At 34.2% G+C, this 72,089-nt stretch overlaps 1 protein-coding gene, 1 long non-coding RNA gene and 1 pseudogene across 3 annotated transcripts; 2 read left to right on the forward strand and 1 right to left on the reverse strand.

Annotated features, from left to right (window-relative positions):
• Positions 1–7,844: 7,844 nt before the first annotated feature.
• LOC101251265 (small ribosomal subunit protein uS19-like) lies at positions 7,845–8,345 on the forward strand (annotated as a pseudogene).
• An 18,665-nt stretch (positions 8,346–27,010) lies between these two features.
• On the forward strand, positions 27,011–30,183 carry LOC112940455 (uncharacterized). Its single transcript, XR_003244652.2, has 4 exons — positions 27,011–27,155; positions 27,251–27,333; positions 29,176–29,304; positions 29,933–30,183. It is a non-coding gene; the product is annotated as an uncharacterized lncRNA (long non-coding RNA).
• Positions 30,184–55,203: 25,020 nt separating this feature from the next.
• LOC101267493 (agmatine deiminase) lies at positions 55,204–68,100 on the reverse strand. 2 transcript variants are annotated; one of them, XM_026028578.2, is made up of 12 exons: positions 67,978–68,018; positions 67,475–67,628; positions 65,733–65,846; positions 65,525–65,614; positions 65,340–65,424; positions 64,106–64,161; positions 63,928–64,006; positions 63,218–63,352; positions 61,699–61,931; positions 60,793–60,951; positions 60,149–60,247; positions 55,204–55,468 (listed from the first exon to the last, which is right to left on the reverse strand). In XM_026028578.2, exons 1-11 carry the CDS (start codon positions 68,001–68,003, stop codon positions 60,158–60,160), a joined length of 1,221 nt encoding a protein of 406 aa, XP_025884363.1. In that variant the 5' UTR covers positions 68,004–68,018; the 3' UTR covers positions 55,204–55,468; positions 60,149–60,157. The 2 variants fall into 2 exon arrangements, with proteins under 2 accessions (XP_025884363.1, XP_019067170.2); XM_019211625.3 differs by lacking the exon at positions 55,204–55,468 and having other exon boundaries at positions 59,846–60,247; positions 67,978–68,100.
• Positions 68,101–72,089: the final 3,989 nt, after the last annotated feature.

A 72,089-nucleotide genomic window follows, 5' to 3' on the forward strand; every position in this document is an offset into this window, starting at 1 on the left:
GATGCATTTACTAATCTTCCAAGGATTACTAAATCGCATATTCCAGCTGTTAATGCTCCTGTTCGAGTTGATATCCCGACGGGACAAATTGTTAAGACAAAAGAGTCTAGACCACATTTGAAGCGTGGTAGACCAATCGGTTCCCAGGATAAAAATCCTCGAAACAGAAAAGGAATAAATGATTAAGATGATCATGGGTTAAAAGAAATATCTCAAGATAAGACCCAAGTCATAACATAATGATGAGGAGGTTCTAACTTCTGAAAACAATGAAATTTCAATGAATTATGTATCAACTAGAAAGTTGTGGAATCGAAATAATGTTGTGATTGACAACATATTTGCCTATGATGTTACTATTTACATAATGCAACAAGATGAAGATTTTGAGCTAAAATATGTTCACGAATGTAGACAGAGAAAAGATTGACCAAAATGGAAGGATGCAATTCAAGCTGAATTGACTTCACTAGAAAATCCTAAAGTTTTTGGACCAATAATCCGAACACCTGAAGGTATCAAGCCAGTGGGGTACAAATGGATTTTTGTACTAAAAAAGAAATGATAAAGTTGAAGTCATGAGATATAAGGACCTACTCGTTGCTCAAGGTTTTTCTCAAAGACCTGGAATTGATTAAATGGAGACATATTCTCGAGTGGTAGATGCAATCACCTTCAGATATCTCATAAATCTGGCAGTTCATGAAAAACATGAAATGTGTCTAATGGACATTGTCACAGCCTATCTATATGGCTCATTGGACCACAACATTTTCATGAAAATTCCTGACACATTCAAAGTGCCTGAAGCATACAAAGATTCAAGAGAAACCTGTTCAATAAAGCTTCAGAAATCTCTTTATAGATTGAAACAATCAGGAAAGATGTGGTACAATCGTCTGAGTGAATATTTGTTAAAGAAAGGGTACAAAAATGACCCGATTTGTCCCTGCATTTTCATTAAATGGTCGGGGTTTGAATTTGTTATAATAGCTGTGTATGTTGATGATTTGAACATTATTGGCACTCGTAAAGAGCTTTTAGAAGCTGTTGAGTGTCTGAAAAAAGAATTTTAAATGAAAGATCTTGGCAAGACAAAATTTTGTCCCAGCCAACAGATTAACAGTTTGTCAAATGGAATACTTGTTCATTAATCAACATACACAAAAAAGATACTAAAGTGTTTTTACATGGATAACTCACATCCATTGAGTACTGCAATGGTGGTAAGATCGTTTGACATCAATATAGATCCATTTCAAACCTCAAGAGAATGATGAAAATCTTCTTGGTGATGGAACTCCTTATCTTAGTGCGGTCGGGGCACTAATGTACCTTGCTATCAATACTCGACCAGATATCTGTTTTGCAGTAAGTCTGCTGGCAAGATTCAGCTCCTCCCCAACAAAAAGACATTGGAATGGTGTTAAACACATACTTCCATATCTTCGAGGGACCATGGACATGGGTCTATTCTATTCCAATGAATCCAAGTCAGAACTGATTGGTTACGCAGATGCAAGGTATTTATCTTATCCACATAAAGATCGATCACAAACAGGCTATTTGCTTACATGTGGAGACATGGCAATATCTTGGCGATCAATGAAGCAAACTTTTGTAGCCACTTCTTCAAATCATGCAGAAATAATAGCCATCTATGAAGCAAATCGAGAGTGCATCTGGTTGAGATCAATGACCCATCATATTCAGGAAATGTGTGGTTTTTCTTTGAAAAAGAATATACCAACCACAATATACGAAGATAAAGCAGCATGTATAACTCAATTGAAAGGAGGATACATCAAAGGAGATCAGACAAAGCATATCTCACCAAAGTTCATTTTCACGCATGATCTTCAACAAAATGGTGAAATAGAAGTTCAATAAATTCATTCAAGTGATAATCTTGCTGATTTACTCACTAAGGCATTTCCAACATCAACGTTTGAGAAGTTGAGATACAAGATTGGGATGCGCCGTCTCCGAGATATCAAGTAAAGTTTTCATCGGGGGGGGGGGGGGGATATGCGTATACTCTTTTCCTTAACTATGGTTTTGTACCAAGTTGGGTTTTCCTGGTAAGGTTTTTAACGAGGCAACATTCAAAGCGTATTATGAGATATGTGTACTCTTTTTTCTTCACTAGGCTTTTTTCCACTGGGTTTTTCCTAGTAAGGTTTTAACGAGGCACATAATCTATGGATATCCAAGGGGGAGTGTTGTAAATCCATTGTATAGTATATGTGGATTATCCATTAGATTTATCCACTATTAAATGAGTTCATGTATAGGTGCTTCCAAGGTGATCAGAACTTCCAAGATAACTATGTATCTATTAATTAGATGACTTTTGGAGTGATATCTCAATACTATAAAGAGAGAATCAGTCACCATTTGGAAGATGCACTTGAATAAGAAAAAATATGTCCTCTATCTTATACTTCTTGTCTTTTTCTTCTTATATTTTGACCTTTCTTTACAACACTATTGGATAAAAACAAAAAAGAAAAGGATACTAAAAGGACTACCTCATGTTTTCTATTATATGTTTCTAAATTTATTTATTTATCACTGTTTTGTTCATAAGTTTTTAGAGTTTGTGCATATGTAGGAGTGTAATGAAAAGTTTTAGAACTGTCTATTTAAATTTAAGTGGTAAATAATGATCTTTGTATATTTTTTTAAAACTAAAATTAAGTCACATTTGAACATCCGTTTCAGAAGATTGCGGTAGGGGGTGAGGTAAAGTTCTTCAACATTAATCATTAAAATAGTGAAAATCCAAGGAAGAACTGACACGACTTGGAGTCCATATATTCTAATGAATGATTTCAAATATAGATGTGGCCTTATTATTGACGTGTTTTGGGAAATCGACATGAGTATGCTTACCAAGATGACATACCTCACATTTTAACAAAGATAAAATAGATAAATTGGGACCATCTTATGGAACACTACACCAGTTTAGGCCTAAAGCCACACTAAATCAAGATAACGCTAGTAAAAAGTTTCCTAAACCTTTAAAGGCTATATTTTAAAAGTGCAGCCTTAGTTTTTAGCTTTTGACCATAGTAATATTGACAACACTTGTAAAGCGTGCTCTTTAGTAGTATAGGCTATACACTTTATACATGTAGTGTTATCATGATATAATTAGCTACACCTATTCATATAAATGACTACCCTTTTAAAGTGTGCTATTTTTATAATTAGAAAAACAACACTTGTCAAGTGCAGCCTTATCGTTTTCACTAAAATATTATATTCCCTCCAACAAATTTAACTCTCCCTCCCATTTTTATTTGACGAAAAATAAAATTAACAAAGAACTAAAAAAACACTCTTACTTTTTGAAAGAGTCCTTTCATCGTCATCCTCAAAACCCTAGTTGTAGTCACTTGGGATTTTTTAAAAAAAGGTGACAGTAAGGTTTCAAAATAAATGGGCGGTGACATAAGTCTTAAGTATTGGATGTAAGTGACAATTATATGATTAATGATTAAGGATTATGGAGTTGCCTTCAGGTTTATAAGTTGTCAGTTTGATCAATTGAATTAAATGAAGGGTAAAAGGGTAAACTGATTAAAACCTAATTTAACCAATTTTGGTGGAATTTAAAATTGGGGGAAGCCACCAGCAAGGTGTACCAAAAGGGAAAATAAAATATCCCCCCCTACTTCTCGTCGTATTCTTCTTCTTCTTCTTCTTCTTCTTCTTCTTCTTTCTTCTTTCTTCCTTCCTTTCTTTCTTTTTTTCTTGCTTGCTTGCTTGCCTTTCTTCCCGTTCTCTTTATATTTTTCTTCTCTTTTCGTACAATATTGGTCTTGGTTGCTAGTACTTGAACTTTCTTCTTTTCTTCTTCTTGAATCAAATTTAACTAATTTAATAAATGGACCAGATTTCATTTTGTATCAATTGAAATTAATTCATAAATGAGTGGGTCACATACCATTGTTTTGATATGTAAAATTAATAGTTTTTTTAAATTATTCATCATCATCTAGGTACCTGGGTACCTGCAAGTTTTACAATAATTTGCAACTGCATTTATCAACAGATTTGTTATATGTTGCAACAATTGACTAGTGAAACAAATTAACTATAGCCATATGTAGCAACAGAAATGTTATTTCAATAGCAACATAATAGACATATGTTGCAACATATAGCTCACAAAAGTTGTAACATATAAGTTAAGACATATAGCAACATATGACTTACATGTCGCAACATGCATTATAGTTATATAACACCTTTGTAAATCATTTTTTCAAGTGTTGTATCATCTTTTTATTGCTTAATAATGGTTCAAAGTACTAAAATTTTGTCCAATAAAATATTTTTCCATTCCTAAATCGCTTCATTTATCGATTAATTCATCCTCAAAGTGACATATATGACAATATATGCACCTTCTGTTGGAAAAATTGGAACAAAAATATCATATGTGACAACATATGTGTATCATAAAATGATCTTTTGGGGATTAATTCAATTAAATTGTGATCTTATTCAACATGTAACACTAATATATAGTACTACAACATGTCTAATTACAAAATTATGGTCTAGTACAACAACCTTTATCAATTCTATCAATTATTTTTACAAAGATTATCATACTACTAATTCATCATACAATGACCAAGTAACTACATATTAATAGTAATATAACACCCTTGTAAATCGTTATTTCAGGTGTTAGAACATATTTTTATTGCATAATTATTGTCCAAAGTACTAAAACATGGTCCAATTCAACTTTTTTTCTTTATAAATTGCTTGATTTATCGATCAAGCCATCATTGAAATGGCATATGTGACAACATTGCACATTCTGTTGGAAAAATTGCAACAAACATGTCACATGTGACAACATATGTATATCATAAAATGATCTTTGAGGGGCTAATTCAATTAAATTGTCACCTAATTGAACATTTAACACTAATATTTAATCCTACAACATGTCTAATTACAAAATTATAGTCTAATATAACAACCTTCCTCAATTCTATCAATTATTTTTACAAAGATTATCATATCACTAGTTCATCATATAATGACCAAGTAACTTCATATAATAGTTGTATAACACCCTTATAAATCGTTGTCCCAAGTGTTATAGAATATTTTTATTGCTTAATTATGGTCCAAAGTACTAAAATTTGATCAAATTTGACATTTTTTCATTCCTAAATCATTCAATTTATCGATTTACTCATTCTTGAAGTGAAATATGTGACAACATATGCATGCCCTATTGAAAAAATTGCAACACACATGTCATATGTGACAACATATGTATATCATAAAATGGTCTTCTTGCGATTAATTCAATTAAATTGTCACCTTATTTCAACATGTAACACTAATATATATTCATACAACATGTCTAAGTATAAAAATATGATCAAATGCAACAACTTTCATCCATTTTATCAATTATTTTTATAAAAAATATCATACCACTAGTTCATCATATAATGACCAAGTAATTTCATATGATAGTTATATAACACCTATGTAAATCGTTGTTCCAAGTGTTATAACATATTTTATTGTTTAATTAGGGTCCACAGTACTAAAATTTGGTCCATTTTGACATTTTTTCATTCCTAAATTGTTCAATTTATCGATTAAGTCAACCTTGAAGTAACATATGTGACAACATATGCACGTTCTGTTGGAAAAATTGCAACAGACATGTCATATGTGGCAACATGTACATCGTAAAATATATATTTTTTAATCAGATAATATTTCAAAATAAATAACAACCCAACCATCCTACAAATAAATAAGTGATAAAACCAGTAAAAATGTTCTTATTGAATACCAATAAGTATTTCAAAGTCCTAATTAAATTTTACCTTAGAAGATATCAATGATAAACTAGAAATGATAAGGGCAATGACGCTTTGTTGTAAAAGAAAATCGCAACATATTACCACTAATATTGTAGAAAACATTGAAACAATTTGAACTGTAAAGAAATAATGGAATGAGAGAACAGAAAGAAGAGGAAAAAAAATGAAATTAGTAAAAATAAATTAAATTTGAAATATGAAATAAAACGACCTTTTATAGAGGAGAGGGGAGATGGAAAATGAAGGGACGATTGTTTTAGACATTTTTATTTTACTTTTAAAAAGTCTTTTTGACAATTCATAGTGTGACATTTGTTTCCACATATCTGTTGGGGCACATGCAAATAATTCTATTGTTTTTTACAACAAAGGTTATATATGTGTCCATATACACCACATTGGTAAAAATGAAATGTTTGTCACATATCTCCTTTCTGTGACATATGTTGCCACATATATTCTTTTGTTGGGGCACATATAGATAATTCTATGGTGTTTTTGTATATATTACACATTTCCATCATAATTGCCATTTGTCAACAAAATAATAATAATAATAATAATAATAATAATAATAATAATAATAATAATAATAACAATAATAACAATAATAATAATAACAACAATAACAATAATAATAATAATAATAATAAAACTATCAACAAAAAAAAACAATTGGTGACAATATAATATTGTCACATATCTCATTTCTGTGACATATATTATAAGATATCTTCTTTCTGTGACATAAGTTGCCACACATATGATTTATGTTGGGGCACATGTAGATAATTCTGTGGTGTTTTTTACAACATAGGTTATATATGTTGCCACATGCACCACATTTCTTCTTTTTCCATCATAATTGATATTTGTTCTAACAAAAAAATCATTAATATTATCAGCAAAATAAACACTTCACCAATTGTTTTATACAACTTATCAACAAAAAATGTAATTCACATAGGTATACTAACTATCAATCTAATCAATGATGGATACTGTTGCTTCATATCACAATTGACGACTTCAACTTTTTTCTCTTTCTTTTTCGCTTTCTTTTTCACTTTCTCCTTCTCCATCTCCTTCTCCTTCTATAGGTCCTTCTGCGTCTCCTCTTGTTCTCCTTGCCTTTTGGGTTTGATTGTGATACAAAGTAGTAGTCATTTTTTAAAACTAATTATAGATATTGATTGAGAAATAGATTTTTTCAACCTCCTACACTTCAAATATATGCTGGGCAACTGAACAAGACTATATTTCTTAAATCATATGAACAAAATGGTCACAAAAAGAACCACAAAAGCAACAAAAAATGAATTCTCACTGAATATTAACAATACATATACATTTTTCAAAATTAGGGCTTTTTAGGTTTGTTTATTTTCTTTCTAAAACAATAAATAATAGGTACCATTATGATATTATTTATTTTTCACATTTATAGAATGATTTATTCTTCATTAACCCAAGAAAAAAGCTTAGTACTGTTCCAAAATTGTAAAATCTCTCAAAAAATGACTTAACATATTAAGTCGAACACAATATTCAGTTTAGAAAGAGGAGAGAGTCACGACCGGAGATTAGGAGAAAGATAAGATAATAGGGGAGAGTCTTTGTTTTGATAGTCGGATTTTTTCGAATTTTCTAACGAAGAAGAAGAGAACAGAGAACATTGGGAGAAGAGGAAGAGAAAATCCTATTTTCATTTACTTTTTTTTTTAATAAAATGGTTTTGATGGAGTTATAAAACTTGAAAAATGAAGTGTTTTTTTGTACTTTACAAAAGATTAGAAAGTTTTGAAAATATTAATTCGGTCTCAAATTTACTTAACATTTTAAAGAGAATTTGACAAACTTTTGGTCAATTTGTCATCAAAAACCAAACCAAGACTTATTTGACACCTTTCATTTAATTTTCTCCAGTCACTTCCATAAGAGCTTATCAGCCAATTCATTCTCGAAGCCATGACAAAAGCTGAAGCTAATGTTGCTACCTGACAACCAAGAAAGATAACACTTAAGAAGTTTAGCTGCAGAGGAGTAGATCTGGATTCCTTCTTTACATGTCTACAAATGAGCTTGTTAAGATTACCCTGCTCGTCCTCGAAGAATATTCCAGAGGTGTTTGAAGAGGAAGTCTATGGATTTGATCAAGAATTCCACAAGGCGAAATGTGAGGCCCCACCTGATGAAAAGCCAGAGGTTGTGAGAACACCTTTGAGGAACGTGATCATTGTTCCTGAGATCATTGGAAGTGTTATTGTAATCTACAAAGAAAAAGCTTTCAATCAAATTGAGGTCAATCCTGAGGTTTTTGGTCACTACTTAGCTGGGTTCTTAATCTCTTACAAGCCTGTCAAGCACGGTAGGCTTGGCATTGGTGCTACTCACTCTTCAAGGTTCATTCCATTGCCTGTCTTCATGATTTCTAGTAATACTAATACTTCTGTTTTACTAAAAGTTTGATGATAACAATGGATAATGAATGGTTCATTTTTTGAGACTAGTAATTTGTTTATAAAAAATAATAAGATTTCGATTGAATCAACACAAAAATTAACAAAAAAGAGATTGTAACGATCGGAATCTAGACCCAGACGAGACCGGCGTCGTTGACCTCCAGAGGTCGCAGACAAGCCTACATACGTCATTCTTACTTCATCTAGATTAATTTTAGCGGAAAATTTGAACTTTTTATTTTCTTATTTCATGATAAACATTTTGAACTTAATATCATAGGCGTTCACTAATCAACCATCTAATATAGAGATAATCAAATGAAAGAAACAATTCATAATTGCATTACAACTATCTTTCCCAAAACGACACCAATACAAAGTCTGAAATAAAAATGGAATGAAACACTAGTGGAACATGATACACTAGATAAAGCCTACATCTAAGCTAGGTAATAACAGTAGACAGCCTTGAAAGCATGAGGGCTAGCCAAGTCGGGATGAAAGCTCCACGTCTCAATAGATGCAACGTCGTACTGTAAGATCTAACGTCCACCTGTGCCTGCACCTAAAAGTAGATATTTGTGTGGAATTAGTACACACTTGTACTAAGTAGGGTATATGCAAGCACACACCAAGGATATGCATGAGAAGGAATAGGTCTTTCCTAACAACATGATTTATGGAATGTCAAGTCAGTGGACTTGCCAAATTTGGTTTTAGAACGTCATGTCATGAGCATAACATGCATCATCAAACTTATCATTTTGCAAACAACACATAAAATATTTCACATATCATATCACGTAGTTCATACCATTCGTTCATATTCCATGATACCTTAGAATCATGGGCATGATGTTAGGACTTCCCAAAATGAGGGCTTAACATATAAGACCTCAGCTAGGGATCCTTCTTTAGAAAACACAGAGTCTGCTTCATTCATTCATACGTACTCCATTTTATTTCATTCATGGGCCAGTGTAAACATACTTTCATAGGGTTCGTTGTGCAATGACCAAGAATGACCTAATGTCATTACTTGAATCTAACTCACTTTTTGATTATCCTATCCTAACACCTTTGATGTCATTCATTTCATTATGTACATTATTTGAGGTTGTCCTCATTCATTTATTCATTGGGAACTTTAACTTTAATCAACATAGATCATGTGAGCATCATGAAATCCAGTGTCATTAAACCCCACACCGAAAAGAGGTGGAATCACTGGCCAAAGTGACCCAAAACATGCTAGCGTACATGGTAATTGAACCCCGCCAGATTCCTATATTGGCAGTTTAGGTTCGAATATTAAGAGATATAAGGAGACCCATACCCGGAATGTCGAACAATCTCATCTCGTGAGAGTCATGTGAACCTCCGCCCTTCCTGAAAGAAGGCATCACCGCTCATAGCTAGTCTATCGGTGCTCAGAATAAAGTTCCATTTCATTCAACTCATACGTCATGGAAGATGGCTTCTAGTATGAGGACATCATAGCTTAATAGATGATTTCTCATCCCATCATTGGTATTAAGTGTGTTGATCTCAATACTTTCATTAGAGTGTTCATAGAGACTGGTCTCGTCATTAACTTTACACTCTCATAAGTGAGTATGTTTCGGTAATATTTACTTAGGCTCATTTGAGGTTGCTCTCATCTTTTACATTAGCCTCATATCATGTTGTCACCACATTCATTAACATTAGCACATTTTCTTTTCATAATTACTCACCCCTTTTTACGTGAATGTTCATTTCATCATATGCCATGCACTTGCCATTTGTGTGTTTCACACTCTTACTTAACCCTTCTAGGGTTTTATCGTTTCATTGTTTATTTCATCATTTCATAGTTGATTTCGTCATATGCCAATGCACTTGGCCATTTAGTGTATCTTACGCTCGTACTTAACCCTTATAGGGTTTCATCATTTCATTGCATACATCTTAGGTTCACTTGTTTTTAATCGTATGATAGACTTATGGGTCTATACATACAAGCCATGAGGATTCATTCATTGTCCATTTAAGTGATTCATATATTCCTAAGATTATGTAGTACAAGACCTATGCATCTTGTATTTATGCGAATATCTCGATTTCAATCTAAGTGGGCAGCATTATTCTTGAAGATTTAACTCACGTATGACTTATGCATCTATACGAAATTTGGGCAAGGGAACCCGGTTGTCAAATCTCTTGATTAACACTTGCATTTTTTTATTCATTTTTGTTTGATCCATACGGCTTGGGGACCCAAGTTCGAGCCCCAATGCCTTCATTTTATTTTCCCCTTAATTTCTCTCTTCATTTTTCGCTTAATGGAACTAAGAGGATGTGGGATTGAACCCCCACAACCTCATTTACTTTTTACTTTCGTTGCCTTTAAATTTCTCTCCTTTGGCCGAGGGGTTGTGGGTTCGAACCCCCACAGCCCCTCTTTAATTTCTTTTAATTTTTCTCCTTTAATCTGCCTAAATGGTCGTGGGTTCGATTCCCACACGCCTCCCCCTTTATTTTTTTTATTCTCCTCCTTAAATATGATTAAAAGGTGGTGGATTTGAATCCCACTTCTCTCATTTCTTATTTTTTTTCTTTTAAGTTACATTTTTCAGCCAATACAACGGTTCGAATCCCCTTCACCATATTTCTTTTTACTTCTTTATTTTCATGGTTTTTAACATGGTGAGGTCACAGGTTCAATCCTTCATGACCTAACTTGTTTTAATTCATTTTTTTTGAACATTTTGAACCTTCTTTGCTGGCCTAAATTCATCACTAGAAGCTGGAAATTTTCTTTTAATTTTTCAGCATCCTTTCATCAAGTTACACCTTAGTTCTTAGGGGAATTTCGTAGTGCATTTAGAACGTTTTAGATGCGTTTTTATGGATTCGTTTAGATAAGAGATTATCCCTCAAATCAGCCACATTTCTTCTCATATTATAATAACATTTACATCAAAATGTGTACATAAAATATAAAGAACTATCATACAATTACAAGTCCTAAACCACGAACAATAGCCACGACAACACACACATACACACGTAGTTACATTTTTGGAGACATCAACATAAGTCACATAATTCCACACATACATATAAACACATAATCCGCACGAAAACATGTTTCATCCCTAGTTTTATACTAACAAACATAACCAAACAATGATTCAATGGGAGCTAGTGACAAGGACATGCAACGGGGAACAATCCTAGTTTTCGAATGAATATTCTGAACCTTAAGGGGTCTCTTGGGAAAGGGACAAATAGAGAAGAGACCCCATACCTTTTTGACGTTAAAATCTTGACTTTCGGCCCAGAAACTTCACCCAAGAACATGTCTAAGCCTCCTCAATATCAACTCCACTAGAATGACAACCTCACTTAACCTAGTATGCGATTAACGTTTGTTTTCTTGTGATTTCGCGTGGGTTCTTCAAGGGGGAATAACTTGGTTTTTTTATGCTTTTGTATCTTATTTTGGCAGATAAAAACGTGAGAAAGAATAAGTATAGATTAAGCGTGAGAGCGGAGAGACGAACGTGAGAGAGTGGGAGTTGTAGGAGGCTTAGGAGTCTAGTTTTTTTTTTTTTTTGAGTCTAGTTTTAGGACTTAGTAAATAAGGTTTTGTTTATTTAATAAAAATCTAATTTTTATTTTATTTTAAATCAGATAATGAATAATATTTATTAATAAATTACATTAATTCAATAGCTTAAATAAAAAATTACCTTAATTCATTGCTTCCACCTAGGTTCGAACTCGGGTGGTGCAAGACTTCACATCAAGAGCCCAATTTCGGCCCTATCTCCCCAAAATACCCCTCCACATATTTAATTAAATAATTAATTTTATATTTAGGGTAATTACGGTACCAACCTTAGCCTAGAAAAAGACCATTTTATCCCTAGACCCTCCAAACCTAAGATTTTCCCTTTTTAAGTTCGGTAAAGACTCATTCAAGTAAATCTTCGTATTCGAGAGCCCTACATGGTTGGAAACAACCTTTACAAGCTCAACTAAATACCAAAGTTAGTTGGCTCGGCTGTAGAAAGGTTTCAGAGGTCTGGTTCTATGCGCATCAATCCGTGTGAACCCTGGTCTAATCATAGGCATTCTTGACATATTAAATATTTCTTCTTTTATTCATTTTTAGAGTTTTTACATTATCCCCCCTTAGGAACATTTGTCGCTGAATGAAAATACTCTTTACTTACAATAAGTAAGTCATCTATAAAACGTACACATGCATAGGTAATGTGATACTCCCCATTGGTGAATATCTAATTCACATATTAACATGATGGTGCACATCCTTGAAACCTACAAGTAGTTTCAAATTAATGGACTAAGGAAGTCTTTCCTAAACTAGTCTCATCAAAGCATACAACATAAGTAAACATATAAATCATACAAATCAGCAACCAACATGATGTCTCAAAAATATTTTAATCTCATACTAGTGCATACTCACCATTAGCAGTCAAATCCCTGAAGGAATAATTAAGGCTACTCACCTAAGACTTCACCAGAGGTTCCTTCCCCTGCACCCCTAGACTTGATTACGAAGAATCTTTGCCTCCTTAGAGCCTCTTCAGTTGGACCATTAGGATGAACTCTCTCCTTCCCTTGTTCTTGACTTCTCCTATTCGGAAAAAGATTTCACCATGTGACCCGGTTTGCCACAACTTTAACAAGCGTTAGTGCCATTATACACTCTCCTCCATGTAGTTTCCCTCACTTCCGGCAAGATGGTCTCTCTTGAGGTGTATCTACTTCATTGGTTCTCTCCACTCTAGATTTGGAATTCCTATCATAGAGACCCTTGGATGAACTTGACTCCCCTTGGTAGGTGAGTCCCTTCTTAAACCTGCGCTTATCCCTGGTTGCAGTACTACTCTTCCTTGAAAAATTCTCCTCGGCTTGCCTTGACCTGTTCCCTGCCCTACTGTGCTTCCTTTTCCTGCTTTCCTCCACTTGCTGTACATGGACCATAATCCTGGAAAGGTCCATGACATAGCTTCCCTACCCTCCTCCTCGAGATCCTCAACAATCTTATATCCATTGTAAACGGGAGGATTCATCTTTGTGAAGTCCCTTAACCTACTATACATGGAGTTGGCAGGGGGATTTTTCCTGGGAACACCTTGTTGCTCAGCCTGTGCTATCATAGCCTGAGCTTGTAAGGTGATGTCTTGGGCCATTTGTACCAAGGTTGTCGTTACTTCTCTATCTGTCAACCTAGCTAGGTTAACAGGCATCTCCATTTCAGCAGCAGGGGCCTGGGGAGGAACTTGGTTTACTTCAGAAGTTGCTCCTCCAATCTCTCCGTCTGCATTTCTCCTTGTATTCATCTTTCTGAATCTCAAGAATTTATGTAAGATACAATCATAACACCAAGAAATCAGACATTGATAAGGCACGATAAGATCAGAAGAAGGGAAATTTTCCTATGCATTATGCAATCTCTAATCCAGGATAGTGGTGCACTTCACTACCATGACTTAGAAACTACTCAATGTGGTTGATGTGAACTTATTATTTCTGTAATTTAACCTAGTGCTCTAATACCAACATTGTCACGACCGAAATCTAGAACCCAAACGAGACCGGCGTCTTTGATCTCTCAGAGGTGGCAGACAAGCCTACCTACGTCATTCTTACTTCATCTAGGATAATTTTAGCAGAAAATTTGAACTTAATATTTTATTATTTGATGATAAACATTTTTAACTTAACATCATAGAAGTTCACTAATCAACTATCTAATATAGAGATAATCAAATGAAAGAAACAATTCATAATTGCATTAAAAGAATTTTTGCCAAAACGGCACCAATACAAAGTCTGAAATAAAAGTGGACAGAAACACTAGTGGAACATGATCCACTAGCTAAAACCTACAACTAAGCTATATAATAACAGTAGACAGCCTCGAAAGCATGAGGTCCTACCAGGTCCGGATTAAAGCTCCACATTAGAATAGCTGCAACGTCGTACTGTAAGATCTAACATCCACCTATGCCTGCACCTAAAAGTAGATATTTGTATGGAATTAGTACACACTTGTACTAAGTAGGGTATATGCAAGCACACACCAAGGACATGTATGAGAAGGAATAGCTCTTTCTTAACAACATGATTTATGGAATGTCAAGTCAATGGACTTGCCAAATTTGGTTTTGGAACGTCATGTCATGAGCGTAACATGCATCATCAAACTTATCATTTTGCAAACAGCACATAAAATATTTCACATATCATATCACGTTGTTCATATCATTCTTTCATATGCCATGATACCTTGGGATCATGGACTTGACATTAGGACTTCCCAAAATGAGGGCTCAACATATGGGACCTCAACTAGGGATACTTCTTTAGCAAACAAAGAGTCTTCTTCATTCGTTCATACGTACTTCATTTCATTTCATTCATGGGCCAGTGTAAACACCAGCTATACCTAGGATGATGTTTAAGACTTTTATCGGGTTTGTTGTGCAAAGATCAAGAATGACCTAATGTCATTACTTGAATCTAACTCTCCTTTTGATTATCCTATCTTAACACCTTTGGTATCATTCATTTCATTATGTACATCGTTTGAGACTGACCTCACTCATTCATTGAGAACTTTAACTTTAACCGACATCGATCATGTGAGCATCATGAAATCCAGTATCATGAAACCATACACCGAATAGAGGTGGAATCACCGGCCAAAGTGACCCAAAACACTCTAGCGTACATGGGAATTGAACCCTGCCAGATCCCTATATTGGCAGTATAGGTTCGAAGACTAGGAGATATAAGGAGACCCATACCCACATATCGGAGAGTCTCATCTCATGAGAGTTACGTAAACCTCCGCCATTCCCGGAAGAAGGCATCACCGCTCATAGCTAGTCTATTGGTGCTCAATATAAAGTTCCATTACATTCAACTAATGCGTCATGGAAGCTGGCTTTTAGTATGAGGACATCATAGCTCAATAAATGATTTCTCATCTCATCATTTGTATTAAGTGTGTTAATCTCAATACTTTTATTAGAATATTAATAGAGACTGGTCTCTTAATTAACTTTACACTCGCATAGGTGAGTACGTTTTGGTAACATTTACTTAGGCTCATTTGAGATTGCTGTCATCTTTTACATTAGCCTCATATCTTGTTGTCACCACATTCATTAACATTAGCACATTTGCTCTTCATAATTGTTCACCCCTTTTTATGTGAATGTTGATTTCATCATATGCCAATGCACTTGGCCATTTGTGTGTTTCACTCTTACTTAACTCTTCTAGGGTTTTATTGTTTCATTGTTCATTTCGTCATATGCCAATGCACTTGGCCATTTAGTGTATCTTACACTTGTACTTAACCCTTGTAGGGTTTCATTATTTCATTTCATACATCTTAGGTTCACTTGTTTTTAATCGTATGATAGACTTATGGGTCTATACATACAATCCATGAGGCTTCATTCAAAGTTCTTTTAAGTGATTCATATCTTCCTATGATTATGCACTACAAGACTTATGCATCTTGTATGTATATGCCAATATATTGATTTTGATCTAAGTGGGTAGCATTATTCTTGAAGATTTAACTCAAGAATGACTTATGCATCTATACGGAATTTGGGCAAGGTAACCCGGCTGTCAAATCTCTTGAACAACACTTACATTTTCTTTTATTCATTTTTGTTTGATCCATACGGCTTGAGGACCCAAGTTCGAGCCCCAATGCTTTCATTTTATTTTTTTTCTTAATTTCTCTCTTCATTTTTCGTTTAATGGAACTAAGAGGATGTGGGATCGAACCCCCACAACCTCATTTACTTTTTTATTTTCATTGCCTTTAAATTTCTCTCCTTTGGAATTGTGGGTTAGAACCCTCACAACCCCTTTTTGATTTCTTCTAATTTTTCTCCTTAAATCTGCCTAGGAGGTCGTGGGTTCGATTCCCACACGCCTTTCCCTTTATTTTTCATCTATTATCCTCCTTAAATAAGATTTAGCGGTTGTGGGTTCGAATCCCATTCCTCTCATTTTTTATTTTTTTTCTTTTAAGTTACATTGTCGAGCCAATACCATGGTTCGAATCCCCTTTACCACATTTCTTTTTACTTCTTTATTTTCATGTTTTTTAACATGGTGAGGTCACGGGTTCAATCATCCATGACTTCATTTGTTTTAATTTATTTTTTCAACATTTTGAACCCTCTTTGCTGTTCATCACTAGAGCTGGAAATTTTCTTTTAATTTTTAAGCATCCTTTCATCAAGTTACACCTTAGTTCTTAGGGGAATTTCATAGTGCATTTAGAACGTTTTAGGTTCGTTTTCATGGATTCGTTTAGACAAAAGATTATCCCTCAAATCTGCCACATTTAAACTCATATGAACATCACATTTACATCAACATGTGTACATTAAATATAAAGAACTATCATGCATTTTGAAGTCCGAAACCACGAACAATAGCCACAGCAATACACACATACACACGTAGTTACATTTTCAGAGACATCAACATACGTCACATAATTCAAAACATACATATAAACACATAATCATCATGAAAACACGTCTCATTCCTAGTTTTCTACTAGCAAACATAACCAACCTATGATTCAATGGGAGCTAGTGGCACAGACATGCAACGGGGAACAATCCTAGTTTTCGGAATGAATATTCTGAACCTTAAGGGGTCTCTTGGGAAAGGGACCAAGAGAGAAGAGAACCCATACCTTTTTATGTTAAAATCTTGTTTTGATGACCAAAAACTTCACTTAAGAACATGTCTAAGCCTCCTCAATATCAATTTCACTCGAATGACAACCTCCCTTAGCCTAGTGTGTGATTAACATTTGTTTTCTTATTACTTTGCGTGAGTTCTTCAAGGGGGAAGAACTTGGTTTATTTTTATGCTTTTGTATCTTATTTTGGAAGACAAAAACGTGAGAAAGAATAAGAGAGATTGAGCGTGAGTGTGGAGAGACGAACATGAGAGAGTGGGAGTTGTAGAAGGCTTAGGAGTCTAGTTTTAGGACTTAGTCAATTAGGTTTTGTTTATTTAATAAAAATCTGATTTTATTTTATTTTAAATCAGATAATGAATAATAATCGTTAATAAATTACACTAATTCAATAGCTTAAATAAAAAATAATTCATTGCTTCCACTTAGGTTCGAACCCGGGTGGAGCAAGACTTCACTTCAAGAGCCCTTCAACCCTCTCTCCCCAAAACACCCCTCCACTTTTTTTTTAATTAAATAATTAATTGTATATTTAGGGTAATTACGATACTAACCTTAGCCTGGAAAAAGACCATTCTATCCCTATACCCTCCAAACCTAAGATTTCCCCTTTTTAAGTTCGGTAAAGACTCCTTCAAGTAAATCTTCATATTCGAGAGCCCTACATGGTTGGACCCAACCTTTACAAGCTCAACTAAATCCCAAAGTTAGTTGGCTTGTCTCTAGCAAGAGTTATGAGGTCTGGTTCTATGCGCATCTATCCGTGTGAACCCTTGTCTAATCATAGACATTATTGACACATTAAGCATTTCTGATCTTATCCATTTTTAGGATTGTTACAGGGATGCACATCAGCATAGAAGAGTGACCACACTAGTAGTAATGATAGTTGTTTTATGGATAGATTATACCTAATCCATTTGAAAAAAAATTCCTAAATATATGAATAAATGACACTCCATTAGATCAAAGTTGAAACTTTTAATGTTGTGATATCTCATTGATTGTACAATATGAAATGTTCCAGCAAGTAGATTCAATGATGTCTAAAGTACAATAACATTTTTACAACTTAATTCTGAAACGATGAAAGAGAACTTCTATTTTACCAGTTGCAGGTCATACACTTCTATTTATTAGATGGTGCTTGAATTTGTTTAAGTGTCTAGACATGCACTATTCGTCTGATGTTTTTCCAAAGGCCAAGGGATCAACATAAACTACTTCAGTGTATGCATTCAGGTGAACCAACGTTGTCTACTTGTGCAAATAACTTATGGATAAGACAATATTGAGATACACAAAAGATGGTTATGTTGTTAACTGTTTCTTCATGTTTCCTGGAGATTGTTAATTGTTTCTATTATCTTCATGTTTGCAGGAGATTGTTAACTGTTAACTATCACAAGTTCAAAACCAAGTTTTCTTTTCATCACAACTTTCTGGTTATACTTATTTAGGTAGAATAACTAAAAACAAAACAATCACTAGTGCAATAAACAATAGCACAATCACTAGTGCAATAGATAATAGAAAATCATAACTTTCCCCTTCTCTTATGGGCTATGGTGAAAACAGATGTAATTTATTTGATGGTTGACGAAAAGCGTCAAGCAAATGATGGAAATAATTGATCTGTATCATGTTGTGGAGTTTCTGTGATTGTATTTGACATAAAAAAGAAAATTCTTTATGTGGTGTCATATGTGATAGCCATATTCGAAATGAAAAACATGATCGGATGCATATCTTAGAAAAGGAAGGTTTGGTGTCATTCTGCGCGATAACCTGTCATGTTAAAGACATAGTAAAGATGAAATTTTGGGTATTTGGAAGATCAATGCTATTGGAGTCAAATTAGTGACAATCATTCTTCATTATATGGGTATTAGATGATTTCCCTTTACTGATAGTATGCATTTTAATGTAAAAGTGGTGGGCACACTAAATAGGGAGTTGATAATTAGTTGTTTTTGGAGAGTAGTCTTTTCTTACCATCTCCGGCTAAGAACTGTACGAAAAGTGGAGTTTGATAGCATGACATGCTTCCAGTTTTTGTCTTGTGGCTTACAGGTAATCCGCAATCATCTATGTGATGCCTTGTTTGCTTACCATTTTTCTCTAGTTTTCACCATTATTAAGTTATTATGTTTGTAAGCTGATTAATGATTGTTTAATAGGAACATCAAGCATGGTGAAAACTCGCTATAAAGAAACAAAATGATTTCCTGTTGTAGCTGACTGCTTGAGTTCTTTATTTCCTCTCCTCATTGATCGGATTTAAAGGGTTGTTATTCTGTAAATAGTACTAATTAGGGGTACCAAATGGGAGGGTTGAGTTGAAATTGGAAATATTAAAATGGGTTGAATAGAAATTGTGTTGGGTCTTGACCCGCTCAAGTTTAGTTTGGGGTCAAATGAGCTAAAAAACGGTTTGGGTCTTGACCCGCCCAATTTGACCCGATGAATCTCAATAATTTAACATATTGAGATTTAACTTTTATAATCACAATTTAAATTTTCTCTTGAGAATTTTTTGTTAAAAAAGTAACAAATCGATAAATAAATTCTAAAAGATATTAATAATTAATAGTTCATACCTTCAATATAAAAATATATGTTAATAAAAAGTTTTCAAACGGGTGATTGGAGATTGAATTGGGATCAATTGAGAATTCTTTTCAAATGGGTTAAGATTGAATGGGTTGAGACTGAACCCATTTCAAATTATCTTGAGTCCAACCCTTCAAATTCTAGGCGGGTTACCTATGTTTAGGTATCCTAAGATCATAATTCTGCAAAACTTGATGACTGGCCCACTGGAAAATTGCAGTCAGACTGTCGAGAGATTTTTGAGACAAAAATTATTTTCTCTATCCTATTAAGCCTGAAGTTTGAGCAGAAACTAATATCAGCTGCCGATCATCTTTTCCAGGAATTCAGCTTGCTCGGGGAAGTATGCCAATAGTTCACTTTTAGTCACCCAGAAAAAATCATTACACTCTCTAATATCAAATTTGTTGGCTGTAATAACTTGTGATTGGACGAATAAGCGCTGGATTGACGGGATTTTCTTGTCTTCAGTGGATTGCATGACCATCTCACCCAAAGGGTGGTACCATGGGATAGAAGATAGAGTCTCCTTTTTGATGCTTTATGTAATGTCCTTTGATCATTAGTATTATCTGTTGGGTATGTAGCAAGAATTGATGGGAAATAGAGGGAAGGAGAGGAATTTGAAAAGTTTAGAACTTGAAAGGTTGGGAACTTGAAAAGTCCTCTAATGCTTTAATAAAAGAAAAGGTAATAGTCCCTCATTGGTAATGGAAATGAAAATAGGAGAGTTTAAATAAATAAACACTCCTATTAATTATTAAAAGGGTTGGAAAGAGGGACCCCCCTCGCACCGTCGTCGTCGCTCGCTCGCTTCGGCTTTGGCTTCGGCTTTGGCTTTGGCTTTGCCAAATGATCGATCGAAAGATAATTCATTGGACAAATTTATTTTAATTATTTATTTAATTAATTAAATGGCCAAAAATTATTTTCAATTAATCAGTTGATAACAGAAATTAACCGAAATATTTTCAACTTTTTAGTTAACCCGACCCGACTCGGATCCGCGCGTGTGACCCGTTTGAAATTTCATTATATTTAAATATTCCCGTCACTGTTCTGAAAGGTTGCAACTTTCAGGAACAGTCAATACCATTTGAAAGTTTGTAACCTTTCATTAATGGTTGTGTCAATTCTGAAAAGGTTGCAACCTTTCAGAATATATTATTCTTGCCTATAAATACCATTCAGTCTTCAGAATATTTACTAACGAATTTTCTGATCTTCCTTCTTCTTAAAAAACACATTTTCTTCGTGTACTTTCCTGCTGTGGAATTGATTCGCTGACAGTAGAGTTTTTGATATCTATACTCTACTGATTAAGATCATTTTACCCTGTGAGGTTAATTTCCAAATCAAACCTCGGATACTAGAGGGGAATAATTTCCTTAAGGGGGTACTGTGAATTCAGTGGACTTGATTTTCTTCCTAAATTATCAAAATGAGTATTCTAGATTCTGGTAAGTTTTACAGATTAAATTATTTTCACAAATAAATTTCTGTTCATCTTATTTACTGGTTCTAAAAATCTCGGTTACTTCGTGTTTCTGAATGATTTATTACAACCAGTAATTTCTGATTTTCTTAACACAGATTGGCAACAACCTTAAGGAAATTATTGAATCTGTGTTTCTGGTGGAGACAAAAATCTTTGTGATTTTATACTCCTTTAAGTCTGCAATTATAATTTATTGCTTACTTATATTGTATCAATTTTGTTTATCATAAATGGATAACACTGGTGTTACAGTGGCTATTGCTGCACCAACCCGAACTCTTGTATCATAAGCAGAAAAACCGGGTAAATTCACAGGTGTGAATTTCAAAGGATGGCAGCAACGAGTATTTTTCTGGCTTACCACTCTTGGTCTGCAGAAATTTACAAGTGAAGATACTCCAGTACCTGCTGATGATATGCCATATAGGGAAAAATTTATGATTGTTGAAGCATGGAAACAGTCAGACTTCCTATGTAAAGGTTACATTTTGAGTGCTTTAGAGGATGACTTATATAATGTCTATAGTGCAATAACAACTTCAAAAGAGTTGTGGAATGCACTTGAGAAGAAATATAAGATAGAAGATGCATGCTTGAAAAAATTTGTGGTCGCAAAGTTTTTAGACTATAAAATAGTAGATAGTAAAACTGTTGGATCACAAGTGCAGGAACTTCAACTTGTTCTCCATGATCTGATTGTTGAAGATATGGTAGTAAATGAAGCTTTTCAAGTGGCTGCAATGATCGAGAAGTTTCCTCCTTCGTGGAATGATTTCAAGAATTATCTAAAGCACAAGCGTAAAGAAATGAAGCCTGAAGATCTTGTGATTCGTCTCAAGATTGAGGAAGATAACAGAAATGTCGAAAAGAAGTCGTGTAAGAGTTCAACAATCATTGGAGTTAATATTGTTGAAGAAGCTCCTACCAAAGACAAAAAGAGAAAGAAGTCCAACGGGCAGAAGTCAGAACAGGCCAAGAAGAAATTCAAAGGCAACTGTTATAATTGTGGCAAGGCTGGTCATAGATCTTCTGATTTTCATGCTCCAAGAAAGGACAAAAATAAAGGCAAAGACAAAAGTCAAGCAAACATCATGGAAAAGATGGAAGATGCAGATGACTTGTGTGCAATGATATCAGAGTGTAACTTAGTTGGAAATTCCAAGGAGTGGTTTCTCGACTCAGGTGATACTAGATATATTTGCTCTGCAAAAGAAGCCTTTGCAACGTACACTCCTGCTGAGTACGATGAAGATTTATTCATGGGAAACACAGCAACAGCAAGGATTGCAGGAACTGGGAAAGTAATGCTGAAAATGACATTCGGCAAAGTGTTGACTTTAAACAATGTTCTGCATGTCCCTACTATTAGGAAGAATTTAGTTTCTGCTGCACTACTCGTTAAGAACGGGTTTAAGTGTGTCCTAGTTAGTGATAAAGCTGTAATAAGTAAGAATGAAATGTTTATAGGAAAGAGCTACCTCAATGAGGGTCTTTTCAAACTAAATGTAATGGTTATTGACAGTATTAATAAAAATTCTGTTTCTGTTTACTTATTGGAGTTAAGTGATTTATGGCATGCCCGTTTGGGACATGTAAATTACAAAGCCTTGCGAAAATTGGTTAATCTAGAAGTATTGCCTGATTTTAAATGCGATAAGTCGAAATGTGAAATTTGTGTGGAAAGTAAGTTTGTTAAAAATCCTTACAAGTCTGTTGAAAGAAATTCTAAAACTTTAGACTTAATTCACACAGATATATGCGATATGAAGTCAACACCATCTCGTGGTGGGAAAAAGTATTTTATAACTTTTATTAATGATTGCACTCGATTTTGTTATGTATATTTGCTTAATAGTAAGGATGAAGCAATTGATGCATTTAAGCAATACAAAAATGAAGTGGAAAAATTGAATCTAAAGATAAAAATGATTCGGAGTGATAGGGGTGGAGAATATGAATCTCCTTTTGCAGAGATATGTTTGGAATATGGTATTATTCATCAAACTACTGCACCTTATACACCACAGTCAAATGGTTTGGCAGAACAGAAGAACAGAACATTAAAGGAAATGATGAATGCCTTAATGATCAATTCTGGTTCACCGCGAAATCTTTGGGGGGAAGCCATCCTTACAGCTAATAAAATACTCAATAGAGTACCCCATCGAAAAACACAATCAATTCTATATGAGTTGTGGAAAGGAAGAAAACCCAACTTGAAATATTTCAAAGTGTGGGGGTGTTTAGCCAAGGTAGAGGTTCATTTACCTAAGAGGGTTAAAATTGGACCCAAAACAATAGATTGTGTCTTTATTGGGTATGCTGTGAATAGTAAAGCCTGTCGATTTTTGGTTCACAAATTTGATAATCCTGAGATTCATGTTAATACGATAATTGAATCAGATAATGAAGAGATTTTTGAAAACATTTATCCGTATAAAACTGAAAGTGAGTCAACAAGTGAAAGACCTAAACGACCATGAGAAGAATCAATGGAAAATATTCTAACTAGTGAGGAACCTAGGCGAAGTACTCGACAACGAAAATCTGTTTCTTTCGGACCAGATTTTGTAGTACTATTGCTTGAAAATGAGCCTCAAACATTTAAAGCAGCTATGTCTTCATCAGAGTCAACTTATTGGAAAGAAGCAGTCAATAGTGAGATTGAATCAATTTTAAGCAATCACACTTGGGAATTGACTGATCTTCCTCCAGGAAATAAACCTTTAGGATCAAAATGGATCTTTAAAAAGAAAATGAAATCTGATGGGACTATTGACAAATATAAGGCTAGACTGGTAGTCAAAGGGTATAGACAAAAGGAAGGTCTGGACTACTATGACACATACTCTCCAGTAACAAGGATAACATCAATTAGGATGTTAATAGCACTAGCAGCAGTGCATGATCTTAAAATCCACCAAATGGATGTAAAGATAGCCTTCTTAAATGGAGAGTTAGAGGAAGAAATTTACATGGAACAACCTAAAGGGTTTATAGCTCCTGGTAAAGAAAAGAAAGTGTGCAGACTTGTGAAGTCACTTTATGGACTCATGTAAGCACCCAAACAATGGCATGCTAAATTTGATCAAGTAATGTTAGCAAATGGATTCAAGATTAACGAATGTGATAAATGTGTTTACATTAAAAACATTATAAATCATGAAGTCATTGTTTGTTTGTATGTTGATGACATGTTAATAATGAGTAAAGAAATTGACGATATAAATGCTACTAAGCGCATGTTGTCCAGCAAGTTCGATATGAAAGACTTAGGAGTTGCTGATTTGATCTTAGGGGTCAGGATTATCAAAACTCCCTAGGGACTATCATTATCTCAATCTCATTATATTGAAAAAGTATTGGATAAGTTCAATTACTTGAATTTCAATGTAGTCAAAACTCCAATTGATTTAAGTTGTACATTTGAAAAGAATGAAGGTCAAAGTGACTCTCAATTGGAATATGCCAGAGTGTTGAGAAGTTTGATGTATATTATGAATTGCACACGACCAGATATAGCATGTGCCATTAGTAAACTGAGTCGGTACACTAGTAATCTGAATCAAACTCACTGATGGCTATGAAACGTATGTTGGGTTATTTAAAATGGACACAACATTATGCTTTGCATTATAATAAATATCCTGCTGTGATTGAAGGATATAGTGAAGCAAATTGGATCACCGGGTTAAATGATGTAAAATCCACGAGTGGTTATGTATTCATACTTGGTGGAGGAGCTGTCTCTTTGAAATCTTCCAAACAGACATGTATTGCTCGCTCCACAATGGAATCTGAATTCATTGCTTTGGATAAGGCTGGTGAAGAAGCGGAATGGCTCCGGAATTTCCTAGAGGATATTCCATTCTGGCCCAAACCTGTTGGACCAATTTGCATACATTGCGATAGTCAAGCAGCAATAGGTAGGGCATGGAGCGTTATGTACAACGGGAAGTCTCGTCATATACGACGTAGACATAACACCATAAGACAACTGTTCTCTAGTGGAATTATCACAATTGACTATGTAAAGTTAAGCGATAATGTGTCAGATCCACTAACGAAAGGCCTAGTGAGAGAGACAGTTGAAAGATCATCTAAGGGAATGGGTTTATGGCTTAGGACAAGTCAGCATGACGGTAACTCTATCTAGCGGACTGGAGATCCCAAGAGCTTGATTCAAGGAGAAAAACAAAGTTGTGGCTTACGGTTCGACATTGTCAATTAACTCAATCCATTCTCATAATGAAGACAATGTTCAGGAAAAGGTTAAGACTTTAAGGCTTGTTAATGAGGTAATAAAGCTTAAAGTTTTTAATGATTTGCTAAGTTTGGTAGATTTGACCAAATAGTGTATCTACGAGATGACAGGGTTAGAAATCACCTATGTGAGTGTGAAGTGGAAGTCGCTTCAAAGAGAATTTTATGTCAAAAGCCTATTCTCTATACACTCATGAAACCAGGAGGTGTTCATGGCTGAAACGAACACAACCGAAGAATCACAAACAGTAAAGGGTTAATTGTGTGACATATGGTTGTCTAGGTATACACCAAAGTTCAACGGTTCAAAGATATCACATCTACCGATTGACCGAGTATATCCGACATATGTTCACTACGGAAAGTCCAAGGGGAAACCTACTTATCCAGATGCAATTAATCCTTGCTTGTAAAGTACACAATTGTCCGTGTATTCCTATGTTATAACTATTCCCCATCAATGTGGGGATTGTTGGGTATGTAGCAAGAATTGATGGGAAATAGAGGGAAGGAGAGGAATTTGAAAAGTTTAGAACTTGAAAGGTTGGGAACTTGAAAAGTCCTCTAATGCTTTAATAAAAAAAAAAGGCAATAGTCCCTCATTGGTAATGGAAATGAAAATAGGAGAGTTTAAATAAATAAACACTCCTATTAATTATTAAAAGGGTTGGAAAGAGGGACCCCCCTCGCGCCGTCGTCGCTCGCTTCGGCTTCGGCTTTGGCAATCGATCGAGAGATAATTTTTTGGACAAATTTATTTTAATTATTTATTTAATTAATTAAATGGCCAAAAAATTATTTTCAATTAATCAGTTGATAACAGAAATTAACCGAAATCCCGACTCAGATCCGCGCGCGTGACCCGTTTTAAATTCCGTTATATTTAAAAATTCCCGCCACTGTTCTGAAAGGTTGCAACTTTCAGGAACAGTCAATACCATTTGAAAGTTTGCAACCTTTCATTAATGGTTGTGTCAATTCAGCCTTTCAGAATATATTGTTTTTGCCTATAAATACCACTCAGTCTTCAGAATATTTACTGACGAATTTTCTGATCTTCATTCTTCTTAAAAAAGCACATTTTTCTTCGTGTACTTTCCTGCTGTGGATTGATTCGCTGACAGTAGAGTTTTTTGGTATCTATACTCTACTGATTAAGATCATTTTACCCTGTGAGGTTATATTCCAAATCAAACCTCGGATACTAGAGGGGAATAATTTCCTTAAGGGGGCACTGTGAATTCAGTGGACTTGATTTTCTTCCTAAATTATCAAAAAGAGTATTCTAGATTCTGGTAAGTTTTACAGATTAAATTATTTTTACAAATAAATTTATGTTCATCTTATTTACTGGTTCTAAAAATCTCGGTTACTTCGTGTTTCTGAATTATTTATTATAACCAGTGATTTCTGATTTTTTTAACACAGATTGGCAACATTATCTGCTTCTAGATTCGAGGAGCTGGTTTATAATAAATTTGATAATCACCTTTTTCCCTAGTATAAGACTTCTTTTAAAAACTTTCTCGAAGTGAAATGAAATTTGAAAAAAAAGGAACTCTAATGTTTGTAAGCGTTCTGCAGCTGCTCTCTGCACCTCTAAATAAACAAATTCAATCAACTCAACAAGTAGTGGGATACCACCTTCAATGCCATAATCACAAAATATAGATGAAGTAAGCCGAAGAGGTTTTTTTTCCGTACATTCTGCAATAACAATGTTATCAGATAAGAATAATCTAACCTAACAATTTTGATTTTATTGGTTCAGGAGGATGGTGTGTGCCTTTTCAGGAGACTTAAAGGATGAAGAAAAACTCCATCATCAACAATCAATTGTTTGTGTTCTACATGGTAGGTCGATTACTACAACTTGATTTTTAAAATTATTTTTGCCACTTACTATACTGATATACGACTTCTAGAATATTCTACGAACTTTAAAACATGAAGTTTTTCAAAATTGGAGGTGTTACATAAGGTCTATACAGAGTGAAGTGAAGAAGAAAAATGCTTTACAACATACAAAAATATAAGGAAGTATATTCCAATGAAATCTCTTTTCTTAGGGAAGAAATGTGTGAAATGATACAAGTAGTGCACGAGCAAACCTCCTTTACCAGGGTGTGAACATTCGTTGACATGTTGATGCAATTAATGCACCATCTGTAAAAGGGCAAAATCTTCCAAATTCCTCCAACTCAACTCATGCTTCTACTTTGGAAAAGATATTTCTTATTTGATATTGAAAACAAACTTAAATGTCAAAGAACAGTGACTGGCCTTTGATTAAAATAATCATCTATAATCATGTCTTCTAGTGTGTAATTCATTACCAGTAATTCTCCTTCTTTTTTATGGTATTTCATGGAATTTTCATTTTTTGTGAGTTCACAAGTATTTTGGATAGATAGTTTTGACCTTATACAAAGGAAACTACAAAAAAGATTTAGCATAAAACTTTTGCGTTTTACCTTATATTTGTTTCTGTCTTTTGCCTATTTAGCCATATTGCCTTCAATAAATTTATCTACAGAGCACTTTCTACTATATGTTGTATAACACAGAGCACTTTAAAACAATAGATAGAGTGATAATTTAACTACACCTGCGCATCTTAGAATCAATGTTTTGTCAATTTTAAAACTAAATATTCAAAAAATGAAGTGGGCTAGCAACTCATTCCTCCGATTTTTGGTGTCTGGTAAAAAACTTTGTTGTACAAAATGTTGTTGGAGAATGTTCCCCAACTTACTGATGCTATCAGATATTCGTCGTCCTCATGTTATCCCATTTTTCTGTCAATGTATAATAGGAAAGGAACCAAAGCTACAATTACAACATTATTCTTGGTAGTAGGCATTTTCTTCCCGTTAACAAAAGTAAGACTTTTATCTTCAGTAACAATTTCTTTTCTAAAACCTATTATTCTATAAGATAAGAGAAGAGGTAAGGGATCTTTTCTAGAGCGTTATGCAATTGAAAGTTTCACACATATGGTACGATTATTCGCCATATAGAATAAAAATGCAAGAGCTAGATTTTAATACTATAAAAGGAAAAAGAGTAGAAGATAAGATAGATTGATTCCTTTCTTTGGATGAAGCAAAGCTTACAAACTAGAGGTTCGATCTCAAGTTGACATTTTTTTTGCTAACGTATTACTATATAAGATTAGAGATAAGGTAAAGGATTTTATACTAGAGCATTATGCAATTGAAAATGGCCCACACAAGTTGAATTTGTTTTCCTGATTACTCAGTAGTGTTTTTTCTTACAGTTGCTACAGACTAAAATCTGAATCAAACGAAGTGACAAGCCACCCACATGCTCATAAAAGAGAAATGATATTTTCATCATGTTATATGAAAACATATCTTGCAACTTTTTTTTTATTTACATATCCACTATCTCACAAACATATAACTTATATTAAATTTCAAGTTATAAGTTCTTATTTGTACTCTTCTCGTACTTCAGTCATGTATCACTTGTAAATAGCATAACATTGTATTGCTGCTTACATCCTCATTAGTTTTTGATTTTGATGTATCTCAATTCAACTACTTGTTCAGACTCTCTGTGTTTTGAGAAGCTGTATAACTATTATACCATTGAACGGGTTATGACTTTTGAATTATAATTTCTCCTAATTGGTTTATCTAATATAATAAGAATACATTCATTCTTCAATAGGCTTGGCATCTTTGTGATACAGAAGCCGAGAGGGTATTACAAAGGTTAGATACAACATGATGTAGTTTCAGCTCACCCGACATATGAACATAGATAACAGATTATGGACAACTCGAATTAGGATAAAAGGTTAGTTACGTTGTCGAGTGTTATTTTTATTACTTTGTAGTTTCTTGTTGCTTGATTTTCTTTCACTATTTGACATTTTTTGTACTTCGATTATTGTATTACTTTATTGTAGTTATTATTACATTTTAATGTTCTAGATTATGAGAGACAGCCTAATGATATGCCTGAAGTGGACTACGAAATTATGAATGTTTTGTGGCCATTAAATTTTGATTTGTGAACTATAATATGCAATTTGCAATTTGGAACCTGCAATCTTGAACAACAATCTACAATCTGGAATCTGGAACCTGCAATCTGTAATTGTAATTTGTAATCTGCAATAATTTGAAACTATAATCTATAATCTACAATAACTTAAAATCTAGAACTGTAATCTCTAATATGCAATAGTTTGTAATGTGTAATCTGCAATCTGGAACCTGAAATATTGAACTATAATCTGCATTCAGCGATTTGGAATCTTGAACCTACAATGTGGAAATCACGTAATATGTGCTCTACAATAATCTGGAATCTGAAATTTTAATTGGAACTCAAAAAGTCTGCAACCTACAATTTGCAATCTAGAACTTCTTGACTCTTCTATGATGTACTGTTGCAATCTGATTTCTTGTATATTTTTTAGATTTACAGGGAAATGGAGGTGATCAAATTTGAAGGATCGCCACAAGTCAATTTGATCTTATTAAAGTGGATAATGAAGAGTTTTTGAACTATTGTAAAAGTTTGAGTACATTATCTTTGATTTTGTGCAATATATTCATTGCTAGAATTAATTGAACTATTGTAAGAATACTTTTTGTACTATTATTTAGACATATTTAGATTATTAATTTATAGGTATGTGCATGTACACAAGACATGCTATTCTTTGAAGTTTATTGTAAATCTATATATTTGAATTACTTCCTAGCTAATTTAATGCTTGAGAGTATTTATTGCAAAGTAATATTGGTGTTTTTTAATTAAAAGTTGTGGCATATAAATATTTTATCGTCAAAATAGTATTACCACACTTAAAAGTGTAGTCATAGGGCTGTAAATTGTGGTATGCACATGGGCAAGGACTATACTTCAAAGTGTTGTCATACATTAGATAGAAAAGGCAACACTTTAAAATTATTGTCATACATTAGATAGAAAAGACAACACTTTAAAATCGTGGGCAATAAGGAAGCAAAGGCCACACTTGAAAGTGTAGTTGTATGAGATAAAAATGTTGCTATATGAGGTACATAAAAGCGTTGCCATTTTGCCTTTTAGTCTACGCTTTTAAGTGTAATTGATAAGGCAAAGTGTTGCCTAAACTCTAAGGTTACACTTCTTTTGGGCACCCCTGGAAAATTGTTGCTTAAAAGCCAAAAATGTCGCTTTTTATCAAAGACCACACTTTTTGCTAGTTTAGACTATAATTACTGGGGTGGCCGTAGGCCTTAAATGTTGTAGTGTAATTTGAAGAGACTTAGAAGACCTAATTGGCTATGGATCAATTCAGAGAAACATCGAAAGTGAAAGCAATATGTAGTGTTGGGATCGAGAGTAGGTACAATACCTATGACTCATGCCCTTTTTGGATTTACTTGTCCCATACTCAAATCCTGCACAAGAACAAAGTCATCGAAGAAGGTTATAACACATTTTAAGTTTAATTTTTGTTAATTTTTTTATTGGAAGCATGATTATATGGACATTTGGGAGCAAAAATGATTGATTTTAAAGGCATGGAAGGGGGAGGGTGAGCTATACCTATCACTTTTACAATTGTCTTTGATCCTTTCGTCAAAGTAACAGTAGAGAAAGTGTTTTTGTTACTAGAAATATAATTAGAAGCGTCAGTATCAAGAATATATTATTCCTGGGGAAGAATGTGTCACATAAGCAAAAGAGTTATCAGGTTATTTTGTGCAAGTAGTTGATGATTGCTGCCTTGATGTTCGATAATGAAGGTAGTCATTATAGTCTTCTCCAGTTAAAGTGATATATTGAGATGATCCATCTATTATAAGCTTTTTTTCCCAAAAAGAAGTATTGGAGAAAGAAATGGATGAGACTTGACATATATATTTTGTGATATGGTTGATTTAGCATCTAATTGATCAATCCCCTCTGTCTTTTTCCAATTTATGAGAGAGAGGGTTAAAAAACCCAATGACGCTTGATACCATGAGATAGAAGAGATAGAAGAATAAGAGATATTAAGAATTGAATTAATAAACATGAATGGAGGTCATATAGAGGTATCACATCAAATTGTTTCATATTTAGTTTTAAATATATACTGAAGCATGTGTAGTGGTATTGTAATGACGCGGAAAGCAAAAAAAAACTTGCATGAAGGACATTTTCTTGTCTGCCCTCTCCTTTCCAAAGGGAAAGGGAGAGATTGCGTCGCTTTCCTTCGGTAGTTCTTTTGGTGGTAATGGTCGTAGTAGTAGTAGAAGCAACAACAACACCAACTTTTCTCTATTATTGAATGTTTTTCTTTTCACTTACTGTTGTCTTATGCTTCTTACATTTTTTAGAAAAGAAGGGGTATATATCATCATCATCTATTATTATAAGTGGGAAGCTACTAACTTAGAAGTTGAATTACCATTTTGTCCTTATTTTTATTTCTAATTCGAATTAAATATTAATATATAATTAATTTAATATTAAATAATCATATTTAAATACATGCATCTAGATACAGTGGTTCAAATTCCAATTATTTAAATACTAATAATAATTATATTATATTATACTAAATACTAAAAATAAGAAGGTGTAAAGTCAAACTTTGAAAGACAAAAATATTTCATAGAAAATTGTTAGAAATTATTTCATAGAAAATTGGTAGGAATTACTTCCTTTTTTTTTAATAAAAATTCTCTATTCTTTCTCTATAATTAGTATGGTTAAATGGATTAAATTTGTGATCCTTTCTCTATAAAATTAAATGTATTGAATTATTAGTAAAAACAATCAACCTTTCCTCTCCCCCATGATCACAACTTCTAAAAATTAATTGAAACAACTATTCACCTTTTCATCTTATCCTATAAATCTTTAGCTATATATATGTATCATGAAAAAATAATTTTTGTTTACCAGTTGCCTCTTGTTGTTGTGAATCATTAGGTAATTTAATGTACTTTTTTTGTTTTATATATTAATATTTGTTTGATTTTAATTAGAATGATATTTTATACCATGTTTTTATCTTTACCATTTTAGATGATTTTTTTTGTTAAGGGTGAAGGTATCATCAAGAACTCTACTCATTATCTATTTCTTTTTACTATATATATTGCCATAATTAAAGTCTTAAAAAGGATATGAATATTGTATTTGTTCTTATCTGTTTGATTTTTTTTGTATTATTTATGAATATACTTTTTTAATATAATCTACTATGTAATTATGAATGTTATAAGTCTATTTTTATTAGTGCTGAAATTACTAATTTATGACTTTTATATTCGTTTTTAATGTACTTTTATAATATTTTTTTCTTTCATCTTTTCCTTACTATGTGTGTGTGTGTGTAGCTTAATGACAGCTTATTAAGGATAAATCATATTGATATATTCATATTATTAGATGTTATAGTAATTGTATTATTTTTCAAATTTTATTTAATAAATAAAATATAAATTGGTAAAGCTAATATTTTCTCAACATTTTCTTCATAATAATTCAAATTTAAAATATTTGTATGGGACAAACGTGCAACGCACATTCCGCGAACTAGAATATTACAAGTGGAAAGATCCAAATTGCAAAGTTCAATTATCATTTTGCCCCTTTACTAAATTAATAAATGAGTACATTGATATTGTTTTTAATCGTAATCATAAATTTCATAATGGAAAATTTTGATAAGTTATGATATGGAAAGTCATTCGTCACTTTAATGTACAAATCATGTAGCCTTTAATTATAATCATCTATTTCATAATGGAAGAATTTGAAAAGTTATGATATGAAAAGTCATTCATCACTTTAAGGTAGAAATCAATTTTAGAATGAAAATTTAAATTTAAAGGGTCATTTCTTAATGTTATTTAAGAACCAACTTACAAAGATGGAAGCTCACAATCGAAAATCGAATCAGGAAAATTGCACAATTCAACATGAGAAGATAAGAGAGTTAGAAGTTGCAAGTGAGGATAATAAAAAAAATGTTGAAAATTGTTAATCAAAAAGAAAAAAATAGCAGCGAAAAAAGAGAGAGTAAATTTAATACACGTGTTGTATTAAACAATGGATTGTGTTATGCTTATTTGGTAACAAATATTCTATCAATCCACTTTTTCATTGTCACATTGCGCTTTTCGAAAGTCATTTTGACTAATTTTCAAAGTTAAATTAGATTACATTAATTGGATATTTTAAATAAAAATTAGATATTCAAAACTTATACGAAAAGTATAAAAAAATACATGTTATTGTGAAACTTGAAAGTAAAATAAACAAATTTGCGTAAGATTGTACATGTTTCACTTACGAAAAAAGTGAAGAACAAAGGAAATAAAATTTATTATAATACAATTAGTCTATGTGGGAATTATTTAATTATTTGATAGTTTTGATCCTTAGTAATAGTTGTGAAGTGAAATAATTTATTGATTTGATAGTTCTGATACTTATTAAGAGTAGTGAAGTTAAAGTGAAATATATGGAGACATTCTCCCACATCGGATAGTGAGTAGGATAAATAGTGGTTTAAAAGTAATAGAAGGGAAAGTGGACAGTTCACTGTTGGGATGTGGAGCTGAGAATTACACACGATGCACCAACCTTTGAATCAGTAATCAAAAGATTAATTATAAAGGGAGTGGTTTGCCCGACGTTTTACCCCAGTTGTGACAAATAAAAATAACATTGATGCCTACGCGTGTCAATTTTTAGAGTAGTTTATCTCCTTACTAGCTAGAAGGTAGTGCCCATTGATATGGACATGTCTGATGCTCCCTTTGTCCTTGATTATCAAGCACCCCCAAGTTTTTGACGAAAATGATCATATATGTTTCCTATGTTGGTTTTAAAAGAATCGTGGATGTCGACACGTGTCACTTTTCATAGTTAATAGACCCATTGGGTGCAGTTACAAAAGGAGAAAGAACCACACATGTTTAAAACTCGAAAATTCATTCAAAAAGAGTGAAATTTGAATGCTCTACAAAATTAATGAGATCATCCTAAAGAAGCAGTTTCAAACTCTAACATACAAAATTAAGTTTTTCTAACATATATATACTTGGGCATCTAAGAATATTCCATGAATATCTATTTGCCATGTATATTCTTGAGAACAAAGTATATTTATATGGATACATAGTTTACAACACTTTGTATAATATGTGTATGTATATATCTAATACACAATTGATCGTGTGTACATGTATATTACCAAAAAATATATTTGTGTAGACACCCATTTTACAATAAAATGTTACTTATTCAAATAAAATCTGTAATTGTTGATATATATTATTAAAACCTAAAAAAGAACAAATATACCAACAACTAGTTGAATTCTAAATGATTGCGCTTTGGTTTTCTTTCACTTTTCATTAAAAATTTTAAATAAAACTTAGAAACAGTTCTATGACACTAAGATTGAAAGTGAAAATTTTCCACAAATAGTCTTTTTAAAAAATTGTTTTGATTCTAATCTTTGTTCTTTATGTTTTGCGATCATTATCTTGTCAGAGGTCAATAAAATCTTTAAACTTAAAAGTGATTTTTTTTCTCGATTGAATTATTTTTTCTTTCTCTTTTATTTTTTGCTTCGTCCATTCATATTCTACTAAATATGAACTCATTTTTGGTGTATCTATTTTTCAAATAAAACAAACAAACAAACTGGGACACCCTTTATAAATTTTCTGGCTACGCCGCTGAACAAGTGTATAGTATACGTTCCGACATTTCTTATGATGTGATTCTTGTATGTCATTATCAGTCCAATTCAATACTTACACATTGATAATGCTCAAAATGTCCTCAAAACAAGTAAGAAAATACGTCACCGTTATCGATAAAATTACCCAACTTAAAATTGGAGTCGAATCCCACATAGATTGGTGTAATAATAAGATGCAAAAAGAAAATTATGACGCGACTAATTCATTGTAGTGACTAAAGAAAGTGGGTGAATTATTCCACCAAAGATAATCAAGAAACTTTGAAATCAGTTTGAACAATTGACTAAAGAAAACATGGTTTAGATGATTTGAATTAGACCTAGGAGTGTGGGGGTTTGTATTAATGCTAACTAGGGGTACAATTTTTTGCCCAATAAATCTCAACAACCATGTATAAGCGAAAGCCATCATTAGTAACACTAATATTCTTTTGATCTTATAACATTATTTCATAGAATCTCCTTTCGGTCTCACTTATGTAATTCAAAAATCAACTCATTACCTTGCTTTTACAATTACATTCAGATAAATTGGACACATTGAGCTAATTATCCACTCCTATTTGTCACTTTCAAGCACCACTAATTTAAAACAACACCTTACCCCCATAATTACACCTCTAGAAATGGAAATTTTAGCTACACATCATAACACACAAAGAAAGTATATCTATTACGATAACAACGATGGATGTGATGAGATTAAGCAATTATAATCAGCACTCACTTTGAATTCAACTTTCAATTGTCAATCTCAAGAGTGAAATTGAGAACCCCAAAACTAATTAAGAAGAAAACTTAATAATTGCTAAGTAAAAGTGACCAAAAGATAAGATTCAAATATGCTTTCTCTCTCTTCCAAGCTATTTATACTTTTCCCAAAATTCTTTCGCAACTCATTCAGTGACATTAGTTGAGATCGCCGAGCTTATTCGTAAAATCACCATTTTGATCATTCAGCTTATCCTTTACTGATTTCAGGTGTTTGAGCTCAATTGGGAGGACCCGATGGAAAACACACTTCACGGTTGGCGAGTCGCCTAATTTCATATTTCTTGCCTAATTTAACTTTAGTTTTACTAAGCACTGTGTCACTTTCTATGATGCATGTGATTTCACCTTTAATAGTTTGTTTAATCACCGTGTGACTCTTCTTCACCCAACTAACTTGACACTTGGACATCAAATACTGTCAACCTTGGCGATATTCAGATCATTTGGTGATACGCCCTTTTGTTTAGGTGATTACCAGTTTAGGGATTTCTATTCTTTTAAGCATTTTTGGTATTTCTTTCATCTATTCATTCTTGTCTTGTCCTTTAATATTCATAGCTGCAAAACATGAAGGTATCATCAGAATAGAACATAATTAGGCATTAAGGACAATAATTGTTGAATTAAAAATATCTCAAATGAATTTAAAATTATCACTTTATTACACATTAGAAAGTTATTAATAGAATGTTGAGATATTTAAGAGGCACTGCTAATTATAAATTATGTTATCAAGAGGGTGATTTACAGCTAGTGGGTTACTCTGATGCTGATGGGAGAGAAGAATTGGATGAAGAGAAGTCCATTTCTAGGTATGTGTTTTTGGTTAATAATGGTATCATTTGAGGGGGGGGGGGGGACGGGGTAAGAAATAAATAAATATGTATAACTTTATCAAATATGAAAGTAGAGTTTATCGCATGCTTTACAACAATATATTTTCTTATTTGAACATCTTGATCATGATGTATGTATATTTCTTTCTAAAAGAATGCACACATTTTTTTATGAGAGTTTAAGACATGATTATTTATTAACAACATTGAAAATACTATAGTATGTGTCATAGAAGTTTAGAAGTGAAATCCTAAGGTTCAAGCAAAGGAGAGAATATTTATTAAGTTTGAGATAGGTTTAAACAATTGATAATCGTGTATCCATATCATTATCAAACCAATGCAGTATTGGTTTGATCACACATTCATAGAGGCCTGGACCATAATGCGAAAGCACTTATAAACTGCATTGACTGCAAACATAGTTGCTTGGCAAACCATATAACAATGCAAACCAATAAGCTCACACTAGGGAAACACATGCGGAAAATAAAGACAGTACATAAACCCTAAGGATATAGCAAAGTTTGTGGTAGTGTGAATATTGCATTTGGATAACTATGTTGATAATTCACAAAGAGGTGGAGGAATACAATATTATGGAAACCATATAACCCAATCTAGAGAAATCACCCAAACTTCTCATAGGGTGGTAATCAAAACCAAAATCAGGCTCATGGGCAAAATCAATACCGACTGCAAGAAAACGGGCTGCAAGGCGACTGTTATTTGTAGTTTTGATAATATAACAAATCCATGGACCTTGTAAAGGGAATTACTCCCAAGTGGAAATATACACACAAACTGTTACAATGATTAACTCAAATCAGAAAGAGCTAGAAGTTTTTGCAACTTGAAAACATTTCAAGAACTCTTTCAAAGGTGAGAAAAAGAAGTAAAAAAACATTCCAATGATTAACTCAAATCAGAAAGAGCTAGAAGTTTAGTTGTCTTAGGAGTATTTTTTCTAAACGTATATTGAAAATTTGTTCCTAAATATATAAAGGACTCAGATATTTTGATTTGTAATTGAAAAGTTTAATTTAGTTGAGTCCAACTGATTAAGTGGGTAACCCTGTGTGTTCCTTAGTCAAATTCTAAGTCATCTGGAGCGTGGTTATTTAGTGGGCAACTTGCGTGTTGCTTAGTTGAATCCTAATTTGTCTAGTGGTGATAGCTTAGTGGGCATAGTAAAATCTGCTTAAGCTCTTCAAGCAATAGAGTTATTGCTTGGTTGTGAGATTAGTAGAGTTTCCTCACGTTGTCATAATCGGGTTTCACTTTTATTGTGAAGATTAGTGAAAACGGTTAAAATCCTATGTGACAGGTGGTAGTTTTACTTCCTTGAGCAATGGGGTTTCCACGTAAATTGCTTGTGCTATTTTTTGTGTTTTCTTAATCTTTTTTCTTACTTAAAGTGTGTCAAGGGACCTAGTCCGTTGACTGATAGTGGACGCACGTATTCTATCAATTGGTGTCAGAGCAAATACTCTTTAGCTGGTCAACACCAATAGAGTGGTTCCTACATCAGAATAGCTGCTCCACTTAACATAGAAGAGGGTCAATTCTCAAATCGAGCACCGCATTTTAATGGATAGTTCTATAGATAGTGGAAAATAAGAATGCACTACTATCTTATGGCTGAGCATAGTGAGTTATGGGACATTATCTTGGATGGGCCTTTCTTTCAAACTTCTGAAGTAAAGGATGGTGAAATAACTAGAATTGTTCTAAAAAATCATCAACAATACATCGAAGCGAAGAAAAAGAATATTGAGAAAGGCTATAAGGCTAAGAAGCTATTGGTTTGTGCTATAGGTTCTAAAGAATACAATCATATTTCTGCTTATGAATTAGCAAAGGACATCTGCGATTGTCTTAAGACTGCTCATGAAGGTACTAAGCAGGTGAAGGAATCAAAGGTGGACATGCTCACTTCTCAATATGAAAAATTCTGATTGAAAGAAGGGGAAACTATTCATGAAATGTATACTTAGCTTTCCTTCATAACCAATGAGCTTCGAAGTCTTGGAGAGAAAATCAGTACTAGCAAGCAAGTTAGGATAGTTCTTTGAATTCTTCCTAAGTCATGGGAAAGCAAGGTAGATATTATAACTGAAGCCAAGGATCAAAAAGTTCTGAAGGTGGATGCTCTTATTGGAAATCTCAAGACACCTGAAATGAACAGAAGTCAAGACCTCTCAAAGAAGGAGGCCAAGAAAAACAAGTCTCTAGTACTCAAATTTACTCTTGGAGAAGAGTCTAGTGAAGAAAATGATATGACATATCTTACCAAAGAGATTTTCAGAAGATCCGAGGGTTTAGAAATGGAGGGAACCCTCCTCGAGCTGCAACGACTAGTGACACCTGTCACAAATGTGGAATGGCTGGGCATTTTATAAAGGTTTGTCTAATGCTCAAAGCTGAAAACAAGGAGTATCAAAGGCCAAGACGAAAGGACATGGTACCTGACAAAAAAGCCATAAAATCTGCTGCTGACTACGCAGTGAAGAAATCTCTTGCTGCAGAGGGAGACTATTCAGGCAAGTTGAGAGATTCTAATTGTCTCAAAGATGTATGAATACTGGTGATTCAAGATGAGACAAAAGTATTCGATAGGATGTTTGCTTTCATGGCTAAGTCAGATGAAGATGATGATGAAGATAAGGTAACTCTTCTTGACTTTAAGAAAAACTTGAATACGTACTCTATTAAAAGGTTGAGAAAGCTTGAAAATGTCATGATTGACTCTTTTATAGAGTTAACTACTGAAAAGGACTCTATGAACACAAATCTTGATAGTCTTAAATAAATAGAGAGGTAATGATAGTCTTAGTAAGAATGTCTGTCATTGAGGAACAACAGGTAGTTTTGAATCTGAAAAACTAGAACTCAAAAACCAACTGGACATAATGATTCTAAAATATGGGAAAAGAAAGGGGGAGTTTACTAGCTTACAAGCTGAACTGGAAGCAAACTTAAAATTGTTGAGACCCAACTTGCTCTAGCATTGGAAAGAAATAATCATTTGGAGAGGGACTTGGTCCATCTTACGGAAGAATTCAATAATTCTGTTAAATGGACCAAATCCTCTAAATTTACTCTCCAATATCACTAGTAAAAGCAATTACAACAAAAAGGGTCTAGGTAATTTGAACATTACTCCTCCCTACAATCCCCACAGTAAATATGTATATGTGTCAGATAATTTGTTTTGTCTTCACTGTGGTACCAATGGACATTTGAAAAAAATAATTTGAGTCTTGGAAAGAGTCACGAGAAAACTTCTCGATCTATGCTAGACAAAAAAGGGTACTAAAATGGGGACCTGGTCCTGTAACTAAGCCATTGATCAAGAAAAGAATCAAATTGCCTCAATGGTCAAGAAACACTCTGAGTACTCCTCTATATTTTATTGGGGACTAAAGTTAAAATGGGTTCTTAAGTCTAACAAGTGATATTTGTTGCAGGGAAGTGAAGGAAGTAGGAATTAGTTCTGGTTTATGGACAGTGGATTCTCAAATTAAAGCACATGACTGGAAACACAAAAAAATTTCTCACTCAAGGCACTTCAAGGGGGAGGTGTCTCTTTTGGTGATTGAAAGAAGGAATATATTCTGGGTGTTGGCAGTGTTGGAAAATCTATTGAAGAATCCATTGAAAATGTTTACCATGTGAGCAGATTAAAGTACAGTCTTCTTAGTGTCTCCCTGATTTGTGACAAGGGAAATGAAGTAAACTTAACATCAGAAAATGCACTATGACCAACTTTTATACCAAGAAGGTGGTCCTTACAACTCGAATGCATAAAAATATGTATGTGGTAGACCTAGAAATGTCTCACAGAGATGATCTGACATGACTGAGTGCTCAAAGAGAAAATGCAGACTAGTGGCGTCAGATCCTAAGCCATGTTAGATCGTTTTTGCTGAACAAACTAGTTCTACGGACCTGGTTCGTGGTCTGCCACAATCGAATTTCAGTGAAAGCAAAGTGTGATGCATGTGTCAAAGGGAACAAACGAGATCCACAGTCAAGTCAGAAAAGCAAGTAAGCTCATTAAGGACTCTTGAACAGTTACACATGGATTTATGTTGACCCTTGAAAGTTCAGAGTAGAAATAGAAAGAAATACATTTTGGTGATTGTTGACGATTAGTCAAGGTTCACATGGACAATGTTCCTCAAGTCAAAATCTAAGATAGTTGATATGCTTATTATCTTTTTCAAGATGATCCAAATAAAATTGAATTAATTGATAGCTGGGATTAAGTCCGACAATGGAATAGATTTTGAGAATGCAAATATTGATGTGTTTTGCTTAGAAAATGGCATCAGTCATAACTTCTCAGCGTCTAGAACACCCCAATAAAATGGTGTAGTAGAGAAGAAGAACAAAACATTAGTGAATACCACTGGAACTATGCTCATTGAGTCAAATCTTCCTAAAAACTTCTGGATTGAAGTAGTCAACACGGCATGCTATGTGACCAACAAATGCTTGATCCGGTCGCTGCTGAACAAAACACCCTACGAATACTCAACAACAAGAAAACCAAGCTTAGTTATCTAAGAGCTTTTGGGTGCAAGTTTTGTTCTGAACAATGGAAAGGATAATCATAGGAAGTTTAATCCCAGAAGTGATGGAGGCATCTTTGTAGGATACTCATCCTCAAGCAAAGCCTACAAAGTATTCAACAGAAGAACGTTATGCATTTAAGAAAGTGTTAATGTAATATTTGATGAAGATGGTGACATGAAGAACCTGAAAATAAAGGATGAAGATGACCTAAATGAATTGTTTCAAGCCCACAAAAATCAAGTTAGCATGATTGAAGCACCAGTAAATTCGAAGCCTGATGATAGTTGTCCAGGTTCATCCAAAAAAACAAAAGAGATGATCAGTCTGTAGAGGGACCTGGTCGAATACGAAATGAAAATCAAGAGGACACTCATTCTCCTGAAGATGATGATTCAGAAGATGAAGAAAAATAGAAAATTCAACCCCAACACGCTCTTTAAACCAGGGTGGAAGCACAATTCATTGCATCCTCTTGAGAATCTCATCTCTCCATTGAATTCTAGAATCAAACTAGATCAAAATCAAGAAATTTGGTTGCATTTTTTGCTTTCATCTCGACCATTGAGCCTAAAAAGGCGAAGGAGTCCTCGAATGATGTTGACTAGGTAAACTCAATGCAAGATGAACTAGATCAGTTCGAAAGGATTAATGGGTGATACCTGGTCCCCAAACCTGCTGATAGAGCCATCATAGAGACCCTATGGGTTTTTAGAAACAAGATTGATGAAAGTGGTGCTATCACTAGAAATAAGTCTAGGTTGGTTGTTTAAGGCTATAATTAGGAAAAAGGTATATAGACTATGGCGAGACCTTTGTTCTTGTTGCTCTAAAGGAGTCCATCAGAATTCTCATACCTTTTGCTACCTTCTTGGGATTCAAATTCTACCAAATAGATGTCAAAAGTGCCTTCTTATATAGAGATTTGAAGGAGAAGCTTATGTGAAACAACCACTAGCGTTCGAGGATGTTGAGCGAACAAATCATGTTTTCAAACTCAATAAGGCTCTATATGGATTAAAATAAGCTCCTAGATCTTGGTATGTGAGGTTTTCCAAATTCTTGCTGAAGAATGGTTTTAAAAAGGGCAAAATAGACAACTCCTTTTTCTAATGAAAACAGAATAAGAATTGCTCATCATCCAAGTGTATGTGGATGATATCATCTTTGGAGTTACCTCTGAATATCTGTGTGAATAATTTGTTACTCTAATGGGAAATAAATTCGAAATGAGCATGGTGGGAGCGATAACCTTCTTCTTGGGGCTACAAATTAAACAAACACCAGGTGGTACCTCAATCAGTCAAGAAAAGTATACAAAGGAGATGTTGAAGAAGTTTAACATGGTGGATTCTAAGCCTATCGACACACCTATGGAACTAACTCCAAAATGGGAGTAGATGAAGTTGATTCTCCAGTGAATCAACCATGTATAGAGGAATTATTGGCTATTTATTGTACTTAACAACTAGCAGACCTGACATTGTTTTTAGCATTGAAATGTGTGCTAGATTCGAAGCATGTCCAAGGGAATCACATCTGAAGGTGTCCAAGAAGATAATGAGGTATCTAAAGAAAACAGGGGATCTGGTCCTATTCTACCCAGCAGGCAATTCTTTTGAACTGGTTATATTTACAGATGCTGATTTTTCTGGATATCACGCGGACAGAAAGATTACTTCTGGTATGGAACATTTCCTTAAATCCTCACTCATTTATTGGGGAATCAAGAAGCAAAACTCTGTAGCCCTCTCAATAGTTAAGGCTTAATATGTAGATGTTGCATGATATTATACACAACTTCTCTAGATCAAGCAACAACTAGAGGACTCAGAATCCATATACACACCATTCCTCTCATATGTGATAATACCAGTGATGTGAATATGGGGAAGAATCCAGTTCAACATAAGATAATAAAACATATTGATGTTAGACATCTCTTTTTGAGAGGCTGAAAAGGGAAACAACATCTTAAAGTATTGCAAAACTGAAGATCAAATTGCTGACATCTTGACCAGAGATCTTAGCAAGGAATAGTTTGAGAGAAAAAGGCTAAAGTTGGGAATGATGACTTTGAATTGACCTAATCACATTCAAAAGCATTTAATTCTCGTATTAGCAATGATTTGTAGGGCAAGTATCCTCATTACTGGTAATACTTTGTTTGAGTAATATCAATCATGAACCTGTTACAGGTATACACTCATGAAAATTAGGGGAGTAAAGAATGGTCAGAACCATTCAGGAATTGAATTCCATTTGCAATAATGGACCTGGTCCCTCTCAAGGTTAAAATTCTTTACATTTCTTTTAACTGATTAAATTAGAACGTTAAGATCCCCATGTGTCAATTATCAGTCCTTCTGAAGTTGTCGTAAATCCAAATGACACGTCTACTCAAGGGATCTGACACACCATTTCACTCATTTTTATACACCTACTTTTTAATCCATTTCTCATTTTTTCAAATGTTCACTCTTATGTTTCCTTTCAAAACCCTATATATCTTCATCTATCTCATATTATCTCCATCTCGCCTCATCTCTTCTTCTAAAAATAATGATGTCTCACTCATCCTCATCCTCAAAGAAGATAGTAGACTCTTTGAATAAAATAGACCCTGTGTCCTTCTACACATTTTCGTCTGCCCTGCCTCTGTATAAGATGTCGACCATCTCTCCGGTCAACATTAGTGAAAACAATCCTCCTAATACCATATCAACATTTGATCTCAATAAACCTGCACCTTCTCAGCAACCTGGTCCCCAGTTTGACATGCTATCTGATCATTGGTTTGAGGGCGACCTTCATGAGAACAAGACTTCTAAATACATCATTCTCACTGCTAGTGGAAATATTATTATATAGAGTTTGACACTGATGAGGGAAGAAGTTATGAATGAAGAAGATGAACATTTTGTGGACAACTTGTTGGAAGGTCTCGACCAGTTTTCGATAAAACTCCAGAAGTTGGTGGATATCCCTTATCTGAATCAACGTGCACAGATTAGGATGACCTCCCTCTTCAATGGTTGGGTCAAAAGAGAGTGGTTCCCACATCCACAAAAGGAAAAGAAAATGTACTTAAAGAGAAATCCCACAGAAGAACTTTTACTACATCTGATTCTAAGAAAGTAATAGGCGAGGCTATGAAGGTAAATGCAACTGCTACTGTTGATAACAGAAAGAAAAGGAAATTTATAGTTGCTCGGTTCCAGATGCCTACTGATGTGGTGGATATTTCTAGTGTAGAATCTGAAAAGGAGTTAAAGAGAGAAAAGTCAGAAGAAGAAAGCCCCTAAGAGAAAGAACAAGAGTAAATCTAAGACATATGTGGGCAAGAAGGTGGTTTGTGAAAAGGGTAAGGGAGATGATCCACAAGTGAAAAGGGAGTTATCAAATAGGAAGGGTGAAACCTCTCCTGCTGAACCAGAAATACCTGAACAGAGACTTGGTCCCAACATGAATCTGGATGATGAAGATACAACCAAGCAAACAATTATTGACAATCTGCATGTACAAATCATCTTGGGAGGTAAGGTATTTGACATGGACATCATTCAAAGTCTTGGGATAGATTCCTTGCATTACATTGCATATACTCAGTCCTGGATACACTAATTTGATACTAAATTTCCCATTCTCAATTAGGAAGAGGTACAAGAATTCTACTATAACATTGAGTTCTCTGGGGATGGTAGTATAACTACCAAGGTGAAAGATGTAAGCTTGTATCTAGATGAGGAATTATTGGGGAACATTTTGGGAGTGCCCAGGGAAGGGATCAGGTCCGCAGTTTGAAGGACCTGCAGTGTAGAATTTGACAAGGAAAGTTCTAAACTTCCCACCATTCTCTTGCTAGGCTTCTTAAGAAAATCATGAATGGTGAGTATCAGTTGATGTTCAAATTTTTCAACAAAGTCCTGCTTCCTAAAATAGAAAATAGGATCTCTGCCACTTCAATTGACTTATCCATCATGGAATCCTTGTGCAAATTTAATCCATTTGACCTCCCGAGTCTTATGCTCAAACATATGTATAGGACTATCATCGAACGCAAAGGCAAGCATGGGATAGGGTATGGTTACCTGCTAACCAAAGTGTTTCGTCATCTGAATGTCCCTTGGGAATGGGTAAACTGGAGAATGTAAAGCAATCATTCACCCTTAGCACTCTAGTGGAATGCAAGTGTATCAAAGGCAAGGGAAATTCACTGAGCAAGGTTTCCAGTTGATAGCTGAGCAGTTGAAGCACAAATTGGAAGAAATGAATGTGAAGGTTAGCAACAAAGATGATGAAATTGCTATACTCAATGCTGAGTTGCTTAAGACGCAGACTGATATACTAGATAATTCTGAAGTTAGAAAACTTCATAGGCAGAATAAGGAACTAAGGGTCAAGAATTTTGAATTGCAAGAGAAGGAAATGAAGGACAATGCTGAATCCAATGCTAGACTTACCCTCATCATCAATCTATCTCCCATCAGCCTCCCTCATCATAGTCCTCTTTTCTTTGTTCTTGTGTCTTTTCTTTTGTGTGGAAAATTTCAGGGTTCTCTTCATTCAACATAATTTTAATGTATTGAATGTTCCTTTTGTGCAATGGAATAGATTCGTGTTTTGTTCTGCCTAATATCTCTTGTCTACTTTTTTTGTGTTGCCCTAAGCCTGTGATATTGCTTAACCATATTACTTGTTTTGTTTGTAACTGTGATGCCAAAGTGGGGAAGTCATTGGGTGTTTACGTTGTGATCGATAGGGCAACAGGGGGAACTGAGATATTGTGTGGAGGAGAACTTAAAGTATTGTGTGGAGGAACTGAAATAGGGGGAACTGAAGGTGGATTGTGTGTATAATTTGTCATCATCAAAAAAAGGGAGAAATTTATTTGTAGTTTTGATATATAACAAACGCAGGGACCTTGTAAAGGGACCTGATTCCAAGTGTTAATATAAACACAAATTGTCTGGTTGGGAAAAGTACAAAATGTTGGTGCACAGTCTCCAATAGTGCCAGGAACCTCAACCAATCACATAGCCATAAAGATTGTGACTATTCTACATAAATATGATTTCCAATAGTCACAATCTCAGTTTTTGCAACATAAAAACATCTCAAAAACTCTTACAAAGGCTGAGAAAAAGAAGTGAAGAAGCATCCCAAAGATCAACTCAAATCAAAAGGAGCTGGAAGCTTAGTAGTCTTAGAAGTATTTCTTCTGAACGTGTATTGTAAATATGTTTCTAAATATAGAAAGGACTCAGATCTTTTGGTTTATTGAAAAGTCTAAGTTAGTTGAGTCTAACTAATTTTGTGGGCAACATTGTGTGTTTCTTAGTCAAATTTTAAATCATTTGGAGAGTGGTGATTTAGTAGGCAATCTGTGTGTTGCTTAGTTGAATCCTAAGTTTTCTAGTGGTGATAGCTTAGTGGACAAAGTGAAATCTACTTAGGCTCTTCAAGCAATAGATTTATTCCTTGGTTATGAGATTAATATCTTGTTCTCACGTTGTTGTAATCGGGTTTCACTTTTGCTTGTGAAGATTAGTGAAAAAGGTTGAAAATCCTGTGTAATAGGTCGTGGTTTTACACTCTTGAGCAAGGAGGTTTCCTCGTAAATTACTTGTGCTATTTTCTGTGTTTTCTGTCACATCCCTAGAGTACACCATAGAAGATAAAACTCTCGAAGTGTGACATGGTGTACTTGACGTCTCGAAGGTCTTGTATAAGTCCTTTGACATAATTCATTGCATACATGTATGAAAATTAGTGCGGAATTAAAACTTTTCACACAAAATATCTTAATAATCTTTCATATAAAACCACATAAATATACTAAATCTCAACATATGTGTATCTTAGACTAAAGAATACTTGGGATACGGCCCATACAATATGAAATATAAGAACTCAGTCTATTACAATACTTTGAATAAAAGAAGTCTAAACATAGTTATGTCCTCAAGTCAAGTCAAGACATACTTCAACTTGCTTAAAAGAGTCATAGTTTCTCAGGCTTTACTTCAAGATGCTTCTCACCATCCACCTACAACTTTAGATATGGATAAAAATGTATGGAATTAGTACGACGCGTGTAATAAGTATGGCATAATGCATAAAAACATGAAAAATGGACATTAATGAAAATATTCTCTTTTTTTTTAATTAAAACTTCACATAATAGAATATTTACAATATGACATTCTCCTCCCAAAGGTTATCAAAAGACTTGCTTAAGTAATTCAAGAAGAGACCCCCCATACACCCTCTCAGAGCTTACATAAATATTCCTTAAGACAACCAAAGTTTAGATCATGTCTACTTTATCAATTTAATTTCCTCTCTAGAGTTGTTCTTAGGACTTCCCTAAAGGCATGAACACCATTCATATTCCCCTTCACACCTTAACTAGACAATCCTTAAACTACTCTAGGTAAGCACTTATTCATTAATATGCTTTCTAACTTAAGTCAATATTTCATTAGTTCATTAAGAGATATTCAACATTTAAGGTTATTCAAATAATGGTCTTCGAGAAGACCTAGGGACTCACTCACTTACATCTTTAAAGCCTAGTCGTGCAATGCGTAGATAATGTCACATACCACTTACTAAACTTTATAGAACGTCTCCAACACTAGTCGGTATCCCATATGATGAGAATAGACAATAACCGACATAGACCATGGTAGTTAAGCATAGAATCAGGAGTCAACCCAATTCTGATAAAGGGTGTTCTATTTGCCAATGGTAGAACTAAGACACAAACCATGTAGGCATATGGTTAAGGAAATATTAAGGGTTTCTTTGTTCTCTAATATGATCTTATTTTAAGAAACTCCCAGAGCATACTTACTCAGTGCTAGCCTAAGTTCTCATAGAGTAATTCACATAAAGGATTAGATGAAGAGGTTCCATATCTTGTTCACAACCCAATCGCATTACACCTTACCAAAGATGGTCCACTAAGGCTACTTACAATGATCAAAAGGATAATTCAATGACTTTCCTAAATATGATGTCACGTCGTCCCATCCAATTAACCCTAAGTCAATATTTCACACAAGAAGGATACAATTATGACTTTCAACTTCAAGGATTTCATAACCTTCCATCTAGTACAAAGGTTCCACATAAAGGACCTTCTTAACTATGTTCAAGGTCACATGTTAATCACACATATAAGAACAATAAGCTTTAGCAAACAAAGTCAAGAATTCATATTCACATTTTACATGTATCAAGTAAGGGACACAAGTCTAACAAAACAAGACACACACACATACTTCACCATATCATATATAACATATCATTCAAGAGGCACGTAGGGACAACACATGTCAACTATAAGTCACCCTACTCAGTACCATAGTATCATTAATCTAAGTTATCACAAGTCTCATACAATACATCAAGAAACATCATACTTCAAAACCAAGTTATCCACATAATGACTTCACTATAGCCTACTAGATATACTCATCAACTAGAAGAACTTGTTATTTGACTCCACATAAAAACATAAGTCATCATGTAATTCACAAAATTCAAATATTAAAGTTATAGTATGATAAAGCCATAATTCATAAAGTAATGTCGACAAGGCCACATTAGTCACAAGTTTAGCACATATGCACCGCCACCATAAGTGGATCATACCAAACATCATTATTAACTAAGACCTATACTACACGATGTAGAAAAATTTAGGTCAACATACCATCAATACAACCTCACAACTTCAATCCATATCCAATTCAACCAAATCAATATACCAAGGCTCTTACCAATAGTCATAATAAACAATTCAATTCAATAATCACAATATACGATGAACTCAAGGTAATACAACATGAAATTTTATCTAATTAGGGAAGCTCACTTACAATTCTAGCATAATTTATTCATAATTCAATAGCTCTAATCAAACCACACAAGAATTCAATAGCATAATGACAATAATCAAATCACCCATAAAACAATCAAATCTAGGATTTCATGAATTACATAAGTTCATATATCTTGTAGGTTAAATTCATCTGATCAACATCAATTGAATCAATATTAAATGATTCATAATGTTTTATGCAAGAACCCATGGCTTGATATCAAAATAGGTTAATTTCATCTCTTAAAAGACTTTAGAAATCATTTTGAAGATTGGTTCCTTGAATAAAAGAGATTCAAAGATGAATACCATACCTGAATTTATGCTAGACCACAAAAACTGAGAAGAATTGATGGAGAATTCAACCTTCAAGCTTAAATCTCCCGTCAAGCTTCAATGGTGTTCTAGAGAGTTCTTTAGAGGTTTTGGATTTTGATTTTGGAATAATGAATTCATCTAAGTGTTTTAGACTTATAAACCCACTTAAAATACCCAAAATAACCATAATAAGTCTCCCAACTAATTTTAGGAAGGCTAGGTGAAAACCCCAAACTACCCTCCGCTTGGCCGAGATGTTACACGAATTTGCAGACCCATCGACGACTCTCTAACAACGGAGCATCGACCCATCGACGAGCCGTATTGGCAAGTCTCTAATTGGGTCAGAGCCTCACGTTTAGGATCTTAGGCTTCTTCAACCAGTTGTTAACCTAAGCCTCCATCAACGAGGCGTCGACCAGCCTACTGGACGTCGATTGCCTCCGCCGTTTGGGGCTGGTTTTGACAGCTTTTGGCTCTTGAGTAGGGTCCTCCTCAAGGGCCCTTGGTTGGTCCTTGGGGAGTTTTTCCTGAACGTTTCCAACCAGAATATGATTATATACATGTTTAGGACCTTTCATATCAATTTCATCCAAATCAAACACGTAAAACTTGATCAAACACACTAAGGCACACAAGCACGTTTCAAGGCAAACCTTTCTAACGTCATGGACGTTCTTAGATGATTGACCTCCAAATTTAATGAAACTTGTTCTTGGACGTTTGACTACAAATTTCATGAAACTTTAAACACTACATCCTAACACCATTATAACCTATTTTAGGACTTCAAAACTCTAAGACACAAGTGTTATTCTCTAGTTTCACCTAAGTCATTTTAGAGGTGTTACAATCTCCCCTAATTGGACAATATTCGTCCTTGAATGACACTTGCTTCTTTTTAAACACTTTCAAGAGATAAGAAACTCAAGTCTAGCAGAAAATAACCACAACACACCATACACAATATACAATTTGGAATAATACCAATTTCACATTATCAAGAGACTCAAAACACAACAAGAGGATAGAAACAATCTACGACTGATTATGCAACAAGACTCACATGCTTCATTTCAAATGGAAATTACTCCTTATAAATTCATTATAATGCTTATATACATCAATTATATACACATTACATCCATTTTCAACCAAAGAACAATTTAGGAAAAATTTAAAAATCTTCACATTGAACTATGCTCGAATTTCCAAAAATGCAACTCTTAAGTAATTTATGATGAAAGCATGACAGTTTGAAAGATAAAATCATATAGACTCATTTTACAACATAACTATAACTTCATAAAATGCATAATGCAAGAAATCAATGAAATTTAATTCCAACAAGACTGCTAAACACAATGCAACATTCAACATGCTACTATGACATTCTAACTCTCAAGCTTGAGTTGAATAGAAGAGATGAGATAGTCAATAATAAAGCTCCACTACCCACTATCCTCCACTTAGAAGGAACCCATCACTACACAAGAGAGAAAATTATAACTTACCGGTATCCTCATCCGGATTTTTTTTCCTTGCCAATTCTCATTAACTCTTGTTAGGACCCTTACCAAGCACCCTCAAGGCCCCATGCTACATAAACCACTATACCCCTCCTAAGGTAATAACTCATACAAACTTAACTTATGAACATCAAGACTATTAAATAGCTTTACTACTAGGCATAACACCCTTCTCTTGGTATTTACGGTTAGATAATCTCCTTTAGACATTACCTCCTACCTACATAGCACACAACTATAAGGTAACTCATTGTCCCCAAAGGACCCATGCAACTATCATAACCTTACCATGCTAGAACTAAATCACCATAACACTACCCAACCAACCTTCACATATACTCATCTAGTCACAAACCATAATAAGCATCAAAACTCACCTCCTACTCCCTCAAACCTTGCAACATCACCCTTCCAAGTAATTCCATCTAGAAGGCCACCAGGCAAGGGAAATAAGAGAGAGATCATATGGATTTAAGCTGTATGGCACTACACAAGAGTAATGAAGAAAGTGAAACTCTGTTGTCCTGTAGCCTCTCGCTCATAGATGTGTCGCGACTCACACCGATGAACATGACTCTACTAGGCGTAGCTTAATGAGACTTTTTGATTTCTAAGACCACTTTCATAACCTATGCTTTGTTACCAAGTTTTGTCACATTCAAGAGTACACCCTAGAAGATATGGCTTTCTTTGATTGCGACATGGCGTACTTGACCTCTCGGAGGTCTTGTACAAACCCTTTGACATCATTAATTGCATACATGTATGAAAAATAATGTGGAATTAACACTTTTCACACGAAATATCTTAAAACATCTTTCATATAAAATCATAAGAAAATACTAATTCTCAACATATGACAATCTTAGACACAAGAATACTTGGGACACTGCCCATACAATACGAAATATAGAAACTTAGTATATTGCAATACTTTGAATAAAAGAAGTCTAAAGATAGTTATGTCATCGAATCAAGTAGGGACATACTTCAACTTGCTTGAAAGAGTCCTTATTTCCAAGCTTTGCTTCAAGACACTTTTTACCTTCCATCTACAACTTTAGATATTGATAAAATGTATGGAGTTAGAACAATGCATGTACTAAGTATGGCATAATACATAAAGTCACGACAAATGGACATTTATGAGAAATATGATTTTTTTGTTAAAACATCATATTATAAGTATAAGAATCACATTTAAACATCAAACATCATATTTAGAATACATTCCAAGACATATCTAATTATATGAAATTATAAAATCTAACTTTACAGTGAGTAGTGATTTCATGTAACTTCAAATGAAACTCACACATCACAATATAGCATCAATAATATATTGAAACACATAAACATGAGATCCTCCTACCAAAGGTGATTTCAAGGCTCACTTAAGTGATTTATGAAGCAACCTCCCATACAATCCCTTCATACACACCTAAGAGATCCTTTAGACTACCTAAGATAAGATCATTCTTACTTCACATAGTAGTATATTTATAATAAGACATTCTTCTCCAAAAGGTTATCAAAAGACACACTTAAGTAATTTAAGAAGAGACCGCCCATACACCCTCTACAAGCCTACCTAAATAATACTTTAGACTACCTAAGTTTAGACCATGTATACTTTATCAATTTACTTTCCTATGTAGATATTTCTTAAGATTTACCTAGGTAAAATATGAAGAGACCATTCATATGCCCCCTTCACACCTTAAACTACTCTAGGTAAGTACTTATTCAGTAACATGGTTTCTAACTTAAGTCAATATCTTCATTAGTTCATTAAGAGACATTCAATATTTAAGGTCATCCAAATAAGGGTCTTGGAGAAGACCTAGGGACTCACTCACTAACATCTTCAAAGCCTAGTCGTGCAATGCGTAGATAGCATCCCATACCACTACCTAAACTTCATAGAACTTCTCCAACACTAGTAGGTATCTCAGATGATGAGAATAAGCAATAATCAACATAGACCATGGTAGCTAAGCATGGAATCCGGAATCAAACCTACTCCAATAAAGGGTGTTCTACTTGCCAATGGTAAAACTAGGACACAACTCATGCAGGACAATGGTTAAGAAACTTTGAAGGGTTTCTTTGTTCTATAATGTCATCATATTTAGAGCAACTCACCAAGAATACTCACTTGGTATTATTCTTTGTTGTCATAAAGTAATTCTAATAAAGGAGTATATGAAGAGGTTTTATATCTAGTTCACAACCCAATCACATTACACCTTACCTAAAAGGGTACATTAAGGCTACCTACAATGGTCAAAAGGATAGATCAATGACTTTCCTAAGGATGATTTCATGTCTTTTCAGCCAATCAACCCTAAGTCAACATTTCACACAAGAAGGATACCATTACGACTTTCAACTTCAAGGATATCATAACCTTCCATCTAGGACGAAGGTTTCACATAAGGACCTTCTTAACTATGTTCAAGGTCGCATGTCAATCACACACAAAAGAATAAGAAGCTTTAGCATACTAAGTCAAGAAGTGATGTTCACATTTTACATGTATCAAGTAAGGGACAAAAGTCTACCAAAACAAGACACACACATACTTCAACATATCATATATAGCATATCATTCAAGAGGCACATGGGGACAACCAATTTAAACTACAGGTCACCCTAATCACTAGTATAGTATCATCAATCTAAGTTATCACAAGTCTCATACAATAAATCAAGAAACATCATACTTCAAAACAAAGTAATCCACATAATGACTTCACTATAGCCTACTAGAGATACACATATCATCAACTAGAAGAAATCATGTTTTGACTCCACAGAGATACATAAGTCCTAATGACATTCACATATTCAAGTTATAACATGATAAAGCCATAATTCATAAAGTAATGCCGACAAGGCCACAATAGTCACTAGTATAGCACATAAGCACCGCCACCATAAGTGGCCCATACCAAACATCATTATCAACTAAGACCTATACTACACAATATAAAAAAATTTAGGTTAACATACCATTAATACAACCTCACAACTTCAATCCATATCCAATTCAACCAAATCAATATACCAAGGCTCTTACCAATAGTCATAATCAACAATTCAATTCAATAATCACATATACAATGAACTCAAGGTAATACAACATGAAATTTATCTAATTAGGGAAGCCTACTTACAATTCTAGCATGATTCATTCATAATTCAATAGCTCTAATCAAACTATAAGAATTCAATAGCTAAATGACATAGTCAAATCACCCATAAAATAATCAAAACTAGGATTTCATGAATTACATGGGTTTAAAGAGTTTTAGGTTAAATCATCAAGTTAACATCAATTCAATCAATATACAATTATTCAAAACGTTTTATGCAAGAACCCATGGTTGGATATCACAATAGGACAATTTCATCTTTTGAAAGACTTTGGAAATCACTTTGAACATTGGATCCTTCAAGAAAAGAGATTCAAGGATGAAGGTCATACCTCAATTAATGCTAGACCATGAAAATTGAGAATAATTGATGGAGAATTCAACCTTCAAGCTTAAATCTCCCTTCAAGCTTCAATGGTGTTCTATAGAGTTCTTTAGAGATTTTGGAATAATGAATTCATCTACGTTTTGGACTTTAAAACCATTTACAATATCAAAAATAACCTTAAGAAGTCGCCCAACTAATTTTAGGAAGGCTAGGTGATAATCCCACACTACCCTCCACTTGGCCGAGATGTTGCCGGAATTTGCAGACCCATCTACGGCTCCCCAACAACGGAGCGTTGACCCATCGACGAGCCTGTCACATCCAGGAATGCCTCGTAGACGTAACCGGCATTGTTGTCATCTTTGAGGACCAAGAGTATCCTCTTAGCTTACATCATTACATTCATAGGTCAAATTTAGCTGAAATATAATTTTTTTTACTACTTCTACATTGAGGTTTACATAGAACTCTACATACACATAACACATATATATTGAGTATACATAGACCCTTCATATAGGAAGATTACTTAGTCTTCTACTTTTATTGCACATAAATATATAGAAGATAACATAGTCTCAAATAGTTGTCTCATCTCTAATAAGAGTATATCAATTTGGACCTACAACCATACATCAATGAAACAAGACCACATATAGGTCATACAAAGTTTAATATCCAAATGAAAAGGAAAGAAACACAAGAGTTTTGAACACAAATAATATAATAGGCTTGATAGTGACATCGCCCTCGGATAGTGAGGACCTACCCTACTTGGATGATTAAGAAAACCAAGTCTTCTTCAAGTCGTCTCCAAAAGCCCTTCAACGACCGAAACCTAAAATGTTGAGAAAAAGGAAGAAATGGGGTTAGTACACCACTTGTACTAAGTATGAGACCAATAGGCACACATATCATGAAAACATGCTAAAAGGGACATTTCATTAAGTATGCAATTTACTTTGAATTCCTTTATGCATATTCAACAAGACCATACCAAATCAACAAGACATATTTATTATGTCATAGGCATGTTCATCACAAGACCAACAACATCAAAACTATTCAAGTTAACATGCATATCATGTAATTGAATACATAGTCAAGTAACTCTATCATCAAGTCATAAAAAACTACAAACATGAACAAGAGTTCATTATAACATAACCAAAGCAAGACAATTACCCATGAACCCCTATCAAGTCAACAAGTGCAAGGACCAAGAAAAACCCCAAAATCTTACTCAATCAAGTAACCCAACAAGAATCATGACCAACCTCCTACTTCACATAGCATGGAATTTAAGAGTACATATCATCATACTTCAACAATGTACACCAACACATATTCATAAGTGACACCAATCAACATATAGTATGAACAATGTGCAAGTTTATCATATACATATCATGTACCATTATGAGCATATTCATACATAAAAACATCCTCCTAAGACTCCCTTCAAGTCTAACTAGTGCAATGTTTAGGTACAGTCTCATACCCCTACTTAGACTAAGCTACACCTCTTAGGTCATCTTAGTTAGAGTTCAACCCTTTAGTTCATTTTACCTTTTTGGGAACATCTTGCCCTAACCGACATAGAACATATGAGCTAACGTGGAATCTGGTGTCATGGAACCCTAAACCGAAAGAAGGCGGGCTACTTGCCAAGGTAGTACCAAGACATGAACATAGCAACTACGTGGATTCACTAGCTAGTAATCCTATGGGGGCAACATAATTCAAGAACTAGGAGATATAGTTGGGACCATCTTTATGCTACATGCATTATATTCTCCAATCTCAATAACACGTTCGTGATCCTACCTTCCCGATGTGGGAAGGGACACTCCTCACTCTAGTTCATTCAGTGCTAAGTTAGAGTCCCTTTTTGAAATGTCTTTAATGTTTTTATCAATCATCATAGGTTATTGTAGGTCATATGTTCTAGCCCTTGTATAATCATCATTATCATCATAGCTCAATAAGAATTGCATGAGTATAATCCTTTCATTACAATTCGTATAAGTGAGGTTAGCACATTAGCATTTTCATATCATGATAAGGCACATTGGTAAAACATTTACCATCCTTATAACATTTACATCTTATCCAAAACCTCACAAACCATAGTCAAGACATTTCAATTCAACATCATACCAACCCTATAAATCCTAACACAAGGCATACTCCAATACAATATCATGACTTAATCACAATTAACCATAATTGAAGTAAAGAATAGGGATCACAAGACTTATCAGGTCTTCTTCATAAATTCATCATCAAGGTCTTACCATCAACCCTTACTCAACGCAATTAGGGTGTAGTATCATCATATAACCATAACCAACATGATAACAAAGCTAATTAAATTACTATTTCACAATTCATGACTGGTTCATAGCTTAATATAACATACTTAGGTCAATTTACAACATACTTCATAACCTAGATCAACTTCTCAAATCTAGCATGATAGGACTATAATAAATCCCAATTTAGTACCAATTGATACAACAATATCATCTATTAGTAATTCAACTAATAACCAATTCAATTGAACCAATATAATACAATTCATATCAAGATCACAACCTAGGGTTAAGGGGTAAAAGTCATCTTCTACAAACTAGAACAATTCATCAAGATATATCATAATTGAGTTAAAAGACATGTTAATATATTCATAATATCCAAAAGAAATCATAAAAAAATCAATTCACAACATCAATTTCGAGATTGGATGAAACCGCTTGAAAACTCAACTTTTGAATTCAATTTGATGGAACCCTTTGAGGAAAGAGGTCTCAAAGGTGAAAGACATCACATACATTAATAATTGATGAAGATTGATGGTGAAACTTGACACTTTGCAGCCCATAAACCCTCCCCTAGCTTGATCTTCAATTGAGTTCGTCACTAGAGAGAGAAAGAAGAGAGAAGGAAGAGAGTTTTTGGGTTTGGGAATTATACGAGTTTAGGTTATGCTAATTAGTTAGGAAATTATATAGGGGGTTAACTCACTTAATTATATCTCCCCTAACCCCCTAAGTAACTTCCTAAATAAGCCAATTAATTAATTAACCTAAGCTAAAACGTGCAGTAAAACAGGCCCTCACAGACGACACCACGATCGACGGATCATGGATCAATCGACAGCCAGCCCCCCCTTCCGTGCTGCACATCTGTCATTTGATTCAGAGACTGATCCAAATGGACCATTATCCAAAATGTCTAAGTGTTGGTCAACGGATGGCATCGACACCTCGTCGCCTGCAGTCCGTTGATTGACACTACCTCATTGCAACTTTTTGCCAAATTGCAAGGGTCCTCCTCAAGGGTCTTTGGTTGATCCTTGGGGAGTCTTGCTCGGACGTTTTTCAACTATGAATCAATTTAAACACATGTTAGACACCCTTCCACCAATTTTCATCATTTTCCAACTTCTAAAAGCTAGTCAAATAGGCTAAGGCACGCTAGCACCTCATTGAACTAGTTTCTGGACGTTCTTGGACCTTTTGGTTTCTAGACATCCTAAATGACTTATATTCATTAAAATGGACCTTAACACAATGTCTAAACTTTATGAGACTCAAGTTAGGCTCTAGAACATTTCTTGGATTTTCGAAGTGTTACAGAGTTGTATTGGCAATACGTCAATTGGGTCAGAGCCTCACATTAGGGAGCTTAGGCTCCTGCCACCAATTGTCAACCTACGCCTCCATCGACGGGGCGTTGATTCCTCCGTCTTTTGGGGCTAGTTTTGACCGCTTTTCGCTCTTGAGTTGGGTCCTCCTTAAGGGCCCTTGGTTGGTCCTTGGCGAGTTTTTCTCGAACAATTCCAACCCGAATATGCTCATATACATGTTTAGGACCTCACCTATCAATTTCATCCTAAACGAACTCGGTAAACTCGATAAATACACTAAGGCACACAAGAACGTTTCAAGGCAAGCCTTTCAAACGTCATAGATGTTCTTGGACGTGTGACCTCCAAACTTCATAAAACTTTTAACACTGCCTCCTAACATCATCATAACCCATTTTAGGACTTTAAAACACCAAGACACAAGTGTTAGGATCTAGTTCCACCTAAGTTGTTTCAGAGGTGTTAAAATTACTTTTTGTTCTTACTTAAAGTGTGTCAATGGACCTGTCCTTTGACTGATAGCGGACGCGCGTATTCTATTAGCGGCCAACAAAGAACCATGACTAATAAGGAGATGTTTAAGAAGATGATGAGAGAGTTAGGAAAAACCAATGTGAATGTGGATAAATTTGCAGGATAGTTGAGAAACAACTAGTTTTCCACAAAAAATTTGGAAAGGCGGTTTGGATAATTTGCTAGTGCTCAATGTGTGCCCACAAGGAGGTCTACCGTGTAATATGACCCAAATCCTAGGCAAGTGAATGGTGTGGGTACCCATAGTGGGCTGCAGTTAGAATAAGTAGCTCCAAATAAGGGAAATACGAAGTAGCGAGTGCAGAAAAAAACAAGGAGAGCTTGGTCATGGTTCGAATGACAAGAGGGTTGCACCTCAAGTAAAATCACCTCATTTTCCACCGAAATTCAAGAAGTAGAGCAAAGATGAATGCTTTGGTAAGTTTTTCTCTCTCCTTAACAAGTTCACGTTGATCTACCTCTGGTTTAGATGAGTGTAGTTCCAGGACATAGAATAGGTTGCCCACCAAGTTGAAAGACTCGAGTAATCTCATGGTTTAAATAACAATTTGGCGAAGTGTGAAGCAGGCCGAAAATATCACGCTTACATCCTTGTATCAGATGTCGGGGTTGTAGGTAGGATCAGACTTAGCTAATAGACAAAAGTAGAAAGATAGTTTAAACCCTTTTCTCCTTTTTAAAAGCACTTTAAAGACACACTCATTAAAATAAGTTAATTTTAGAAATTTGACCAAACATGATATTAATAATGTACAAAAACGATTCGAAGTTTAGCATTATCAAGAAGTGCTATTCACAAAAATCAATCCAAACAAGTTTATCAAGTTTCTTGATTGAGATTATAATACTATAAAAATTAGTCCTTTCAAAATGAATATTGCATTTTTTTTGAAAGAACCTATTAGTACGTATTTTTTAGTCAAATTGTATGAAACATTTTTTGCAATGCCGCAAGCAACCTTGAATTGAAATGATGTAACCCAATAGAGCCTAGAAGAGAAACTAAGGCTGTTTTGCTGACAGTAACGGTTGTTAAGAAACATTTGCACATGCAACTCGTTCATTTCATGGTGTAAAAATGAACCAGGGAGCGTAGATAGAAGCCTGAATACAAGTTTGATCAAACGTAATACTATTGAAATCTAAAGCTTTAACCAAAAAATCTTACTTTGACCTGGACCCAGACATTATTTTGGCACTCCAGAATTTCGAACGAAGAAGCAAATACAGAAACTAAAGTTTTGCACGTGTGATCATGAAGAATTCCATGTTATCACTTGTACATGCAAATCTTGTTATCCCTCTGCTAAGACATGGAATCCCATTTCTAACCTTGGGTAATTATTCTGGGCCGGTTGGCTGCTGTTGTGTGATACAATGTATATTTCCACCTGCTAGTACAATTTCCCTAGCACCTTCAATTCCTACAACCTGCAGCAATCATATATTCAAAATTGAGTTCTGGAGAGAAAATTAGATTTTATAACTGAAACGTGATGAAATATTCGGTGCAAGAATAAGTTCGCAGTATCAGACTGCAACATTTTTCATCAAATATTTCATGACCATAGTGGTTAAGAAGTATGTTTAGCATCTCTCAATTACAATGCCAAATCTGTAGTGCTAAATGATAATGGAACTGGTATGTGCACATACGAGGAGTAGGTCTAACGATTACTAAACTAATGCATAAGCATGTGGATGCATGCGTACATGAATAGTCATCATTTATAATCATATGCTTGGTCTTGTTTGTTCCTTTCTTTTTTTCAATGGATTCTTCTGTTTAGCATCCGAGTTTCTATAAGGAATCTTTCTCGTGACTTTATTATTTTTGGGTTCGATCATTCTGGGTCATGGGAAGCAATATTTACTGCAAAAGGGTTGCCTGGTAATTTTTTTATAATTGGTCTTTCCATTATGTTCAATAACTACCGACTCTTAGAAATAGCAAGCAGATCAAGTTCCTTGCTTACCTCATGATTTGGAAATGCCAGTGAGAGGACTCTAATAGCTTCTTCATCCCATTTTTTATCCCCAAATTGCGGAGTAATAATTGCACCATTAGCAATGTAGAAGTTTACATAAGAAGCAGCAAGCCTTGTACCTGAAGGCCTAGGTTTAGCTTCGCCATCCTGTAAAGACAATAGTAGGATGAGATCAGAATGATGAGACTCCAAAAAAATATACAGAGAAAGATGCTTGATTTTCTACTTTTAGATTGTAGTTTCTTAAGATAGTAGAATAGCGAAGCTAGAGAAGTGCTTGGGGTACTTTGGAGTTCAGAAAGATTACTATTGCATGAGATCTATAATGTCACTAATATAATGTTCCACAAGTGATATTTCATCCAAGCAGTCGTTACAGAAGGTCAAGTTACATTCTGCCTTTTCACAGAACATGACCAAGAAGTCTGTCAAAAGCTTGGAATTAAAAGGCCACAATTTCTCTAGGGACTTTGTCTTTTGAGAGTCAATACAGTGATGTAAAAGGATAGTTGTTTCAATTAATTTATACACAAAGATTTATGATTACTGTTGTGCGAGCAAAATGAAAGTTATATTTCAACAGAGAGGAAGACGACGACAACAACATACCCAGTGTAATCAACAGAAATGAAGGCAGCGTCATAGAAAAAACAACTGCAATCCATATTTAGTGATCTTTGATCCAAAATTTTAACTGATGAAAACCATCCTACCCATAAATGTGTTGCATTTATAGAAAAAGATAAGAGAAATAAATCATCATTTCTATATCATATTAACAAATTCTACCAAACATTGACTTGAGAGTCATTGATCTTTTTAGACAGCTCTACAATTTATCTTTTTTCTTTTTATTTCATGAATAACAGTTGTAGAATATTACCAAAAAATTACCTGAACTATTCCAGCTGCTTCCTCATCTGTCATATAGAGTGGCCCAGGTACATGGAGTTTGATCACTTCTATTTTTCTACCACTGGCATCAGAAGTATTTTCAAGAATAGAGAGTGCTTCAAAGGATCTTTCATACTGTTCATCAGATACATCATCAGTCCAAGACAACAAAACGACACCAGGTTTCACAAAACAGCACATGTTGTCGATATGACCATTTGTATCCTCATCACCTGCAACGTCAACAGTAAACTAAAACCTTAGTATACACTTCTCTATGATTATTTTGGAAAAAAATATAATAAGGGAAACATCAGCAACGGCCAGTGCATAAAATTTGAAAGATAAAACAATAAACCGCAAACTCATTGAAGAGTTAACATCCTAATACGTTAATTGAAAACGACACTGGTACTCTCTAATAAGAAATCATCTTTAGGATAATAACCTCCAAGGAACTAACAAATTTTAATATACCAACTTTATTCCGATTATTAAAATTAATATTCTTTTTATGTAGGTCCCTTTGGATTGTTCATTAGGGAAAAAATTTGAATGTGATTCTGCGTTGTCATTAAAATATAAAGTACTTTAGATTATTTAAGGGTATTTTGATCCTGCAATAGTGTAATACCCGACTCAGTATTCAATTCTCTTCTTATCTTTCCTTCAACTAATTTCTTCTTCGCAAATATGAAAACAACATAGATATATCGAATTTTAAAGACTTCTTTGTAATAAAATCCTTATAATTGGCTCAGAATTACAGGTCAATACCATTAAGTTAGCTAATTTTGAACTTAACATTTCTATGAAGGTTCTGTGGAGATGCCCGAAGGCTAGAGGTGTACATGTGGAGTACAGTAGGACGATTAAGGACATGTACGATGGAGTCAAGACCCAGGTAAGGACAGGCAGACACTCAGAGCACTTCCCAGTTGTGATGGGGTTGCACCAGTGATGAACTCTTAACACGTTTTTATTTGCTTTTTAATGGATGAATTGACGCGGCAAATCCAATGTGAGGTGCCATAATGTATGTTATTTGCAAAGGATATAGTTCGGATTGATGAGACTCGTGGCAAAGTTAAAACTAAGTTGGAAGTTTGGAGATGGACTCTGGAGTTTAAGGGATTCAAATTGAGCAAAACCAAGACAGAATATTTGACGTGCAAGTTCAGTGATGAATCAAATTAACCTAGCATGAATATGAGGCTTGATACTCCAACAATCCAAAAGAGATGAAGTTTTAAGTATCTTGGATCTATTACCCCATTGGGGAGATTGATGATGTCACACATTTGTATTGGTGTAGGAAATTTCAAGATTCTCACGGCTGTTTTGTCTTATTCAAAAATTAGAATGGATGCACATCATATTAATGACGCAACTAAGGTTAGAACTTTGTTAAATTCAACACAACCACATGAAAGCATGGAATTTTGCAGGTCAAGGACACAATTGGACTAAGACTAATTATGTGCACAAGAAAATGTAAGTTCATGAGCAGAATGAATACCAAGCAACCCTCGAGGCAGCCAAATAATCTTCCTGACTCCGAGATATGCTTTTAGTTCATTCTCAATCTGTTCTTTAGACAAATGGGGATTCCTGTTTTTGTTCAGGAGGCACTCTTCGGTTGTGAGACAAGTCCCTGAAGAGAGGATAAAGGAGGATAATATAGCATGTTCTTTGCATCTAAACAACAATCACTAGATCGGCATATCAATTCAGAATACATAAAATATGATATTCAAGGCAAATAGATAAAGACACAGCATGGAACTGATAAACGCCTAAGTAGATGAAAGTAAATTACCAGCAGAACTTTGAACTCTTTTTTTCAGCGTTCTAAATTCAATCTGTTGGTACATTCAGTACCTTATATTACTAGCTATAAAATTAAACATGTCATTTGGAGGGTGTTTGGATTGGCTTAAAAGTTGGTCAAACCTACTTTTAAGTCAGCTTTTGACTTTTGGAAGTGTTTGGCAAATATAAAAATAACTTATAATAAGTCAAAAATCACTTAAAATAAGTTAGAAAGTGTTTGGCAAGGTCAAAAAAGACTTAAAAATAAGTTTAAAATGATCGGGAGTTTGTCTATGACTGGAGTTTCATAAATAGATCACAGCTACCGAAATCAACTCTCTGAAAAGGAGAAAGAGCCTCGTTTTCAAACTATAAGAAAATCAAGTTGAGTTCAGAAAATAAATAAAATGTATCTACCTTCTCCATCAACATGAATGCTTCCACCTTCAAGAACCATAGAATGTGGAAACTTTGGGAGCTTCTCAATTGCCAAAATCTAAGCAAAAGAACTGAATGGTTAACTCAATGGAGCTGTATCTAATGAACAATAATGTACATCAACAAGACACATTTGCAGCATTTGAAATTTGCAGACCTTTCTTGCAACAAGAAGGTCAAGATTCCAGTCTTTGTAACAGCCCTCAACAACACCTACATATTTCAAATATCACCATCATGAATATGTTTTGCCAGAGAGAAAGAAACCAAAAGTATCTTGCATCAATCCAAGGACAACCATATATTACTGAATATGGTTTTAAGAATATTACTATGGAAAGACAGAAGTCATAGAACAAAGAACACATGTGATTTAACCAAGCACACTAAAGTATATTTCTCTTTGTGGATGTTCTAGGCAATCAAAGCAGAACACTAAACACAGAAGATAAATATCCTGAGTCCTTCAACATATCATCAAACTGTATTTCTATGGATTCCATATGACATGACAAGCGGGAGAATAATCGTGTCATATGCTGGAGCTGAATGCTAAGAAAGCCTCAAGCATTTGAGAAGGAACAAGTCAACATAAAGTACCATCATTTCAGATTGGCTATTAGCTAAATTGTCTGATGATTGACATTTGGGGCTAAAGAATTTCCTTAGTGGAATAGATGAGAATTTTCCCTTGACAACAAAAACACACATTTCTGACTAAAGAGCATACAGCTTTAAAGATAAACCTATGGAGAACTAATATTTTGTTACAAACAAGATAATCATAAGTTCAAACCTTTAGTTCCGTAAATTGCAGATTTGAGACTGTTAGTGTTATTCGTTTTAAAGTCATTATGCTGAACATTTCCAAACACACCACAAAGATAACAACACACTACACTGCTATACATAAACTAATAGAACAAATTTAGAAATACACAAACAAGATCTGTGAATGATAATTCACCCAACAACCAAGGTATTTTGAGTAACCTTACCCTCCTCTTTGACTACAGAACCAATATCCTCCAGAATAAACTGCATTTCTTCCTTAATAACCATCTTGACATCTATGTAACTGGTAAGTAACAGCTAAAAATTCATATACATTGTAATAACTAAATAAAGCAGTAATATTTAGGTCTTATTTCCACCCTTTCTTCCTGTGTTTATAGACCTTAGTTACAGCAGGTCTAACAGAGACTGAGTATATTTGTTAAGCCTCCAAAGGAAAAACAAAACCTTAAAATTAATGGAAATCAGATTGCACTTTTTAGGTAATGGGTGAAAACTCCAGGAACAGGAGACTCCAGTAGACAGCTTTTGCGTGAAATAGAAAAACAGCATAGATGTTCCTTGTAGATATCAAGAGTGGGATCCAACTCTCTTACCACCCCAGCTATTGAAGTTCCAATCAACCCCTGCAACACTTGACACTGCATTTTCTGCATTTGCTGTGGTATTTCTGATGACGAACTGATAAGATAAAGATTAAAAAATTTTGTAACTTTTTCTACAGTGTGATGGCTAAAAGTAAATACCATTTAAATTCCACAGAAAGGAAACAGTAGCTCACAGTTGGACCAGTGTCACGAAACCAAGAATCATTGATGCTCATTTCCACAACCCTGATATGCTTAGGCAACAAGCTGCGTGCATTTTCCCACTGTACAACATAGATGTTGTGTTAGAACCACACGCTAGGGAATATGATTCTTTTAGTTAAAGAGGGACTATCATGATGTGATAAGAAATTTCTTTTGGATGCCTTCAAAACTGTCAACCTGAGCAGCACTAGCGCAGACTGTTACTGATTCAAATCTTGAAATAGCAGATGCTACAGTTGCAAATGCACGCTGACCGTGGACTGCATTATTTCTCCAGTTATCTGGACGTTCCTACATCTCAATAATAAATCTATCAGCAAATAGACACCCAAACTTTTCTCTGGTTATTTTTAAGCACTTACTACCAGAATATCCTGCCGCACAGAAAGTTGGGCCAAAAAGAAAGGGAAGGAAAAAGAAATAAAATTGGGATATAATACTAACTGACCAGGGATGAAGCTACATACCCTTTAAAGAAAATATAAATAGTCATGATAAGTTGAGAACCATACAAATGGTATCATATAATGTCATTAAAAAATGTGAAATCTGCATTCCAACAAAGAGATTATTCACATTGTAAAATCCACTCAACCAGCCGTACACAGAGGTAGATTCAAAATTTGAAGTTTATGGGTTCTAACAACTCTAGTTTGCCATTGAACATGCAACTGGGTTGGCAGTTTATACATGTACATATTTAGCGGATGTCCCAACACATATACAAGGTGTGGAGCTACTGGGTTCAGCCAAGCCCGTATGATATACTATACATCCACCTCTGTTCATACTCTACTAAGATGGAACTCCAATACAAAATTTCAAACAGAGACTTCTGACACTTATGATACTAAAGGGAACTAAAGAAACTTTCACCGATAATAAAAAGGAGAACCAGGAACTGAGTTTATGTTTGCTGATGAGTCAAGTTCCTTCGCAGTGGCATCAGAACAGCTCTAAAATACAAGTATGACAATTTGCTCTGAAGCAAGAGTGCAACAGTCACATTCCTGAGTAATATGCAAACTCACTAGACAACGAGTTGCACCAATTCCATTCATCCTGATTGGCACAATGCTTAGTTTTGCAGCTACATATTGGCCTGTTATTGAATTACATGCTATATTTGATAACCATAACTGCATTCTCACTTATCAATTATCTAACAATTAGAGTCTGTGGAGTGAGATTATATATATTTAAATGCATTATTTTATTTTAATTATCAATCTTACGGCTACTAGTATAACTATTATGGTCCAAGATGGAAGTAGAGGTTTCTGCTAAATCGGAGTGAGTATTTACACCACAAACCACAACATTAATTTTCACTAAAAGAGACGTAATTCCTCATACAATAGCGAAATGACTTTGATTTTTCCCCCCTAAAGGTCTTAAATAATGATATGGACCTGCTTGTTCAATAGAAACTCAATTCCATACTTATCTGCCCAGTCAAATATCATTTCTGCTCGGTAAACAATTATTTCATATTCCGCGATAAAAGTCTAATCTCACCTTAGCAAAAGTACAACAAACTTTGCAAACCAGTCCGATAATCATGCTCAAACTTCCAGATTTTCAATATTATTTTTTGGAATTTCATGTCAAATATGAACTTCCTATTGAAATTCATCAAATTCTCCTCCAGCAGAGTTAAAAGGGTAGAGTAGGAGCACCCAATGGTAACACAAAAACATTGGGTCATTTCTAGTAGCATTTGTTGCAACCATTCTTACAAAACTGTTCAGATAAAACTTGCATGATTAGCCATCATCCTTGTATCCACACAGACACCACAGATACATCTAACTAACCCTAAAACGAAACAACCAAAACTAGAACCAAAAATCAAATTATGCAAGAATAAAAAATTTCTGTGGAACAATTGGCAAGTCGAAGGAATATAGTATTCTCACCGGCCAACCCATCCAACAACCAGAGTGGGGTTCCCATTCTGCAGGCATACGGTATCCATTTTCAACCGGCGTACCTTTCAGATCCATCACTACCCTCTTCTTCTCTCTCGCCAGCAGCACCACCACAACAAACACAAGCGAACATGACCGTACACTGTTTTAAAGGTGGTCTTATTAGAAAAAGCACTGCCGCATTTGTAATTTGTATTTTTTTAAAATTATAATTATTATACGAATATATATTTTCCTTTGTTTCAATTTATACTGTTCATTACATTTCTTGAAAGACAAATAATTTAAGTTTAAAAGAAAATTTGTATATTAAAATTATAATTTTTTAAATTGAATTTTATATATTTTTAAATTACGTAAAAAAATATAAATTATAATAATTAATAATTTAAAATATTTATAAAAAAATTATTATTAAAATAAATTTATTTGAATTTCAAAATTAGAAAAAATTATGACTAAACGAAAAGTATTTATTTTATTGAACACACCTTTCACCAAACCTAATGGTGTCCATTGATGGCCCTACAACAAAGAGAAGGAATCTGCAGAAAGACCCACCCCAAAAAAAGATGATTGTCACATTAAAAAGATTCCTTTTTTTATTCAAGAAAGAAGATTCTTAAACAATTAGATATGGGGCTCAATATATATTTATTATTATTTTGGGAAAAGGCATAGATTCCTGCTTGAATTTATGTCGAAAAGTCAGTTACTCGCTTAAGATATTATGATGATTTATTATATACCTGAACTTATTTAAAATAGTATTAATGATCTCTTCCGAAGACAATCTCAGTTTTTGTGTAAAAAATGTTATTGATGATGTAAATAATATTATATTTTTTTAACCTTTTTCCCTTAATATTGTCTCACATTTCCCCAAAACAATTATTTCTACTTTGTGTTCTCCCTCCCTTCTCCATCTGTTTAGTTTTTGAAATTCATTTCTTCTTTCTTTTTCATAAATTGAAGTAAAAAAAAAAAAGAAGAGAAAACAAGACGAAAATAGTAAGATGATTATAAAGTAAGAGATGTTGGCAGTGGTGATAGGCGGGGGCAACACCATTATCGTCGGTGAAACAGAAAAACTCACAGATCTGTAAAATTACTTTCAAATATGAATTTTTCTTTAAAATTATTGATACTTATGGATGCAAATTAAACATTATATTTATAATCTCTGTGCACAGTGAAGACTCAGAGATGCTATTGATGACAACTTAAGACAAAATGACATTGTGATTGGTGCTCTGATAAGAATAGTGAAGACAAACATACAGTAGTCAATTTTTCGCTGGATTTTGAAAAATTTAGGCAATATAATGATTTTATGCATAAACATTTCAATAGATCATTATCTTTCTAATGATTTCTTTTATTAATCAGCTTTGGTGGATCCTCCAAGAGTTTGAGCAGGAAGATTATGAAGAAAATTAAATCGAAATATTATTAACCTTTCGATGAATATCATCTTCTTTATCACTCCTTTCTAGTTTTTGAAGATTCTTATGTAAGAGTAGTTTGAATTTGTCCTGGTGACAATGTTGTAAGAACTGCTGAAGAAAATGTCAAAATAAAGAAAATTGTGAAAATATTTTTAAAAAATTGGGGGCATAAATTAAAAAAATAAAAAAATATTATTGACAAAATTAATATATTAGAAATTATAATGCATTAATCATATAATGACCAATAAGATAGTGTCACATGTTTAAATCTGTCATTTTAACATTTTTTTTGTTCTTCTCACTCACCTTAAGGAAGGTGAAGACACTTTTTCTGCCTTATCATCTTCAAAGGGGTATGAATACCACTTTAAACAAGTTCAGGTGTGTAAACTATCGTCCGAATATTTAAAATGTTAAACTGACTTTTCGAGTCAAGTTCAAGGGTGAGTCTATGCCTTTTCACTAAAAAAAATTGTCTTAATATATGTGATATCATGAAACTTAAAGAAATTATTGCATTTTTTAAATGATTTAAAAATATTTTAAGTTGTTAAATATTGGGAAAATGCACAAGTACCCCCTTAACCTATGCCCGAAATCCTAAAGACACACTTATACTATACTAAGGTCTTATTATCCCCTGAACTTATTTTATAAGTAATTTTCTACCCCTTTTCGGCCTACGTGACACTAGTTTGAAAAAAAGTCAACCAACATTGGGCCCCCAAGATAGTGCCACGTTGGTCGAAAAAGGAGAGAAAATTATTAATAAAATAAGTTCAGGGGGTAATAGTACCTTAGTATAGTATAAGTGTGTCTCTGAGATTTCGGGCATAGGATGAGGGGTACTTGTGCATTATGCCGTTATTATAAGTTATTTTCTATGTCCTTAATTATTTGTCCATATTTTCTTTTTTATTTGTTTCTAATTACTTGTCTATTTTGACAAATTAAGAAAGAACTTTTTCTTTACATGTTACACCCCAATTAATTACTTTAAAAAATGTAAAACTTCTTGAAAATATTAAGTTTTTAATCAATCAACTTCATAATTAATAGCGGTAAAATGGTCAACTCACTATGTCAATTATTGATTTCTTAAAAGGTGTGTCAATTTAAAAGTGAACAAGTAGTTAAGGACAGATGGAGTATACTATTTTTTATATAATTTTAAAAATTATATATATTATTGTCTTTGATTCAATTTATGTGGAATATATAGGATTTCAAAAATTAACCTTCTCAATATCTCTTAAATATATTAAATTGTTAATTATTGTAACTTATAGTATCTTTTTAACGTAATTTCAAATATTATATGTTATTTCCATGTCCCAAGTTATGTGATATTAATAGACTTATTGGAGTCAAGTGATTTATATATATATATATATATATATATATATAATAATAATAATAATAATTCTTGTGATTTATAGTATTTTTCATGTCAATTTAAAATAGTATATGTTTACTATTTAGCTCATTTTATGTGGTACCAATAGAATATCAAGAGTCAATCTGTAACACTGCATATGCAAGAACAAAAAATGCAGCTTTCAAAAGTTGCGTGTGGGACCAACGGGCACTATCAATAGTCGTAGGGTAACCCACGATCCATTGTGGTGGTCCGTGGTTAACCACATGAGACCCTTCCCCAGAACCCCTAGAAAATTTGGTTAAGGGTCAGCCTACGCCAGGTTCCACGGATCGTAGGTCAGACCACAATCCGTGGTTCAGGGCCATGGGCCAACCCCCCCCTTCCCCGAATTTCTAGCTCTCCTCACGAATGACGGGTCACAAGGACGAACCGTAGTAACCTTGATAGATTTCTTATCAGGGGTCATTTGGTTGTTTTCCTATGTGTGGACCCCTAAATTACGCCACTTAACCCCTAAACTACATAGTATTTCTCAGTTTTAGCCTAGTAACTTAATTAGAACTTACCCAAAGTAAATTCATTCTCAAAAAAGTTAGAAAAAACTTAGAACGTAAAGGAGAAGGAGTCAACCATCCCTAGTTCAAGAATGCAGCGAGTTTCCATCAGCTCCAGCCCCGAAATCGAAAGATTTCTCCATGGAATTTGTCACCATGTATGTGGGATTTCACTAGTGGGCTTTCACCCATTAGGTCCCTATATTTTGGTCATAATCTTGATTTCCTTAATATTATCTTGACCTAGGATTTCTTAAATGATAGAAATTGTTGGTTTTTTAGCTGTTAGAATGATCTGAATCAGAGTGTCATGATTTTAGTATCTTTTTTTTTGTAGTTCCTCTTGGTTGTGGGGGAACTTCTATCAATTCTATGACTTGACTGACTTTAGAGTGGAATGAACCATCAAAGAAATCTTTCACCCTAAGTAAGGTCTAACTTGCTTTCTCTCGGGATTTTTTTAAAGAACCAACCATGCCAGGGAAGGGCTAGCCCAACTATTCAATTCAACATATAGAGAAAGTCCCAATTAGACCAAGGATCAGGGCCCTCCCTACTTCAATGAAAGGGGGGAATCACCATTTCAAAACCGCCCCTGTACTTACATTCAAGTGGTTTTTACTCCCAAGAAGTGGGAAAAGGATTCAATCAATGACAGAAAAGATTGCCTAATGCCTTATCTTTTCTAGAAAGAGTTCTATCTCCCTAGTTTTGAATTCCTTCAGGAGATAACCAATCATCTTCCCTTTAAAAAAGGGGTTAGGGAGGTGAAAAGCACTGTCTGATTAGCCTACGTAGTATTAGGTCGTTGGTCACATTAAGGCTGACCAAGCCAGATGACACGAACCGAACTCCCACGGAAGGCAGCAGTGGGGAACGTTGGACAATGGGCTTCATAAATTCAGAACCCTAACTATGTAGTTCTTTTAGTTCATAAATTTCATATGTTAGGTTAGTTATTTCAGATATACATGCCTCATATTTGAATGTTTCATTATCAGTACATTAATGTTGCATTTATATTTAACATGTAAGTATTTTGAGTTATCCAATATGATCAAAATTTTAGTCATAACTTGTTAGTTATATAATCAATTGTGAGTAACTTAATATCTAGTTGGACTAGGGTCAGTCACCCTCATAGTCCCTGAATTACGTGCCCTGTAGGTTGTAAGTCCCTTTTGAGGGTATCAATTTAGTAATCACGCCAGTCATGC

This window comes from Solanum lycopersicum, chromosome 12 (assembly GCF_036512215.1).
Source record: "Solanum lycopersicum chromosome 12, SLM_r2.1".
Taxonomy (NCBI): domain Eukaryota; kingdom Viridiplantae; phylum Streptophyta; class Magnoliopsida; order Solanales; family Solanaceae; genus Solanum; species Solanum lycopersicum.

Bases quoted from the DNA above. Each gene is read 5' to 3' on its own strand.
- LOC101267493 (XM_026028578.2), bottom strand. From the start codon at position 68,003: ATGGACACCATTAGGTTTGGTGAAAG. The intron at 67,629-67,977 runs GTGTGTTCAATA...CCTTTAAAACAG, and splicing joins ACCATTAGGTTTGGTGAAAG to TGTACGGTCATGTTCGCTTG. The intron at 63,353-63,927 runs GTAGATACATTT...TCCTCTCTTCAG, and splicing joins CATTCATGTTGATGGAGAAG to GGACTTGTCTCACAACCGAA.